This window comes from Desmodus rotundus, chromosome 9 (genome assembly GCF_022682495.2).
Source record: "Desmodus rotundus isolate HL8 chromosome 9, HLdesRot8A.1, whole genome shotgun sequence".
Taxonomy (NCBI): domain Eukaryota; kingdom Metazoa; phylum Chordata; class Mammalia; order Chiroptera; family Phyllostomidae; genus Desmodus; species Desmodus rotundus.
This window is the reverse complement of record NC_071395.1, coordinates 45,730,593-45,791,540: the sequence shown is the minus strand read 5'-3', so window position 1 is coordinate 45,791,540 and position 60,948 is coordinate 45,730,593. Positions and strand designations below refer to the sequence as shown.

The following is a 60,948-nucleotide window of genomic DNA, read 5'->3' as shown; positions in this document are numbered from 1 at the left end:
CACATACAGATACACAGCCACTCAGGCACAATAGCACACATATATACACAGAATCACATAGTACCAGGAATCACATCAATTCACACCCAGTCACGCGCCACTACACATGCTTCTTGGGATAGGCTAGCAGACAGGTTGGGCAGAGATGGCTCACCAGAGCCCACCTCCTCCTCCTCAAACACACAGCACCCCATTAGAGGAGACTTCCAGGTCTGGACTTATTTTTCTCCTGCCTCAGTTTTCTCGTTTAACTCCAGAATCCCTTCGCACACGCCTCCTGCAACTGACCAACCATAAGTCTGCCGAGCCCCCTTCTAGGGCCAATCAGAGCAAAAATACAGACCTTTTTATTCTCTCTTTCTCTCCCTCTCTCTCTCTCTCCCTCTCTCTCCCTCTCTCTCTCCCTCCCTCCCTCCCTCTCTCCCTCCCCTCCTCCCTCACTTCTCTTTCTCTCCCCCCCAACCCCCCCCACCGCTCCACCGCCCCGCTCCTGCTTTTCCCTGTTCTGCTCCTTTAAGGGGCTAACATTTCTCCGCCCAGGTCCTCCAGCTTCCTCCCGGGAGCCTGCCATTGTCCTTTTAAAATGCAAACCCCTGGAGGAGCCGGGTCTAGGACGAACCAATGAGAGGCCCTGTTTGTCCCCCGCCCCTCCCACCCCGGCCCGAGGTCGTCGGTCGCACGGTGGCCTGCGAGGGGAGGAGGAAGGCACCTAGTGGGAACGCGCGCGAGAGGGAAGCGAGGGGCCTGGGCTGCGTGCAGGTAGGGGCCGCTCCACTCTGAGGTCCCCGCTCCTCCTGGCCGGCCGCGGTTGCTGCGCTCGCTCGCCCGCCCAAATGGCCCTGAGAGGCGTCTCCTCGCGGCTGCTAAATCGCGGACCCCTCCTGCTCTTCCTGCGCACCTGGGGCTCCGCGGCGGCGCTGACTGGTCAGTGCTGGGGCGGGGGTAGGGTGAGGAGGGTGGAAGTGGAGCCTCAGGGACTTTTCCAGGGTGATTTTCTCGTCCTGTGTTTGCAGAGAAGGGCGGGAAGACACAGAACCGACCCGCCAAACGTAAGGACCCCTCGTCGCGCGTGCGTCTGAGGCCCTTGGCCTGCTGTCTGTTGGCCCCGGGTGGGCTCTCTCCCTGAGAGAGCCCAACGGCTGCCGGGGGAGAGAGCAGAGCCGGGGGCGCTGGGTCTGCAGTGACTTTCCCGGAGAAAGGCCTCCTTGCCAGTCCTGTTTGCAACCCACATTCAACCTTGAGCCAGATGTGGGTGGAGGATTCTGGGAGAGGAGGGCGCGGTGGGCTGAGGGAGGTGTGGGCCGCGCTGAGTTGAGCCCCTGCTCCTTGTCCCAGCCTTGCGTCCCGAGTTTGACTGGAGGGATCCTCTGGTGCTGGAGGAGCAGCTGACAGCTGATGAGATCCTCATCAGGGACACTTTTCGCACTTACTGCCAGGAGCGCCTCATGCCCCGCATCCTGCTGGCCAATCGCAACGAAGGTGCCCAGGCGGGCTAGTGGGCACCCTCCACCATACACACCACCTCTGCCTGCTCTAGTCAGGCCTCTGGACCTCTCTGTCCCTTGGGTGGGGGCTCAAGTGGGCTAGGACTGGGCCTGAACTTGGCATCTGTCTCTTTGCAGTTTTTCACCGGGAGATCATCTCGGAGATGGGGGAGCTTGGTGTTCTGGGCCCCACTATCAAAGGTAGGGGCAAGTTTACCCCCACTCTCTGCAGCCCCAGCTGTGTGCTGAAAAGCCTGAGTTTCCAGTCTGTAAAGTGAGGCTGTTATCCCTCTGTCCAATTATAGGAATGAAATGAATAAACCCTTAAGCTAGCGTTAGCTTGGTGCCCCCTCCTTAGGTAGCCCCCATGTATCCCTCTGTCTTTTGGGTCTCAGGAGTCACTGGGCTCCTGGGCAGGCTTTGTCCTCCATTGCCCTAACTCCCCACCCCCACTCCTCCACCAGGGTATGGCTGTGCTGGAGTCTCATCTGTGGCTTATGGGCTCCTGGCCCGGGAGCTGGAGCGGGTGGACAGTGGCTACAGGTCAGCGATGAGTGTCCAGTCTTCCCTTGTCATGCACCCCATCTATGCATATGGCAGCGAGGAGCAGAAGCAGAAGTACCTGCCCCGGCTGGGTGAGCGACTACCAGTGGAGCCTCGTGGAGGATAGTCACAGTGGCATGGAACTCAGGGATGGGGCTGTCCCCTGAGCCTCCCTTCTGTCCCCCACTTCAGGGATAGCACCAATGGTCACCTGGACCCCCTGTCAGAGCCTGGTCTTCATCCCCTCCTAGCTCACTCTTGACTCTCTGGTTCTTTTTTTAACATTTTATTTATTTACTTTTGGAGAGAGAGGAAGTGAGGGGGAAAGAGAGGGAGGGAAACATCAATGTGTGGTTGTCTCCCACGTGCCCCCTTCTGGGGACCTGGCCTGCATTCCAGGCATGTGCCCTGACTGGGAATAGAACTATCGACCCTTTGGTTCACAGGCCAGCACTCAGTCCACTGAGCCACACCAGCCAGGGACTCTCTGGCTCTTTCGCAACATCATCACCTTCCTATCTCCCTCCCTCTTGATTTGTTTTCTGTCTCCTCCATCCCAACCCAAAGTTTAAAGTCTTAACTTCCTGATTGGGTCTCAGAGGCCTCTGGTGACCTTTCAACCTCATCTATGGTCACTGTCTTGACTGCTCTAGTCAGACTCAGCTACTTGGAATTCTCTAAATGTACCCCTGGGCCTTTGTACATTCTTCCCCACTGCCAGGACTGCTCTTCCCTATACCTCCTCTTGTTTAGCTTTCACTGCCCTTCAAGGCAGTTTAGGTGACTCCTGTGGGGCCCCTTCCCCCATCATGGCATTGTGACTATGGGGGCGGGGGGGTGCTGTCCCTTCACCACCTGCAAGTACCATGAGGGCAGGGCCAGATCTGCCTTAGCCTGGCTCAGTGGAGAGGGTGATACTTTTCATTAGAGGGTATAAATGGGTGACAGGTAGACCCATGACCCTATCTCATGCCTACAGCCAAAGGGGAGCTCCTAGGCTGCTTCGGGCTCACAGAGCCCAACCATGGGAGTGACCCTGGCAGCATGGAGACCAGAGCCCGCCATAACCCGTCCAGCAGGAGCTACACCCTCAATGGGGCCAAGACTTGGTGAGGGGCCTGGTTACCTCAGATGGGTGGGCAGGGGCAGAGGGTGGTGGCCAGACCCTCACTCCCTGTCCCACCCCCAGGATCACCAACTCGCCTGTGGCCGACCTATTTGTAGTGTGGGCTCGGTGTGAAGATAACTGCATTCGGGGCTTCCTGCTGGAGAAGGGGATGCGGGGCCTCTCAGCCCCCAAGATTGAGGGCAAGTTCTCCTTGCGGGCCTCAGCCACTGGCATGATTATCATGGATGGTGTAGAGGTACCAGAGGAGAACGTGCTGCCCAATGCCTCTGGGCTGGCGGTGAGCAGAAGCCACCTTGGGAACTGGTGTTGGGTCATATGCTGATTCACCATTCTTGGGCAGGCTCTGTGTTGGAGACCCAGCTGGGACAAGATAGACAAGGTCCCTGTGCACTGTCCCTTTCTGGTGACTATCTCACTCATACTGGCTCTGCCCAGGACTCATAGGACTGAACCACCTTAATCGTTTGGTGCACACACCAATTCCTGTCTCCTTATGTCAGCCCCTAGATCTGTCTGCCAGTCCAGATCCCCAGCTGGGTGAAACTATATGCAAACCAAGAGTGAGCAGGCACTGAGCAAAGCCTGCCTTGCATGAGCTTTGGTGCCAGGGCATTGTGCAATTTCAGTGGCCTCCCTGAGTCCCCCCTTTTACACTGACTCTGTCTGGGTGTCTGAGGAGGAGGTGTCCCCCTACTTCAGAGCTGGTTCTGCACAGACCCTCTCAGCTCCTTCTGGATGGGGCTAAGGCCCCCCTCTCAATCCTACAGGGTCCCTTTGGCTGCTTAAACAATGCCCGGTATGGCATCGCCTGGGGAGCTCTTGGAGCTGCTGAGTTCTGTTTTCATACTGCCCGGCAGTACACTCTGGACAGGTGAGTGGGGGCTGCCTTGAGAGGCCCTGGGGGCATGGTGGGGCTCAGGTTCTATCCTTTAACCCACCAGTGACTTCCCCAGTCCCCACCCACCAGACCTAAGCTCCCTGCTCTGTGAAATGGCTCCTTCTGAGTAGTGATGGGCTAAGTCAATGACAGGCCAGAGCATGCTATGCAGGTGTTGAAGCAGCCTGGAAAGTCTTCCTGGGCCAGTGGGGCCCTGGGACAGGACTGGGGATTGGGCCCCCCTCACATACACACACTTTAACTTACCTTGACCGTACCTTCCTAGGATGCAGTTTGGTGTCCCATTGGCCAGGAACCAGCTGATTCAGAAGAAGCTGGCAGACATGCTCACTGAGATCACGCTGGGCCTTCATGCCTGCCTGCAGCTTGGCCGCTTGAAGGATCAAGACAAGTAGGGGCCACTTGTAGGGGGAGGCAGAGGGGAACAGCTGCAGCAGAAGGACCCTGTGCTTCTGGGCATGATGGTTGCTGGCCCTAAGAAAGGTCCTTTCTGCCTTGTGGCCCTTGGGGTCCCAGTCCCTTTCCTTTCTCTTGGCCTCAGTGGGCCAGGACCCACCCTGCTTGTCCCTCATTTGGCACCTGGTATCTGCTGCTTTGACTGTAACGTGGGAAATCCTCCCCCTGACTGGTTTGCCTAGGGTGCAGGGGTGCCTGGAGCAGGGTCAGTTCTTTGTAATCAACATTTGATACATGTCTGTGCTACTTCAGGGTTATCCCGGAAATGGTCTCCCTGCTGAAGAGGAATAACTGTGGGAAGGCCCTGGACATCGCCCGCCAGGCCCGAGACATGCTGGGGGGAAATGGGATTTCTGATGAGTATCATGTGATCAGACATGCTATGAACCTGGAGGCCGTGAATACCTATGAAGGTGGGGGCTGGGTCCTTCAGGGAATGGGGATGACTAAAGTGGCCTCACTGTCTGAAGAAGTGGGGCAGGGAGGAGGGTGGGGACAGCAGATCTGATTCCTACTCCCAGCTGTCACCACTGACAGCAAGCCAGAGGCAGGTCCCATCCTGCATCCCTCATCTGGAGTGGCTCACACTGGGGCCTAGGAGGTGAGGTGCTCTGTGGCCTTTCCTTCATGATGCTTGGGGGAGGGACGTTTCCAAGTCTGCTGCTGGCTTCCTCAGGCAGCCCCAGAGTGGGGCATGATGCCCAGTGAGCTGGTGATGCCAGCTCCTAGGAAGGGCAATCACAGGCCACCCCATGTCGAGAAAAAGAGAAAAATAATTTGCAGACTGTGGTATTTGCAGTTGGCAACTGGCTGTGATGCAAATGGGGCCCAGAATCCATGGCCTCGTGGGAAAAAGTGGGACTGAGTCCTTGGAGGTCTAGGAGCCCCCTAGGCAGAGACGGTGAAATAGTTGCTGTGTACTGTTCTGGATGGGACATTCCAGAAACTTCAAGAGGGGAGGGGTAGGAGGAATCTTACAGGTGTGGGAATGACCTCAAGGGTAAGAGGAGGGGGCCTTGAGATGGTTTTATGGAGAAGGAAGGGGTCAGGTGTGCACTTTAGAAAGTAAACAGCCCTGGCTGGTGTGGCTCAGTGGATTGAGTGCTGGCCTGCGAACCAAAGGGTCCCTAGTTCCATTCCCAGCCAAGGCACATGCCTGGGTTGCCGGCTAGGTCCCCAGTAGCGGGTGTGTGAGAGGCAACCACACATTGACATTTCCCTCCTCTCCTTCACTTCCCCTCTCTCTAAAAATCAGTAAAATCTTTTTTAAAAAAGAAAGTAAACAATTATTTTGCTCTATATAAGGGAGGTGGTAATCTCTGCCTTATGCCCCTGGAAGCTGGGGAAGAGCAAGTGAGAGCACTGAGGCACATGAAGTGTTACCTAGACTCAAGGCATGGGGTGTGGGTGGCAGCTTCAGGACAGGGTGGCTCAGGTGTGCAAGCCAGTAAGTGGTGTTTGCCTACCCATCCCTCCTGTTGATGAGAAAGGGCCTGATGTGTTTCCAGAGCCCATCAGAGCTCTCCACCACTGTGGGAAGGAAGCATGGCTGGAGTGAAAATCAAACGTTTAATGAACTGTGCAGGCTGGGGTGGGGTAAATTTGCCACATGTTGTGGACACCAAAGCTGGACCCATGATAGTTGGTGGCTGGATTTGCTGCCTTTGGGTATGGCCCAAGTTTGATTGTTTTTGCCAAGATGCATTACAGAACTGTGAAAAACAATTTTCTTAGTGTGGCCAGAACAGTGGCCTCAGCCTTCTCTTGGTGGCTGTCACTAAGAGGTGACTGTCTCAGAAAGCTGTCAGCATTCACCATCTTTATGGGTATGTTCTTCCAAAGTAGTAGTGGCCTGGGGAGAGACACGAAGATTGACTTTAAAGGGAAGTTGTGAGCTGTTAAGATTCCAAACTGACTTTGCATTTATCTTGTCCAGGTACTCATGACATCCACGCTCTGATCCTAGGAAGGGCAATCACAGGGATCCAGGCATTCACAGCCAGCAAGTGAACACACTTCCCCCAGGAGCCTGGATGATGCTGAACCCCTTCCCAGGGAGCTGCGCTGCTCTGAGCTTACTCGGGGAGGTGGCAGATGGACCCAATTTTTATGGTGGGAGGTGAGACACTAATTTTTAAATTTCAAAATTTCCCTTTTGAAGTCACTAAAATGTGCTCCTTAAAAAGAAGATGGAACTCTGTACCAAGTTTCTCAATCTACTTTTAACCATGAATGGGAACGGGCTCCACTTACCTTGGAACAGAAACTTCTCTTCACGGGGAGCAGGGAGAGGAAAGAGAGTAACAGAGAAGCAACTTCTGTGAGACCTGATCTGGTGTCTGACTGAGCCACCACCCCCCTTGAGTTCCCTGTGTGCCCTCTGACCCTCCCATCTGGGGGATAAGTGCCTTATGCTGGACTTTGTGGCAGAAGGAGGAGGAGAAAGAGAATAATAAAGAGCCTGCATGTCTGACCCTCAGTGTTGTGCCACATTTACTTAGGACCACTTGGGTAGTCCTTTCAGTCACAGGGAAAACAACACCTGTAGGGGCTGTGAGGTGCTCAGATGTGGTGAGGATTGCTCCCCTTCCCCCCAGTGATCTAGCCCATGTCTGCGTCTTTGACTCTGCTGTAATAAGTAAACCTGGTTAGGCATTGCCCAGGGCTATGGGCAGAGGGAACTTTGTCCTTTGTGTCACCACAGAGCACAGAGCTGGCTACACAGTGGAAAATAACAATGGGCTGGATTCTCAGCTTCACTATACCATGTCACAGGAGAGCATGGAGCCACAAGTGAGATGGCAGGAAGCACCCAGGGCTTCATGGCCATAGTGGCCCCTGCGGGGCACTAACACCCTTGGTTTCTGTTGACATTTACTTTCATCTTAGCCCCTACAACTCTCACACAGTGCCCCCTGCATGGGTTCAGTCATACCTCTGGCTGGACGCATAGGTCTTTGTACACAGTCTCCACACTGTGGCACACTTGTTTGAGCTCTGTTTCCAAATGGCTGATCTTTGCCATTTTCTGAGTGAACTCTTGGAGCTTTTCCTGAATAATCTTGTTGTGGTGATTATAAAGCTGATACATTCTCTCCTCTAGTTTCTCCGTCAGGTCCGAAACCTTTTAAACAATAAGATGTGTTCTTGGAAAATCAAACTAGAGGCATCACAAGACATATTTTAAGTGGCTCCCTAAGATTTCTGTAGTTCGTCATATAAAAATGGTAAAAACAACTCCAATGACTGGGAGTGAAATTGTGTACATTAAAAAAAAATTTTAAGCAAGATTGCAAAGTTATATATACATTATATGCTCTAACAGGTTAGGAAGTAAGTACATAACAGAGACTAGAAGAAAACATGCAACAAAGTAGCCTCTGGGCTGTGGGATCATAGGAATGTTTTTATATTTTTTTCTGCTGTGTTATACTTTACTTGATTTGCTATGCTGTGTGTACTGGTAGGGACGGGAGGCGGGGAAAAGGAAGGGGGGAAGTCAGCCTGTTTTCAAGAGACGTCCCACTCATGGGATCCCTTGTGCATTCTGAAGAAGCCTCAGGGACAATCATTAACACTGGACATGAACATAAAACATCAGGCTTTGTTAGACATAAGCCCCGGTCATGTCAAGGGACCTCTAATCTCCCACCACAAACCACTCAATTTCTGGAGGACAAATGGCTGTGTTAATGTGGACTATGCTTCAACCCCCTACTCCCATAGCCATTAGTCCTGGTGTGTAATTAGGAGGCTGGGCTGTGGGTGCAGATGGACCTTGGCCCCTCATTCTGGCTCTCTCATTCAGGCAAAGTATTATTTTTTTAAGATTTTATTTATTTTTAGAGAGGGGAAGGGAGGGAGAAAGAGGGAGAGAAACATCCATGTATGATTGCCTCTCTTGCGCCCCCTACTGGGGACCTGGCCCACAACCCAGTCATGTGCCCTAGACTGGGAATCGAATCGGGGATCCTTTGGTTTGCAGCCAGCACTCAATCCACTGAGCCACACTTGCCAGGGCTGACAAATTATTATTTTTGAATTGATTTTTAGGTAGAGGGAGAAACATTGATTTTCCCCCCACTTATTTATGTAGTCATTGGTGCTTCTTTTATTGCCCTGACTGGAGACTGAACCCACAACCTTGGCTATTGGGATGATGCTGTAACCATTTGGGCTACCTGGCCAGGGAAATTATTTCTAAACCTTACTTTTCCCATCTATAAAATGGGTCCATTCTTTGCAGTAATGTTGGAAAAGTGAAATGAGGTACTATATGCAAATTGCCATGCTAGGAACATAACAGATGCTCAACAGTGGTTCATTCCCTATGCCCTTCACCTTTAACATAAGGACTTTCCCCACCCCAACCCACTGAGGCTTTGCAATGTGTATGGGGGAATCTGTCACCTTGATCTTGAGGCTGTCCCTGAAGTTGGTCATGAGTGCATGGTCCTTCTGCCTGCTCTCGTTAATATTTTCAATCAGCTCCTGGGCCCTCTTCTTCAGGATCTCGATGCTCGAGTCCAGAGAGGAAAAGTAGGGTCCTGACTTCCCTTCCAGCACCACCAGCTGGCGATTGGCACTGGAGGTTGCAATAGAGGGGCTAGAAACCTGACTTCTGAAAGTATAGGAAAACAAGGTCAGCACCAAACTTTCCCCAGAGTGGCTGATCCAAATTAGCTCAATGGTGGGAAGAGAACCAGTGTTGTATGTCTCCTGTGGGTAACGCTTGGTTATTTCATGCACACACCTGCCCTGAGAGGCAGGAACAGCATCCCTATTTTATAACTGAGAAAACAGACCCAAAGGCACACATCAAATCCACCCAGGTTTCCAGAACAAGGAAATATGCCTGACTCTGAAGCACATAGTATTTTATGATATCAATTTGCTGCTTTGAAATGAGCATTATACTTGTAAATAATTCTATTTATAAATAGTATAGATGCTTTCTTAGATTGCTCTTCCTGTCACCAACCTGCTGCATCCTTTTGTAAATGTTTTGGGAGATGTCCGCAGCCTGTAGTCCACCTTGGTCTAGTGTACCTGCACGACTTTGCTCCCACTACACGAGGCAGCCCATCAAGAGTTAATTATATTAAATGTTTTTTTTCAAAAAATCCTCATCTGAGGATGTATTTATTGATTTTAGAGAGAGAGTTTGGGAGAGAGAAAGAAACATCGATGTAAGAGAGAAACATCAATCATTTGCCTCCCAAACGTGCCTCGACCAGGCATCAAACTTGCAACTTAGCTATGTACCCAGACCAGGAATTGAAGCCACAACTTTTGGTGTAGGGGAAAATGCTCCAACCAAGCCATCTGGCCAGGGCAAAAGAGTTTTTAAATGCACAAAAAAAAGAGTTGGTAATGTTTGTCCCATACTATACACATGACTATGATAATGTAATTCAATTAAATATGTTAGTGAAATGGTAAAAAAGTGACAGCTCTCTAACACAGCTAAATTAAATAAATAAAACTAATGTCTAATTTAAAAAACTATTAAAATGGGTGGAGGAGACCATTTTAGATTGGCACAAAGATCATAAAAATCTAGAAGGACACTGTGTAAAGATAATTTTGTCATGACCTGTAAGTTCCCACTTTTTTTAAAAAAAGATTTATTTTCACAGAGAGGGGAAGGGAGGTAGAAGGACTAGGAGAGAAATATTGCTCTGTTGCCTCTCACATATCCCTACTGGGAACCTGGCCCACAACCCAGGCATGTGCCCTGACTGGGAATCGAACTGCTACCCTTTGGTTCACAGGCCCAAGCTCAATCCACTGAGCTACACCAGCCAGGGCTCCTGTTTTAAATTAAGGTAAAATGTTTAAGGTTAGCTTTCTTTCTTTTTTTTATCTATCAGCACTTTCAATCTGCCAGGTACCATATCACTGCATCCTGACAACCAAGCATTGGGGCCTGTCTGCTCATCATCTTTACCTCATAGCTGAGGACACAGGCTCAGCCTGGTCACTTTCTCAGGGTCACCAGCCAGTCTGTGGCAGAACTGGGTGTGACACACAGGTTGCCTGTCTCACAGCCCATGTCCTGCTTCCTCTTGGGTTTTCAGTATCCCTCTTGCCCTCTGAGGTCCTTCCAACTCTGAGACTGGAAGTGCCAACCACCACAGCAGTTCCTGAACACACCAGCACACAACTATAAAGGCAGCCATAACTGGAAGCCAGTCAGTCACTGCTTACTTAGAAAATCACATCTTGATTTTCTGATGCTTTCTTCACAAAACTATTTTTCTTGGCTTTTTCTGAGTTCTTCCTTTTGGCTGAGGATAGAAGTGTAGTGAAACCCCAGCAAAAGAGAGCCTGGGTGGACAGAGTCACATACATCTGCACAAAAGTTCTCAGGCCCAAGGATACCGCTGTGTCCTGGTCCTCCTCGTGTGTTCCTTGCCAGATTGCTTCTTGCTTCTGTGCCTTTGCACCTGCTCTCTGACTCAACCCATGAGACCTAACCAGACCACTAACTCCTTTGAGAAGCTGTCCAGGACCTCTGCGCCTACCACTGTGTGAGCTTGTCTCTGCTCATGTCCCTGTCTTCCCAGAGGTCTGGGTCCCATTTATCTCTGCATTCCTAGCATCCAGCACACAGTAAGTCCTCCACTCTTTGTTGAATGAATGAAGGACACCTTCTGTCACATCTATTCCTCCCTCCTCTGGCTTCCCACACAGCATGCAAGTTCACCGGCCTCCAGGACAAGATGCTGTGTCCACTGCATTTTAAGATGGGAAGGTGTCTCCAAGTGAGGCAGATATTTTTACAGCAAACATTTACATCAGCTAGAAAAACAACACACCAATTACAGGCTCTGTGAGCATTCTTGTCTTGTTTGCTAAGGAATTTATGACCTCTGAGCATGCAATTACTCTTCTTCCTTAAGAGGAGGTGAGACAGGACAGCAGTGCAGACCTGTGAGTGACACAATGCATTTTAACATTCAGACTTTTGTAATATCTGGATGTATGTGGGGAACACAGAGTGCTTCTAAATGGACAGACGTACTTTACACAATGGTGATAGAGCTGGGGGCACAGGTTCAGAAACCCCTGGCTTCTGACTTCCCTGAGACCTCAAGCACTAACTGTCCTCCTGTTCTAAACCCGAGGCTCCATCACTTCACTCTGGCTGGTGGCCTCAGCCCCTCTTCCCTTCAATTCTGTGTCACACCCACCCACTGAAACCCTACCTTGGCTATCAACAACCAAGTGCTGCCTCTTTTTGCACACTCAGGAACCTGAGTGACACTGGAGAAAATCACAATCCAATAAACAGGGTCAATATAGAGTCCTGCTCTCCAGTTTCAGGGGTTCTCACAGCTATGGAGTATCCTTTCTGTGCTCTGGTCATTGCTCCCATCAGCCATCCCAACACATCATTTTCCCATCCCTGACCCCACACTCGCCTCCCTCCCACTGAGCAATACAGAACCTTGTAGGCCACCTCCACTGTCCCCATAAATGTATTCACACTGCCCTTCCTCTTTCCAAACTCCCAACAGGGTGGGAGGGCAAGGTATTCTGGGCTCCCAAATCCACCCCCTGTACCTCACTCTCTTGTATATTTGACCTCTCCCTTCGGCTGGTCGCCCCCGCACATCCTCAGGGCATGTTCATCTTACATTTTAAAAACACAACACACCACACTCACACACACACACACACCCTCTTCCCTCAGCATCAGTCCCCTTCTGCCAGTCACCTCCCTCTACTCCCCATCACCACCAAGATTCCAGAAAGAGATGCCGACACTTTCTGAGCACATTTTCTCAACTCCCACTTGCTTCTTAGCCCATTGCAATCAGTTCTAGAATGAAGCAGCAACTGCCAAGGTCCCTGGTGACACCTGGCAAACACCTCCCTTGACTCTAGGCAGGAGCTGGTGCTGTTGACCACCCTCCCTGCCATTCCCGACACTTGGTGTCCCTAGGCTCTGTCCTTGGTCTCACTCTCTTCCCTTTACACCTTCAAGCACACCCTTGCTCCACAGCCAACACCATATATCCTCCCTGCTGACCTCTCCTGCCAACCCCTCAACACTCCACCCCTCCTCTAATGCACAACCTGTCACTCCCCAAAGGCTCACTTGTATCTGGGAATGCACCAGCAGTCCCTTTCCCTGAGTCCTGCCTCTTATAGATACTCTTCTCTGGCTGGGTTATGAGAACACAGCACCTACAGTGTCACTGCCTGAACCTCAGCCTTCCTTCTAGCCTTCAGGAGGGCCTGGCCAGGCTTCATTCATCTTCATAAACCCATGCCTACTCCTCATGGTAGGAGTAATAAAGATGTGTTGAATAAAATGAATGACTAGCAGGGGCTTTCATTACCATCCACACTTCCATGTCTCCCTAACTTATAGTCCCCAGCCCACACCTCTTTCCTAAGCTCCCAGTGATGACTTACCAAACTACCTCCCAGCCCTCTCCACTTGGCTACCCCAGAAGCATCTCAAACTCCTCCACATTTGCAAATCAAAATAATTTTCCTCCCCTTACCAAAGCCACCTGGTTCCCAAGCCAGAAACTTGGCAGTGAGTCTGGAGCTTGGCTTCTTCCAGTCCTTCCATATCCTGTCACGAAACTCTCTCATTTCCACCTCCTTAACCTCTCTCAAATCTATCATCTCTTCATCTAATCATTTGCAACCCTGTACCTATCATTTCTTACCTGGGCCCCAGCGACCTTAGAACTGAAACCTGAGCCCTGTCTGGTGTGGTTCAGTGGATTGAGCTCCGCCTGCAAACCCAAAGTGTCTCCGGTTTGATTACATGTCAGGGCACATGCCTGAGTTGTGGGCCAGGGTCCCAGTTGGGGGTGTGCAGTGTATCTCTCACACATCGATGTTTCTCTCCCTCATTCTCCCTCCCTTCCCCTTTCTCTAAAAATAAATAAATAAAATCTTAAAAAAAAAAACAAAAACCAACTACAACCTGATGTCTCACTCCTGCTCCCACAACCTATAAAAGCCTTCCCCCCAGCCACAGGACCAACTCTAAATTTCTCAGCACAGCACCCGAGGTCTTCCTGGACCCTGGGCCTCTTTTTCTTTCCACCCTTCACTCCTAGCAATTTGGAACTTTCTACAATTTCACCAAATCTATCAGCCTTTGCCTGAAATGACTTTCCCTTTCTGCCAACTTTACGAGGTAACGTTCGGAGCTTCTGCTAGTGCACCCACACAGCACCTTCACTTCTGGATCACTCCCAGTCTGTTCAGAAAGGTTCCCTCCAGGGTGCTGTGCTGGCTGGGCATGGGGGGGATTGCTGAATACCTAAATGAATGAAGTATGAGAGGAGCCTGGTGTAACACTCCTGTGGGAAAGTCTCCTTGTACCTACAGTTGTTGACTCAGTAGTATAAGAATCCTGAAATTAAAATCAATATATAACACCAGGTGCTTCTTTTTATGTAATTGCTTACAATCTGCCTGAGCTGCTAATGGCTCAAAGTCACTCCAATGATGAGGCTGAAACTAGTCTTCAAGATGCTATGCAAACATGAAAAATCACTTGAATTCGGCTCATTCAAATTTCACTGTGAGACAAAAGCCTGCATCAGATGTCTGCAAAAAGCCTCTTTTTTTCAACCTCTCCTTTGGAATTTACTCCTCTCCATTTCATTTTTCTTAATACTCAGCAGCTGCATATTAATCAGAATGTTAATGAATCAGAGTCTTCCCTGGGCCTGCATTCACCAATTAACTCTAATAAACAAAATGCACGGTGTCCTCTCCGTTGGCTTCCCCCTTCCCAGGCTGCTTTTGTTGCCAAACCCTGGTCAGAGGCCAGGGAATGGAAGTAGGCCCAACACAGCAGGAATGGTGGTGAGGAATTGAAGTGGGGGCTGTGAACACACCTCCGTGCTCATGTATTATGGTCTGTCCTTCTAAGGAGTCCCTAATTTAGCTGGGAGGATTACAACAGTTCCTGAGCAGGGCCCAATCTGGTAGGAGGCACTGGAACAGCACAGGAAATGGGTCTAAGACACAGGTGGCAAACACAAGGCCCGCAGGCCGAATATGGCCCCCCCACCTTGTTTTATCTGGCCGGGCACCTTGTTTCTACCTAGTGGCAGCGCTGAGCTCCATGCCCCTAGTTAAGGAGTAGTTACATTTATACAGTCCTAAAATTACATTTGGTCCTTTGAAGGCAACCAAAAGGTTGATGCAGCCCCTGGTGAAAATGAGTTTGCCACCCCTGGTCTAAGAGAAGAGACCATCTGTTCATTCCAAATAAACCCTGACTGGCTGATGTGTGAGCCAGAGCTACCTGCGGGTTGCATGTTCCCTCAATGGCCTTTAACAGATATATACAAGTAAACAATTCACCAGCCACTATGACCACCACAGGTGGCAGTCTCAGGAGGGAGGTCACCTAATCAAATATTCAAGGAGGAACACAACAGAATCTCTGGCGCTTAGGCAAAATGAGGTTTTGCTGAAGCATAGCCAGGAAGAGGGAAGGTCTAAATAGAAGCTGCTGAGCCCGTTCCTCACCCCCTGCTTTTGTTTCCTGAAATATGTTCACATTTTAATCATGTTGCCAAGTGTCTGATGTTGGACCTATTAAATGACTTGCACTGGTTCTAATCCATCTATTTTTCCACCCAAAGCTCCTGTGGAACTCCTTAAAGTCTCACAATGATTTGCAATTATCTGTGTCCCTTCACCACTTAGATCAAGTTTAACCATGTTATTTGCAGGAAGATGTTATCAAATGAATGGCTTCAGTCATTTCCATCTTTTTCCTGGTCTCCATATGACAGCACACACCTGGAAGCCATCTCATCCTGTAGCCGGCTTCACAACCTGGAATCTGGGAGGTGGGGGAATCTGGCTTCAGGCCTGGAGTCCTCAGGGTCCTGTCCTGAGCCTGGCCTCCTCTCACTCTCTCCCTGGGTGATGAGCTCATGCACCCCACAGCTGCCACTGAAGCAGTGAGTCCCACAGTGCCATTTCCTGCCCCTGGCCCTCCTGAGTTGTGGGTTAGAAAGTCCAACTGTATCTGGACATGTTCCTGTGCATGTACCTGGCCACCTCAAACTCAACAAGGGCAAATGAAACTTGTGCTTTTGCCTCTGTCAGTGAAACCCCCACCTAGTGGAAACTAACTCAAGCCAGAAAACGGGGAGCCAGTAGTGTGCTGGTAAGCATTTAGCAACTGGCTCTCTGGGTGGGCAAGGGGAGAATAAAGCCCTGATTTGTGGTGTTTGACAATTTCATGGTACAAAAACTCCCATTATAGCCAATTTCAAGCTACCAATATGAAGTTGCTAAATGCCAGGTTGGGAAGAGATGAGTGGAACTGATATTGTGAGCTGGTAGGAGCCAGCTCCAGCACACTACACATACCAGGATCTGGGTATCCCTGCTGCCAATCACGACACCTGACATGCCAGCCTTCTCACTGTTTTCTGAGCACACAAACGGGGAAACATCCTGGGCTCAACCCCTTCCTCACGCCTCACAAAAGACCCTCCCCCCCAGAGCTTCTCTCCATCTGCTCTGCTAGACCCCCACAGGAGCCTCCCACCTGATCTCCTCACATCCCCTCATACCCCTTCCTACCCATCCTCCACAAAGCTGCCAGTGTCTTTATAACAGGAACCTGAGCATCTTTCTTCTCTGCCCCAGAAATTCATCTCCTAGATATCTACCCATGAGAAATGAAAACTTATGTCCATTCCAAAACGTGTGCATGGATGTTCACAGTACCATTATTCACAAGAGCCAAAGAGAGGAAACAATCCAAATGTCCATCAGCCAATGAATGAATAAATAAAATGTGGTAGATCCACAATATGGAACGTTATTCAGCCTGACATGCTGGCCTCCTCCCTGTTTTATGAGCCCACCCAGCTTATTTCTACCTCAGGGACTAAGTACTCTGCCGGCATGTTTGGGCCCCCAGATGCTTCCTGACTGGCTGCTTCTCATGTGACCTCCTTATAGGTCGTCTCCAACTACTCTTAACTCCCTATCACTGTAGTCACTCCTTACCTGCTTTGTTTCTTCAAAATATTTACTACCAACTGAAATCACATTCTTTTTTTAAATGATCTATCTCTCTTTTAGAAAGCCAGCTTGCGAATAGACTCAGAACAGCCAACACAATACTGAAGAACAAAGTCAAAGGACTGATGCTTCATAAGATCTACCATAAAGCTACAATGATCCAGATAGTGTGGTACTGGTGAAAGAACAGACTATAAATCAATGGAACAGAATAGAGAACCCACACATATATAGTAACTTGATTTTTGCAAAGAAGCAAATAAAATACAATGGATAAAGGAGAGTCTCTGTAATAAATGGTGGACATCCATTGCATAGATATATCCATTTGCAACTGGACATCCACATGCAAAAAACCTTAAAATGGATTATAGATCTAAATGTAACACACAAAACTGTAAGACACCTAGAAGATAACAGAAGAAAACCTAGGTGACCTTGCGTTTCATGATGATTTACTGGATACAACACCCCCAAAAATTGATTAATTGGACTTCATTAGAATTAATCATTTCTGCCCTACAAAGGACACTGTTAAGGGAATGAAAAGACAAGCCACAGACTGGGAGCAAGTCTTTGTAAAACATAGATCTGATAAAGGACTCATATCTAAAATATACTAAGAGCCCTGGCTGGTATGGCTCACTTGGTTGGGTATTGTCCTGCAAACTGAAAGGTCACAGGTTCAATTCCCAGGCAGAGCATGTGCCTAGGTTGTGGGTTCAGTCCCCTGGCTGGGGTGTATTCAGAAGGCAACCAATCGATGTTTCTCTCCCTCTCTTTCTCCCTCCCTCCCTTCCCCTCTCTCTAAAATCAATAAGCATGTCCTCAGATGAATATTAAGAAATAAATAAATAAAATATACAAAGAACTATGAAAACTCAACAGTGATACCACTACACACCCAGTTAGAATGGTGAAAATCCAAAACACTAAGAAGTGCTGGTGAGGATGTGGAGCAATGGGAACTCTCATTCATTGATGATGGGAATATAAAATGGTACAGCCACTTTGGAAGACAGTTTGACGGTTTTTTACAAAACAAACATACTCTTACTATATGATCTAGCAATCATGCTTCTTGGTAAATACCCACAGGAGTTGAAAACTTAGATCCACATGAATGTTTATGGCAGCTTTATTCATAACTGCCAAAACTTGGAGGCCCCCAAGATGTCCTTCAATAGGTAAATAGATAAATAAACTGTGGTACATCTACACAATGGAATACTACTCAGTGCTAAAAAGAAATGAGCCATTAAGAAATGGGCCCTGGCAGGGTAGCTCAGTTGGTTAGAGCATCATCCCAATACAAGATTGCAGGTTCGATCCCCAGTCAGGGCACATACAAGAAGCAACCAATAGATGTTTCTCTCTCACACTCAAATCAATTTTAAGAGATGTCTTTAAAAGAAATGAAAAGACATGGAGGGATGTTAAATGCACACATATTACTTAGTGAAAGAAAGTCAGGTTCAAGAGAGCAGGAATTCTGATTTGTTCACTGCTGTATCCCCAGTCTGGTCTAGCCAAAGCTAACCTTCAATAAATATTTGGTGAATTAATAAATGAATTAATAAATGTGCAAGACAAAATCTTTTTTTGTCATCCCTGACACTGCTCTTTCTTTTACTTCAACATCTAATTCATTAACCTTCTTTCAGTTTTAGCTTTTTAAATTGATTTTTATTTTTTAATTGATTTTAGAGAGACAGAGAAATTTGTTGTTCCATTTATTTATGCATTCACTGATTGATTCTTTATTGATTTTTTTTTTTGAGAGAGAAACACTGACTTGTTGTTCCATGCATTTATGCATTCATTGGTTGAACCTGGCATGTGCTCTGACTGGGGATCACACCTGCATCCTTGGCGTTCCAGAACAATGCTCTAACCAACTGAGCTACCCAGCCGAGGCTTTCTAGCTTCTTAAATATATCCAGAATCTGGCCACTTTTCATCACCTCCATAGATCCACCATGGGCCAAGTCAGAGTTATCTTGCACCAAGATTATTCCAATCGCCTCCTTACTGTCTCTCAGCTTCCACTCCTGCCCTAACAACAATCTACTCTCTACATGGCAGCCAGAGGGAGTCTTTTAATATTTTAGTCCAGAGGACTGTAAATTTCTATGAAAGTCCAGATAGTAAATCTTTCAGCTCTGGGCCCATTTAGTACCAGTTGCAACAACTCAATTCTGTAGAGGCACCCACATGTGTTCCAACACAAATTCACTAACATTAGTCCATACCCTGCTACAGTCACTTCACATCACTCCTCTATTCCAAAACTTTTCATGGGTAATTAACATCCAAAGTCCCGTTACCTGTCTGACTGTATCTCGTGCTATCTCCCTCTACGCTGCTCCAGTCATCCTTCCACGCCCTGTTGTTTCCCTGCCTGAAACATACTTCTCCCGACCTGCATGGTCTACTTGTCACCTCCTCCACGAAGCCTTCCCTGACCCTCTTCGGATATAAATAGGCTACCTGTCACTCCGCATTTTCCCCCATAGCACTTAGTATCCACTGACTACTGTATATTCCTGAGTTTACAATCTGTCTCCTGCTCTAGAGAGTGTCAGCTCACTGCTCTGTCCCCAGCACTTAGCCCTGTGCCAGGCACATGAGAGATGCGCAACCCGTATGTGGAACAAACGCGCCAGGAACAGAAATGGGTGAAGAAGGCCCCAGGGCACTGTTTGGAGCCGCTGGGCCAGGGGCTTCCTCACCTAGCTGGCCCCCGACCAGCTTCCTCTTCGTGGCTCTCCTCACCCTGCTGCTGCTCCTTGCTGTCCCCCAAAGGCTGTGGCTCCTGGTCCTTGCACTCTGCGAGGGGTATGTCCACCTGTGAACACCGTCAGCACTTGAGAAGCTGAAGGAGGGAGGGCGGCAAGTGGTGGTCAGCCCTTCCTCCTGTCTCTTTGGCCCTGGGCACCTGCTTGCAACATGGTGGGGACCCACAGAAGAGACGGGCGGAGCTGGGGCGCACACCATGAGGTGGGGGGCTTGAGGTGGGGGAACCCTGCGCCTGGAGGACAGAGGCGGGGAAACCTGGAGGGGCTGGGGCAAGGGCAGGGGCTTCAGGATGCCTGGGCTCCTAGTTGGTTGGGTAGAGTTCTTCGAGGAAGGACAAGAGGGAAGATAAAAAGAAGGAAACTGGTGCGGCACACGGGTGTCTGCGCCGCTCTCTAAACTGCTTCTGCCACACGCCAGGTCTGTCTGTCTGGCCCCGCTGTCAGGGCGTCAGTCTCATCGTCCATCAGTCAGGGACTGGTCAGTCAGTCAGGAAATCGGGGTCCGGCAGGACGAAGGTGACCCGGATGGCAGAAGACAAGTAGCCGGACTCGGGTCCGAAGTGAAAGCCCGAGATCGCCGCCGTTCCCTGCCTGTCCGCCCGCCGCCCGCGCGAAGGAAATCAGCGTCGCGTACTGCCTGTCGCTCCATCTTGTCTTTTCCCGCCTCTCTTCTAAGCCTTCTGCGCACGCGCCAGCTCCGCCCCAGGCTCCTTGGACTCGCTGCGGCGCGCTCCTCAGTCACGGTTTCTCTCTGGGAACGTGCACGCGCACGTTAACAGCCGCACGCACTGTTAACGGCTGTTGAGCCCCTCGGCGGTATCGGGGCTGCGCGCGCAGCGGGAGCTACTCTGAACGGGCGTGGGGGGCTGGGGCCTACGCGCGCATGCGTGCTTTTGAGGTTGCGGGGCCGACGTGGGTAGCGGACGTCTAGTGGACCCTTCATTCATTCATTACATTTCAGTTCATCTACTCTACCCAAAGAAATCTTTTCAATAAAAAAATTCTGACCCTTCTTCCCTGATTTAGACTAACTGCCTCCAGTGAAAAAGTTTATGCAGTCACCTCCTTGAATTAGGTACCTGTGCGCTCGAGAGCTAGAAGCTCCTCGAAAGCATGATGGGTCTGGCCCTTAGAGTTGTACCCATGTCCTTTGATGATAATAGTAGTAACAATAACGCCTCAATCCTAACAATATTATTGTTGGCACACGAGGAGCCACAGAGTGCGAAAAAATATCTGCAAAATATAAATCTAAGAAGTTGTACTAGCATCTAAAAAGAACTCTTGCAACTCAATAGGAAAACAAACCCAAATCAAAAAACTGGGCGAAAGATTTGAATAGGTGTGTGCAAAAGCCCTGAGGTGGAAGCAAGCTCAGTGAGATTAAAGAGCAGTCACAAGTCCTGTTGGGGGGAAAGAACAAGGATTATGGGAGGCTGTGGCTGGGTAGAGGCGGGGTTAGGGGGAAAGGTAAAGTGCTGGAATTTTGTTACAGTTGGTTGGGGAAAAGGTGGAGTTTTCTCTGGGACACCTGTCAGTGCAGTGGGAAGCCGTTCACATTGCTCAGCCCTTGTGGGAGTCTCTGTCCTAGGCCACACATACCTAGAGCACACATCTTCACACCTACATTCTGGAAAACATGAATTTGAATCTCGGTTCTATCTCTTACCCACAACGATGATCATAAAACTGCCACTCACTCTCAAAACCCATTGTCTTCTACTACCAAGGTAATAAAATCTAAAACTTCTGGGTATTAGGCTCTGACCAGGTAGCTCAGTTGGTTAGAGGATCGTCCTAATACCCCAGAGTTGTGGGTTCAACCCCAGGTCAGGGAACACACCAATGAATGCATAAATAAGAACAACACATTGATGCTTCTTTCTTTCCATCTAAGATCAATTTTTTAAAAATAAATAAAATATCCAGCTATTCTAAGGGTTTCAGGGATAAAACATCTGGAACATACCAAGAGTTTAATAAACAGTAGCTGACATTAGTATTTTGTGGTAAAGACACAAGTTAAACAAAATACATCTTCCCTCATCATCAGACTTGAAAATTGGAGGATTATCTACCAAGGAAAATCTCAAAGGCTTATTGTTAAGCACGCACACACAAACACAAGCACATGGAACCCAAACAAAAGCAACACACGAGATGCAGGATGATTTTTTAAATTTACTTTTTTGTTGTTGTTTAATTAATTTATTTTTAGAGAGGGGAATAGAGAAAGAGAGGGAAAAAACATCAATGTGTAGTTGCCTCTCACATGCCCCCCACTGGGGACCTGGTCTGCAAGCCAGGCATGTGCCCTGACTGGGAATCAACCAGCAACCCTATGGTTTGCAGGCCTGCACTCAATCCACTGAGCCACACCAGCCAGGGAAGGATTATTTTTATGGTGCACCATTTGTATAACTTTTTAAAACATGCAGAAATGAAACCATATCTTGGAAAGTAATATATAAAAATAGGAAAGAGTTTCAAACATATGAGAATGATAAACACCCAATTTCAGGAGGGAGCAAAAACCTCAGCAGGGTGGGGATGAAAGGAACTAGGACAAGCCCATAGGGTCTTCAAACCCACTGGTCACATAGGTCCAAAGCAAATACTATAGTCGATGTTCAGATTTGATTGAAGCAAGGGTGGGGTGGAGTGATTCTTGGTTGTTGTTAAATTATGGCTTATATTATACATGTTCTTCACCCTCAGCTATTTTTCAGTAAGGCCTTTACCTCTCTCTCCACTTCTGTATTTACTTACCACGTCTCCAGAGCACCCTCCTCACATCAGCTCCCAAGGGCGGGGACCTGAGTCTACTTTGCCCACTGCCAAGGCTTCAGCTCATGAACAGTGGTGGCACTTAGGAAGTATGCATTTATTCCACGAATCAGTATTTTTATGTATGAGTGAATTATTTAACATGAAATAAAGAAAGAGATTGAACTGAGGAGCTATCAGGAGCTTGGTACCCACAGGTCCCTGGGACCAGTGACACCCATGGCCTTAACCGACTTGTCAACTTCACGGGGTATGCCAGTGGCCTTGTGATTACCCAAGAAACTCTGTATTTTCAAAAGTGCACTGCCCCTAAAGATGTGGAGTGAGCGACATGGCAGCTGGGATTTGCTTTAAAATTATTTCCACAAAAGCATACAGAAGAAGCTCAAGTATGAGATCCTAAACACTGTACATTGGGAGCCAAGATACAACCCCGTATCTTCTATTCTGGGCTTATGAGATTTTTAAAGCAGTTTTTGGGAGGCTAGAGGGATGAACAGGTGGAGCACAGGAGACTCGGGCAGTCAGGGTAGTGAAAATACTGTGTGTGATTCCATAATGGTGGATACATGTCATCATCCCTTTGTCCAAACCCATACAAGGTACAATACAGAGTGAACCATTGTTCACATGTGTTGATACAGGTTCATCAGTTGTAACAATAGCACCGTTCTAGTGGGGATGTTGACAATGGGGGAGGCTGTGCAGGTGGGAGGGCAGGGGGTATATGGGAAATCTCTGTACCTTCCACTCAATTTTGCTGTGAAACTAAAACTGGTCTAAAAATGTGTTTAAAAGGAGAACAGGGGCAGCTTTTAAAAGCTTAGCTTGCTTGCCCTCCCAAAGAAGAGGGCCTGGCACCAGTAGGTGATTGATAAATGCTTGAAAGAGCTCATCTTTTCCAGGAGAGATTGGATGAAACTGACCAGGAGGCTCTGAGGATCCATGACCCCATGCCAACACCCTTCCCACTAGTACCCAGGTTTCCCTCCCATCAAGCAGCACTCTGAAGTGGGGAGAGCCAACAAAACCCCACCACCCCTAAGGAAAGGCACCAGATGAGGACAACCGCTCACTTTATTAGCCAATAGCCACCTGCAGGGGTCCCTAGGGCCCACCCTCATAGATAGACATCAAAACAAATGAGCTACTTGCTCCCCTGCCCCTGCGACCCTGGGGTGGATAGGGAAGAGGAGATACCAGGAGTAAGGTGAGAGCCTCATAGAGGTCTCATAAATACTAGGGGGTCCACTGGCCAGGAATGCAAAGGGGATGGGAAGCAGGGGCTCAGGGCGGGCAGCCTATTCAGGGCTGCCCATGTCATGCGGCCTCCTGTGTCTGCGGGGACCCTCGTTCAGCATCCAGGCGGCATAGGGGGCTGTCGTACACCATCTGCAGGTTCACCTTGTGGCCTACCAGCTCACGGATATTATTGATGCCATATTTGATCATCGTTGGGCTTAAGGGAGAGAGGGAACATGCTTTAACACTAGGTCAGATCCTGTTCTCCTCTGATCAGAACCTCTGAGAGATCCCACCTTCCTCAGAGTAGAAGCCCAAGTCCTCTCTGTGGCCCACAAGGCCCTGATCAACCTGCCCTATCACCTCTCTCTCTACCTCCTCACTTTCTCCCTGCAGTCAGGGAGGCCTCCAAACACAGCATGCTTCTTACTCCACTAGGACCCCAGAAGAGGCAAGGGTGTGTGCTACTTATTCACAGCATAGAACACAGCCTACAGCAGGTGTTCACTGAAGTTTCTCAATGAATGAATGGATAGTGCTGAAGGTCTGCAGGCCCCCACACCTGGCAAGTCATCTAGGCAAAGCAGCCAAGCATGCGCTAAGTGGTTTGGGCACTCACCGCTCCAAGGAGAGGCCCCAGGCAATGACCGACACATTCTCAGGGAGCCCCATGGGCAGCAGCATTTCAGGACGGAAGAGCCCAGAGTTCCCGACTTCCACCCACTTCTTCAAGCCTGTGGGGGCAGAAAAGGGATGTGGGTGATGTTGGGCCAGGCAGTGAGTTTGGGAGGCAGAGTGTGGGCTTGGCAGTGAGGGAATCTGGGCAAAGAAGGGGCAGCCTCCCTCCCTACTACAGTACCAGGTCCCACCCTGACCTTGGTGGTAGCTGAACACCTCCATGCTGGGCTCAGTATAGGGGTTGTAGGCCGGCTTGAAGCGCAACTGGGTGATACCTGGGTGGAAGACAAGGCTGGTGACCCAGGCATCCTCCTGGGGACTCACCAACACCACCTTCCCTGGCCTGCCTGCTCACCCAGCTTGGTGAAAAACTCTCGAAGGATGCCCATGAGGTGGCCCAGGGTGAGGCCATGGTCAGCCACAACCCCTTCGATCTGGTGGAACTCGGCCAGGTGTGTGGCATCCAGGGTCTCATTCCGGAACACACGGTCGATGGAGAAGTACTTGGCTGGCGTAAAGGGTTTCTGGGGGTGACAGGCAGGCCAGGCCAAGGCATGGGTCAGAAGGTAAGTATGAAGTCCCCTACCTGTCCCTACACTGCCCAGGCCTAGTCGTACCTTCTGGGCCAGACGGTAGAGGGCCCGGGCACTGGCCGCTGTGGTGTGTGTGCGTAGCAGATTTTTCCGGGCCTCATCCAGCTTCCAATTGTACTTGTACCTTCAGGAGGAAATCCGGAAGTCCATGCTGATGTCCTTAGGTCCCCAACTTCCTTCCCCACAACACCCTAAAGTCCTGGTCCTGCCTCACCCCTGTGAGCCGTAGCCACCCTGGGAATGGGTCCGCTTGACCCGATGGACGTAGTCCATGGGGAGCTGCAGGGCCTCAGCTGGATCTGGGAAGGACAGAGCATCACCCAGTCAGTCATGTAGGATTTCTCAAACAGCCACCACACAGAGGACAGACTGTTAACAGGTGCAGCTCCCACCCTCACCTGCCATTGCAGCCAGAGGGCATCCAGGAATACCTGAGTCAATCATATGCCTGTCTGCTCAGAACCTTCCATAGCTCCCATTTTACTGCGAGAAAAAGCCAAAGTCTCCACTGTAGCCCCTAGTTGACTCCCTGCCCTTGTCCTTCCCAATCCTAACTCATCATTTCCTCCAGTCACAGGGCTTCCCAGCTGATCTGAGTACACCAGGCACGTTTCAGCCTCAGGGCCTTTGCACTGGCCGTTCCCTCTGCCTGGAACTTCCCTTCTCCAGATACAGGTCGTTCTCAGCCTCCTTTGGTCTTTGATTAAGCAAAAACTTTTAAAAAAACTGACAGCTCCTCTTCCATGCCAGTTTCCCCCATTGCACTTACTGCCATCCTGCATTACTGCAACTACAGCTTATTCAGGATTTATCATGTCTCCCCTAACAGGATGCAGGTCTCACCAGGGCCAGGACTTCTGTCTCATTCATGGCTGTGACCCAGGTGTTGAAAAGAGACCTTGGCACACCAGAGGAGCTCAGCAACCATTTGTTGTGGGGATGTGTAAATTCCTAAGATCCTCTTTTAGAGACACCATTTTGGTGTGCCAGAAAAGCTCCACCACTTACAAGCTGCGGGATGCTGAGCAGTGTAGTTCCCTCTCTGAGCCCTAGCGTCCTTGTAAGTAAGAGGGGCTGAGAGTATTACTTCCTATAGTTGGCAGGAAGATTAGAAGAACAACTAGCATATAAGGAGTGCTTAGTAAGTATTGGCTGCTATGACAATAACAATGGCAATGATGATGTTGATCCCAGCCAGGTAATGGGCATTTACTGGTCTCACTGGATCTCTTCCTGGTAGGAGAGACAACCACTCTGGAAAGCCATTCAATTTCAAACAACACTAAGAACTGTAAAAAAAAAAAGAAATGAATGGGGACCAAGGCATGTCAGGAAAGGCTTCTCTGAGGTGACACATGAACATCTGATGCCAGAGCCCACCGTGAAGATCCAGGAGAAAACAGTGGTCAGCAGAAGGCACAGCAGAGGCAATGCCCTGAGGTGGTCAGGACGGCAGGTGGAGTTTATTCTGCCACAGGGTACACCACCCCAAAGGCTCTGCCCAGGCCCAGCACCTCTGATGGCACGGTGGGCCCACGCACCTCTCAGGAAGAAAGTGTCATGCTGGTCTCGTGCTGGGTGCTGCTGGGGCTGGAAAAGTGCATCAAAATTCCAGAAGGAGCTTTCAATGAAGTTGTCGGTTGGCATCTCAGTGAACCTGGTGGGAGATGTGGCCTGACTACCCTGCTTGTGCCCAGGGCTGGCCCAGCCCCACCCCTGGCCCCAGGCTCACCCCATCTCCAGAAAGATCTGCCGGAACTGGGTGCGGACTTTCAGCAGGGGGTGCAAGTGGCCGCTGTCAGGGAGGATGCCGTGGGCTGAGAAATTGTAGGGCTTAAAGGTCCGGTCCCGCCAGGAGCCACTGTGGATGGGGACACAGGGAACATAGGCCTGATGGGGACTGCCCACCCCCACCACCCACCAACGCTTGACCCTGGGGTAGCCCCTACCTGGAGATCATCTCTGGACTCAGATCTGTCTCCTGCTTGGAGATGTTCGTGCTGAAGGCACTGCCTTTGCTCACCCAGTAGGTCTTCAGGGTCCTGAGGTCAGAGGAGGGAAGGGGACATCACTGTCAACTTCTTCACCTGATCTCCCAAATGATGCTGACTCTAACACCACCCACCAAGTCACTCTGCTTTTTCTTCTTTCTCTTTTTAATTTTTATTTGTTGATTTTAGGGGGGGAGGGGGGAAGGAGGGAGGGAGGGAGGGAGGGAGGGAGAGGGAGAGGGAGAGGGAGAGGGAGAGGGACAGGAAGAGGGAGAGGGAGAGGGAGAGGGAGAGGGAGAGGGAGAGGGAGAGGGAGAGAAAGGGAGTAAGAGGGAAACATCGATTGGTTGCCTCCATATGTGCCCTGATTAGGGACCAAATCCAAACCTAAGTATGTACCCTGACTAGGAACTGAACAGTGACCTTTAGGTATACGGGATGATGTTCCAACCAAGCCGCACCTACCAGGGCTGCTTTATTTTCTTCCTGATATTTAATGTCACCCAGAAATCCTTTTATGTGGCCTGCACCTATATCCTTAGTTCATTAACTTATTCATTCAGCAAGCCCTTGAGAACCTACTGTGTGCCAGAGCCTGTTCAAGGCACTAAGCATACAGCTGGTACTACACTAGTGTGACTCAGTGGGTTGGGCACTGTCCTGCAAACCAAAAGGTCACAGGTTCAAAGGTCATTCGTTCGATTCCTGGTCAGGGCAGGTGCCTGTGTTGTGGGCCAGGTCCCTGGTTGAGGGTGTGCAGGAGGCAACCAACCTGTTTCTCTTCCTTTTTTTCTCCTTCCCTTCCCCTATCTCTAAAAAGTAAATAAATAAAATCTTTTAAAAAAGAAAAGCATACAGTTGGGAGTGATAATAACAGATAAAGCTTAGACAGATAAACTTATCCTATTCCAGCTTTGTTCCACTGAAGTCACCCCACAATCTTGTGAAAAGGGGTCATTTTACAGATGAAAAAACTGAATTCTAGAAAGATTAAGTGCTTAGCCAAGGTCACAGAGCTAGTAGTGACAGAGCTGGGACTTGGATTGGGCAGCCCACCTCCATTCAGTGTCTGTTGAAAGGGGACTCAACCCTGTGAGAACAGAGAACCCAGCTGTCCAGGTCCCAGCATTCAATCAATTTCAGACAGTGTTTAGGACTATGAAAGAAATAAACAGAGAAAAAGAGACTAGGAGTGACTGGCTTTTGAAGAACTTGCAGGGAGAAAAGGCAGCCCCTGCGACACATGAACAGGTTGAATGCTAGAACATGCCTTGAAGATCAGCAGGAAGATCATTTTTGACAGAAGGCAGAGCAAGTGCCAAGGCCCTGAGGTGGCATGGGCCTGGCCTGTGTGCTTGACAACTATAATGTGAGGAGGCGCTGACAAAATGATGGCCAAGTGTGGCCAGAATAGCTCTCCCTTCCCTTCTCCTATCCCAGGGCCACACAGGTGACATAGGTCTGAGCATGGGGGTGGCCGCCACTCACACTTCAGTCAGCAGCTTCCTCTTCTTGAGCTCGCTCTTTTCCTTTTCGCTCAGCTTCTCGGCCTGTCCGCTCCGGACCAGCTGGAGCCGCCGCTGCACTTCATCTTCCACGCTGTTCACCTGCCGCGATGATGAGATGGATGATGGCTGTGAGTGGCTGTGCGGGCCAGAGGTCTACCTGCTCACCCATAGAGACTCACCACTTGGAACACCCGGGGTCCATCGGCAGCACTCTTGTCCACACGGATCCATTTGCTGGACATGGCCTTGCTGAAGCCCACCTTGCCACTGGGCAGTCGCTGGGGGAGCAAGGTTGCAGTGAGGGGGCACAAGGGCCACCTTCACCCCATCACCTCCCTAGGCTCTGCCCGCCCATCCATGGTCCTACCATGAGCTCACTCTGGGCTAGGCCCTCAGGGGGCACACTATGAAACACCCGGGCCTCATGGCTGCCCTCTCGGGCAATCTCCTCGCCCTCAGCAGTAAGTTCCCAGCGCTTGGTGGAGTGTAGCTCAGCTTCGATGATCTGCAGGAAAAAGAAGGCAGAGGCAGGGACAGGTTAGTTCCAGGCGCCCTCTTGTCACAGCACTGGAGCCAAGATCAAAGCATAATCCCTAAGGCTGGCTTCACATCTCAGCTGCCCCTCTTCCCAGCCAAGTGATCTCCCCTTGCTCAGCCTCAGTTTCCCTTCTGTGACCCAGGGGTAATAATAAATATGATTGATACCTCCCAGAGTGAAGTAAAGTACTAAGAGTGTTACCTGGCAGAAGAGGAATTCTATCACTTTTGAACCTAGGGAAGATTTTTTTTTTAAAACTTGGGGAAGACTTTTAAGGTCTCAGATAAACTGACTTGTCTCCACGTTTATGTATTCACATCTCAGTGCCTGAAGAGTCAGAGAAAGGTCCCAGAGGTCCATATTATACACAGGAACTTTAGGCTCCACCATGAGGATGGGGTTCAGGTCATTCAGGCAGGGGCAAGGCTGGGTGGAACCCACATGACCTAGCTCCGCCTTCATTCTAATTTCCAGCTCTGCTCCTCACTTGCTATGTGACCTCAGGAAAGGTGCTCAACCTCCATGAACAAGTTTTCTTATCCATGAGAGCAGGGTGTGGTGGGCTCACAGGGTTGTTCTAAGGAACAACTGAACTAATACAGAAAGGATGCTTAGCACACAGGGTGCTTAGCATGCAGCAAATGCTGCATAAATTCTATTGCTATTATTATCACAATTGTTGTTAGACTGAACAGTATTAAATCTTGCACTATTCAACCCCCTGTGACCTACACAAATGTCAATTTCACATCAGTCAAGATACTGTCACCCCACACACCATAGTTTCAATCCCTTCTCCGAACTGACAAACTTGGGCACTGAGGCCTGAGCTCCTAACTTCAAATCCAGGTTTGACTATCCCTTCTAGTGACACTGACCAAATTACTGACCAGTATTTAGGAGGGGTCACGTCTACAAGATAGATAACAACACTACCATCAGCCTATGGTTACGGCAAGGATTGAATGACAAATAAAGCTGAAACCAGAGTAGGGCACAAAACCTAAGTTTGATGAATGAACAGCCCAGATATGTTTTCTGTGTCCTCCCTTCATGGATCCAGCCTCCTGGGTGGCCCATGGGCCCCTCAGTGTCCTCTTGTGAATGCTCCATAAGCCTTCACGTATCCAAGTCGGAAGGCTGGGCTTCTTGGTGCTCCCCTTGCCTTGCCATGAATCTCACTTCATTCCCACTCCTAAATCTCCTCTCCATTTCAGCTGCCTCCCTAGAGCCAGACACCATGCCCTCTAGTTTGGGGATGTGCCAGCCTCTGCCCTCATCTTGGATCCTGCCCCTACCAGTCCTTTCCAAGAGTGATATAGGCAGCACACACGTCTGACTAGCTCCAGCTCCTGTCATGGTTCGCTACTACCCTGTGAGAGACCTGAAAGCCTTTGCAAACTCTGGCTCTGTGGTCTCTCACCTCTCACCCTCTGCCCCCCTAACCCCATATTGATCTCTAAAGTGCCAAGGCTTTCCTCCTCAATGCAGAGACCCGACTCAGCTGCCACTTCCTCTGGGATTCTCTCCCTACCCCCAGGCTGGGTCATCTGTTACCTCTGGGTTCCCTGTGATTCCTCTATCATTCAAGTCGCGTGAGTACCTACCCCATTAGACCGCAGTCTCCTCGAGGGCAGCGACTGCGTCTTCCCTGTCCACGACAGTAACCCCGGCCCAAACGTTGATCGTGCTCTCAAAAGACGTTTGAGGAACGTCGCTGTGCCCGGACCCTCACTTGTTCCTGACTCCCTCCCTGTCCTCGCATCCCGAATTGAACACTTAAAGTTACCCCTAAGCAGGCCTGAGGGAGTTTGCCCTGGAGGCAGATGCTAAAGTGAGGAGGCCCGGCTCACCTCGCCCAGCGCCTGCAGGCTCTTCACCGCACCCACCACGGCCTGGTGCTCCACGCCCAGCTCGGCCGCTAGATCCGCGCTATCCAGGCCGCCGTCGGCCGTCTCCAGCCGCTTCAGCAACACTTCCGCCACCGGCCCGTCCGCCATGGCTGTTGCCGGATCGCTCAGCGTGTGTTGGCCAGGGCCAGAAACACCGGAACCGGAACCGGCTCCAGAACGACGGGAAGCGGAACCAGCGCCGAAGCGTGCGCCGCCATCTTGAACGTGGCCGGTCCTGTGCAGGGCCCAGGTCTCGCCATCTTGAGTGTGTCAATTGAACCTTAAAGCTTGGAAGAGACTCGGTGAGTCCTTACCTCGGCCTTAGGTGGCCTTGTGGCATCTGCTTGACTCGACAGGTCAAATTGACCTCAAGGAGAGGATCAGAGAGTTGTTTTAAGTTTCATCCAATCCCACTTGCAGCGGGCTGTATGACCGCGGACTTCCTCCTTCTCTTGGCCTTGGAGCCCTTAACCCTTCTGGGATTGTCTTGCACTACAGAGCTAATCATTCTGCTGTTGTCAACTACTTTTAAAATTTCAAAGGGAGGCTCGGTAGGGACCATCCCTATTTATAGAGGGGAGAAGGACCCACCTAATAATAATCCAGGTAGCAGCTAACCTGTATGGACATCCAACTATGTGCCCAACTCAGTGTTAAGTGCTTCAGGTGTGTTATCCCATTTCCTCCAAAAGTTTATGATGTAGATACTGATATAATCCTCATTTCACAGATGCAAAAGCTGATGCTCAGAGGGTGCTGTGATTTGCACATGGCTCTACAAGGAGCTGCTAGAGATGGAAATCAGAAATTGTAAACACTCCAGATTCCACCCAGCCCCCTACCTCATGCTCTGCAATCAATGTCAGGGCAATAATGCATGGTCTAAATCAGCAGTGGCTTAAAGATATGTAATGAGAGACACAAATCCAATTTAAAATTTTCTAGTAGCAATGTTAAAAACAAAATGGGTAAAATTAATTTGAAGAACTGCTATGTTCATTTATGACTTAAACACAATATATTATTACTAATAAAAGTTTATAATTTTCCATACTAAGCCTTAAAAATCTAATGTGTATTTTAATTTTTTTAATATTTTAAATTATTTTTGAAATTGATTTGAGAGAGAGAGAAAGAAACACTGATTTACTGTTCCATTTATTCATTAATTCATTGTTTGACTTTTGCATGTGCCCTGACTGGGTATTTAACCAGCTCCCTTGACATACGGGTATGGTGCTCTAACCAAATGAGCTACCTATCCAGTCCAATCTGATGTGTATTTTATTTTATGAAGATTTTATTTATTTATTTTTAGAGAGAGGGGAAGGGAGGGAAAGAGGGAGAGAAGCATCAATGTGCAAGAGAAATATCAATTGGTTGCCTCTCACACACCCCCAGATGGGAACCTGGCCTGCAACCCAGGCATGTGCCCTGACCGGGAATTGAACCAGCAACCTTTTGGTCCACAGGCCTCTGGTCAATCCACTGAGTCATAGCAGCCAGGGCTGGTGTGTATTTTACACTTATATTACATTTCAGTTTGTACCAGTCACATTTAATATGGTCAGTTATATGTGGCCAGTGGATGCTATTAGACAGCCCAAGTACATTCTAATCCCAGATCTGCCATTTATGTCAGTCAAATCTCTTAATCTTGCTGCACTTCAGTTCCCTCACTTGGATGGAGATAATATGAGCCTACGTTATTTTGAGAACTGTGAAAGTGCTCACACATTATGCAGTATTTGTTAATACTAAATTGAATGTGGATTGTATGTCAGGCACTATTCTAAGCAGTATTCCTTTAGTCATTTAGCCATCACAATTGTTATTTGAACCTAGAAAATGGGGTTGCTAATATCCCCCAATCCTGACCCTACAGTGAAGACCTGATTTAAAAAAAAATCAGAATGCATTTTTCAAAGTCCCTTCTTTCCTTCAAAGCGCTTCCCCATTTTTAAAAGATTTTATTTATATTTTTTTAGAGAGGGGAAGGGAGGGAGAAAGAGAAATATCAACGTGTGGTTGCCTCTATGTGGCCCCCACTGGGGACCTGGCCCACAACCCAGGCATGTGCCCTGACTGGGAATCAAACCAGCGACCCTTTGGTTTGCAGCCTGTGCTCAATCCACTGAGCTACGCCAGCCAGGGCGCTTTCCCCATTTTAAAAAAAATTAATTTCTTCAAACATCCTTCCTTCAGCCACAGATCAAATAGGTTTTAAGCCTGTTCTGTCAGGTGCTGCAGGGAACGCTGGGGGATGAAGTCAACAAGACAAGCACAGTGTCTGCCCTTATGCAGGAGGCACCAAATCCATGTGTCCATTGCACTTGGTGAAAGGGAGGTAAGACAGGAGGATCAGTGTCAGGCCTGGAGTGATCACCCCAGACTTGGGGCTTCTCCAAAGGGGGGCCAGGTTGGGCCATATTGGACACTGCATGGGGGAGGGAGCAGAATCCCAATTTCTCCAAAACCCCTCATTTCTCCCTTTTCTGAGTCTTCACCACTAGTGGGAAAGCACCCCCTCCTCACCGTTTTGCGAAGATTCCCCAGCTCCTCCCCTTCCGCGGTCCACTCCCAAGTTTCTAGGTCCAGGACCTCTTTGTTCAGAGTTTGGGAAACCCCCTAGCCCTTCTTCCTCCTTCCTGAAGACTGCCCCACGCTGGCATTTAGGAGGTTCTGGCTTCAGAAGACTCTAGACTCAGGGGACCTGCGTCCTTAGACCTTATCTTCTCTACCATCTGTCTCTTTTTTTCCTCCCCAACGGAACCCCCTGCCCTCTCAACTTTAGCCGTTTAATTGCAAAAGCCAGGCCGTTTGTGGGAGACCACAAAGAGCGACCCCTTTCATTTACTGGCGGGGTGAGGGTGGAGGGGGGTGGGGGAAGGGTGGTAAACTGCAACTAAAGGACTACCCTAACCCGGCCCTAGGAGTTACAGTCTATAGTTCTATCTTCGAGTCTTCTGGGCTTACTTCCCTCTGTCCCAGGACCTCGAAAGCTTTGAAAGCGTTTTTTCTGGGCAGCAGCTGCCGAGGGTCGCTCCTCCTGGCCTTTCAGGAGCTCCTGTGACATTAGAGAGGCTAAGTGACTTGCCCCAGGTCACACAGCAGCAGTGTGCCAGGGTACCAGGCACTAGGAGCTGCATGTTGGAGACAGCTGGCACTCTCTGCTGGACTGCATGACTTTGACGCCATGGTGAAGTGTTAAGTGAAGTCCCAGAGCCCAAGCACCTGGTGGTCTCTGCCTCATTCTGGGGTGCAAGCGGTGGGAGAGAGAGGGAAAGCCAAAGACAGAGAGCGCATCCTAGTGAGAGTTCCCCAAATGCGGGTACAAAACCTTGCCTACATCTCCCCGCAGAAGGGATCCGAGGTGGTGACGCTGAGGCTTGGGCAGCGTCCTAGTCTTGCAGGGTCATACCTGCACTCGCGCTCGTTCTTTAAATTTCCAGATCCCAAGCTACGCGAGCAGAGGAGGTAGAGGTTGGGCCGGTCACATGACCTAGCCTGAGGGGCTCGAGGCCCCTACTTCACCAGTGGGCGTCTCCCACAACGCGTGGTCGACAGTCATTGGCCAGTGGTGAGGCCAATAGAAATCGGCCATCTGGGAACCCAGCGTTCCTAGGCACAGCCTAACTTGCTGAGCTGAGGAGAGCCCAATGGAAAGTCAGAGTCGTGGCCACTGACCAATGAAAGGCACGGAGGGCGGGCCAAGGGGGAGGGCCAGGTTGGTGTGAGGGGCGGTCGTGTATAAAAACTCACGGCCAGCCCCAACATCCGTCCCTACTGCAGAGCCGCTGTTGGAGAAGTGAGTTGCAGGGTCCACGCGCCGCCGCCCCCTCGGCCCGCCATGCTGCTATCGGTGTCGCTGCTGCTCGGCCTTCTCAGCCTGGCTGCCGCCGAACCCGCCGTCTACTTCAAGGAGCAGTTTCTGGACGGAGGTAACCCCTGGTCCCTCCTCGAGGCCGCCGCGACAACGCGACCGGCCCCCCAGCCCAGATCTGTGTTGTCGCCTCTAATTACTGTTCGGAGGGCCAACACGGTGGCCCCAGGGACTAGAGCCGCAGGCGATCCTTCTTTTCACGTCCCTGGGGAACAAGGAGGGTGCAGCGGCCTCCCGCAGCAGCATTTAGGATTCGTCCGAGGATCTTTTAAGACACCGAAGGTGTCAAAGTGGAGATTGGGGTGGGGGGCACTCAGGGATTTCCTTTATTGACTACAACAGTTTATAGTTCCTGGAAGATGCGTTTGAGCTGCGGCGAAGTTGGTGGGTGGGGGAGGAATCAGCACAGTTGCGCTGACCTGCCCCTCTGATCCTGTAGACGGGTGGACCAACCGCTGGGTCGAATCCAAGCACAAGTCGGATTTTGGCAAATTTGTCCTCAGTGCCGGAAAGTTCTATGGTGACTTGGAGAAAGATAAAGGTAAGAACCTGAGGCTGGGTGCTGAAGGCCAGGAGGACTTCCTGGAGGAAGCCCTAGTCACTGACAGCCAGGGCATCCCCAGGAGCAGGGCAAGCAGAGGAAGGGGAATGGTTGTCTGAATCTTTGAATCTTACGGTTCCCAGGGATTGGGGCCAGCTGTGACCTCAATACTATTCTGTGCTAGGGCTGCAGACAAGCCAGGATGCCCGCTTTTACGCCCTGTCCGCCAGATTTGAGCCTTTCAGCAACAAGGACCAGACGTTGGTGGTGCAGTTTACTGTGAAACATGAGCAGAACATCGACTGTGGGGGCGGCTATGTGAAGCTATTTCCAAAGAGTTTGGACCAGGCGGACATGCACGGGGACTCTGAATACAACATTATGTTTGGTGAGTGGCCCGCCCTGGTGCTGACCTCTGATTAGAGGGAGACTGAGACCCATCCATGGTTCCTTATAGCCCATGAAAGGTGGTCTTGAAAGCCTCGGAAACACATTGTCAGGCTTTCCTTTGAAGGGGAAACTGAGGGGGTAGTCACAGCAGCAATAGCTGCATTGTGATTTTTGGTATAAGGCTGTTAATTTGTGTGATTTTAAGTAGGTATTTTTTAGTTTTACAAGTGAGGATTCTGAGTTCTATGGTGTGCATGGTTTTTTCCAACTCTCCACACATTACCCCTTAGAGATAGTCAAGATCTGAATCCTGTCTTTCGAGTCTTAATGGATCTGAACTTAAGAATCAAGTCTTTTTGACTTGAGGTGGTGAACACACAATAGAACATATAGATGATTTTTAATAGAATTGTATATATGAAACCTACATAATTTTATTAACCAATGTCACCACAATTCAGTTTCTTTTTAAAAAAAGAATTAAGTCTTCCTGTTGTAAATAGGGTTTGAGGGGGGGCCTGGCAGTGGTGGGCAGCCTCTGGCCCTTAACTGGAACTGCTTCTCACCTAGGCCCTGATATCTGTGGCCCTGGCACCAAGAAGGTTCATGTCATCTTCAACTACAAGGGCAAAAATGTGTTGATCAACAAGGACATCCGTTGCAAGGTGTGCCTGGGGTTGGTGACAAATGGCTGTCTGGGGTAGGCTCAGTGGCCAGTCTAGTGGGCGAGGCCACTCACTTCTGCCTTCTTCAGGATGATGAATTCACACACCTGTACACACTGATTGTGCGGCCTGATAACACCTATGAAGTGAAAATTGACAATAGCCAGGTGGAGTCGGGCTCTCTGGAAGATGATTGGGACTTTCTGCCACCCAAGAAGATAAAGGATCCTGACGCTTCAAAGCCCGAAGACTGGGATGAGCGGGCCAAGATTGATGATCCCACGGACTCCAAACCTGAGGTTGGTGTTTGGACAGGGGCTCCCCACCACAGAGGGGCTGGTGGACACCTAGGCCAAATCTTACCTTTTCCTGTAATCTCAGGACTGGGATAAGCCTGAGCACATCCCTGACCCCGATGCTAAGAAGCCTGAGGACTGGGATGAAGAGATGGACGGAGAGTGGGAACCACCAGTGATTCAGAACCCAGAATACAAGGTGCTCCTGGGTCTCCAGGCAGAGTGGGGTGCACAGAGGGGAGCATGCTGACTTCCACTCACCTCCAGTCCCATTCTTCTGTAGGGCGAGTGGAAGCCCCGGCAGATCGACAACCCGGATTACAAAGGCACTTGGATCCATCCAGAGATTGACAACCCCGAGTACTCTCCTGATAGCAATATCTATGCCTATGAAAACTTCGCCGTGCTGGGCCTAGACCTCTGGCAGGTGCGATGTGGAGGAAACAGGATCACTAGGGGATCTCAAATGCTTGGGATGACCCAATAGGAAAGGGACAGGAGTAGGAGTCAATCCTAGGCAGTTACGAGCCTAAAATGGTGATTTTTCAGAAGAGTTTCCTGGTTTGTCATTGTGGAGTTCTCATAGCACCCCCTTTGAGGTTCCGTATACTTTGTGCAAGGCACTCAAGAACCTTTATCTGAACCAATTCATTAATTTCCCCCAGTGACCCAGAAGGTGGTTAGATAGCCCCATTAGGGACCAAAATTTTTTCTGGTGGGAGAACCAAATTTTTGTCTGTTCCTGTTCACTGATGTACCTTCTGTACCTAGAACTTGGCACATAGTAGGTACTGGAAAAAAATTTGTATAAGGGGTGAAGTGAGACCTCATTATACAGATGAAGAAACTGAGGTGCAGATAAGTCACCAATCCAAGGTCATATAGGCAGGAAATAGCAGAGCTGAGGTTTGAACCAAGTCATCCTGTTTTTTTTAATCATAATGGTAGACTGCTATTGTGTAGTGGTTATGGAACCCAAGGCTGGGGCCATGGGGTGATCCCTTCTGACCATCTATACATTTCTACACCCAGGTCAAGTCTGGCACCATCTTTGACAACTTCCTCATCACCAACGATGAAGCATATGCTGAAAAGTTTGGCAACGAGACATGGGGTGCCACAAAGGTGGGACTAGGGTCCACTCATGGGCTGGGGTGGGGCAGGCAGGGCTGGCAGATGGGGGCCAGGCCCTGACTGTGTGGTCTGTATGCAGGCAGCAGAAAAACAAATGAAGGACAAGCAGGATGAGGAACAGAGGCTGAGGGAAGAGGAGGAAGACAAGAAGCGCAAGGAGGAGGAGGAGGCCGACAAGGACGATGATGAGGAGGACAAAGATGAAGATGAGGAGGAAGAGGACGATAAGGAGGAGGAGGAAGAGGAAGATGCTGCTGCTGGCCAGGCCAAGGATGAGCTGTAGGGGCCACGCCACTGCTTCCAGGGCTGGACTGAGGCCTGAGCGTGCCCACCACAGAGCCAGTTGCGCCAAATAATGTCTCTATGAGACTGGAGAACTTTTCCTTTTTTTTCCAGGCGGGTTCCAATTTGGGGTGGATTTTGGTATTGTCCCCCCCCCCCCCACCTTGTCTCCCCCTCCCCCATTGGTGTTTTGTCTCTGATTCTCCTTCGGCCCTCATCTTTCTTGACATCTTTGCTTTCCTCTGTCCTCTGCTTTCCCTTGATCCCTTAATTCCCCCTCCAACCTGGGGGTGTGGGGATTGTGGAGGAGAGGCCCCAGGCCCAAGATTCCATCTGTTCCTGGAGCCCAGAGGGGGAGCAGGAGACAAGGACGGTGCCCCCAGCCCCCCAGCACTGAAGAAGGAAGAATGGGGCTCCTAGGGCCTGAGCTCTTACACCCCCCCCCCCTCTTCCTCCTCTGCCTCCAGGACTGGGCCACTTCTGGTTGGGGCAGTGGGTTCCAGCTCAGCTCACACTGAGAATGTAAGAACTACAAACAAAATTTCTATTAAATTAAGTTTTGTGTCTTCCTTCTGTGTCTTCTTCTGGGGAGAGACAGACATCAGGAAACCAAAGGTGGCTTTTTTTTATTTTCTGGGGTGACTTCAGTAAGACTAATTTCTCAGCCACTAAAGCATTAGCTGAATGTCCCACAAGGTTACAGGGGCTTTCATTTACCCCCACAAAGCACTGGGAGAAGAGGAACTAAGTGCCATTACAAATACTCCAGGTATTAACTCACTAAGTCTTTGCACCAAACTGGTGAGTTTCTAATACCAGTTAAGTCTGATGAGAGTATAGGTCCAGAATGTAGTAAGAGGTGGGGCAGGGATTTAAACCCACACCTTAGACACTTTCTCATGCCATCTGTTTTACACAACCATATGTACCTCTGAACCTATTATGGAGTAAGACTATGTAGAGCAATCGGATGGTGGTGAAGGCCATTCCTCTTAAAATCTGGGAGACTCGGCTTCTGAGGCTGGCCTAGGCCTGCTCTGTTGGGGTCCACAAGGTTGCCACTAAAAGTCCAGCAGGTAGCTGGCAGCTGATGACCTTGTTGCAGGAAAGAGGTAGGAAGCCCTGAAATGGGCCCAGCCTGCTCTGGTAGAAGCTTCTAGGCTCAAGGCACGAAGTGAAGGGAGAAGCAGCAGGACTTGGTTACCTTGGTTACAGTTGGGCAGTAGGTGAGGTGTTGGGTGACTGCCTGGTTCCAGGCTAGGGTGTTTGGATGTGACCTGTGAAATCAGCAGGTTCAGAGGGAGGAAATGGACAGTCCAGGATGGGGGCATCTCCACCCAGTGGCTGGGAGATAAGCCCAGCCTCACCTTTAACCAGCATCCAATACACCCTCTTCAGCTTTGCCCAACCAGCCCCTCAAGTCTTTGTTATTTGGGTGGGCCTCCTTCAAGCTTCCCTCCTGTGCCCTGTGGCTGAGCCCCACCCCTTTGGGAAGCCTCCCAGGATTGGTATATCCAAGGCAAGTTTATGGAGAGACCTGTAAATACTTTTGTGGTCAGAGTTGGAGATAGCGGGGTGAGCAAAGTGGTTGGGGAAGCAGCAGAGGTGGCCAAATGCATTTTTGAATTTTTATTTCTTTAATTGGTGATCTTTCAAGTATCCTTTCCAGTCCTAAGTTCTACTTTCAGGGCCTGATGGGGTTCTTGTCAGGGTGGCCGGGCCAGAATAAGACTCAACTGGAACATGCAAAAAAGATGAACAAAGACTCTATGGAGAAATACAAGTATCTATAACAAGTACATGAAAATTTTTATTCAATGTCATAGAAAAATGAAACTCCTAAGGGTCAAAGTAGGGACTTCGGAGCCATTTTGTGGCCTTATGACGTCACTGCTAAGGGCATGACATCACTTGCAGGAAGCCACACGACCAGTGTGCACTCTGAATGAGAAGCGCACCGCCCGCCCCCTCTCCACGCCCGGCCTCGTCCCGCGGCTCTGAGTTTAGTGTGCGCATGCTTGTGCATGCCCCCAAAAGTCAATGGGGGGGGGGGGGCCGAGAGAGCACGCCTGCAGGTCACGTGCTTTGATAGTCGGCGTGCGCAGCGCCTGCCCCGGAAGCTGTCTGCTAGCAGCGCGGCTGGGCGCTAAGATGGCGGCGGCGTGAATTGCATGTTGTGTGAAGATCTCGGGGCTGCCGCATCGCTCGGGCCCCGCCATGGCCGTCACCATCACGCTCAAAACGCTGCAGCAGCAGACTTTTAAGATCCGCATGGAGCCTGACGAGACGGTGCGAGCCAGGCTGGAGCCCGGGGGCGGGAATGACGGGATACGGGGGTGGAGTGGGGGCAGGGAGGCAGAGATCCTGCCAGGAGGAGCAGGGAGGATGGCGCGGCACGAGTCCAGCTCACCTTTTCCAACTTGCCTGATTGTTCCGAACCATCCTCTCTCCCACCCCACGATGGTCTGCTGCCTAGACCCTGGCGGCTTTGTCGGCGTTCACGGGCTAGTCTCCCGACGGCCCCACCCCCGGGCGCCTGCCAGGTCCCGGCTCTAATGTCAGCGCTCTCGCGGGGCACGGGAGCCAGGCTCGGATGCCCGGCTAGGCTGCGCTCTCAGGGACGTGAGTTCTGAGTTCTCAGCTTTGCAGGCGTCTCCTCGGCGACGTTGGTGGCCGAATCTGGGAGTAGTGGCCAGGAGATGCCAGCTGATGACGGCAGTGATGTTGATAATGATAATAAACGGTCTGAATTTCAGTTTTCCATGTTTGTGGGCCGTTTGTTATTCGTTAATTGATGAGTTTCTACTGTTATTATCTTACTAAATATGCGAAACAGGCTTGTCATTTGGAGACTCTGATTCCTCACTTTACAGATGTGTAAATCTAGGGTTAAGGAACTTTGCCACAGTCACGTCAGCGAGTAATGGCAGAGCTAGGGTTCGAATTCGGTTCTACCTTATGTCAGATCCCACAGTCTAAACATTATTCTGCATTTTTAGCTGAAAAGAGAATTTAGGACCTAACAAAAATGGAATGTAGCTATGTATTTAGCACTTTTCGCACTACTACCCCACGAGGGAGACATTCACATTTCTTTTTTGTAGGTTTTTAAAAAAAGACTTTATTTTTTAGAGAGAGGGGAAGAAAGGGAGAAAGAAAGGGAGAGAAACATTGGACACATCCATCATTTGCCTCTCTTAAGTCCCCAACCTTGGATCTAGCCTGCAACCCAGGCAAGTGCCCTGACCAGGAATAGAACTGGCGACCTCATGGTTAGCAGGCCAGGACCCACTCTGCTGAGCCACAACAGCTAGGCCAGAAACCCACAGATTTTTGTGAACTGTCGTCCAACTGTTTGACTTTGGGAAAGTTACTTAACATCTCTGTGCTCCATTTTCTTTATGAAACGAGGCTAATGGTATCTATTTCATACAGTTATTTTGAGGCTCTAAAAATGTGGTACAGCCCTGGCCAGTATGGCTCAGTTGGTTGGGCATTGTTCTACAAAGTAGGAGGTCAACAGTTGGATTCCTGGTCAGGACACATGCCTTGGTTTTGGGCTCAGTCCCCGGTGAGCCACCTTTGAGATGCAGCAGATCGATGTTTCTCATATCAATGTTCTTCTCCCTCTCTTCCTCCCTTCCTCTCTCTCTAAAAAAATATCTTTTTTTTAATGTGGTATATATATATTTATGATAGCCTTACTAACTTAGATACTCTCAGTAAAGACTGACCGCTGTCTGCAGTGTGGAATGAAGAACCCTCCTGTTTTCCCTAGGTTATGTTTTATTTTTCATCATACTTAACACCATCTGATATAGGTACTTGTTTCTCTTTCCCACACATGAGTGTCACCTCCATGAGAACAAAGATTTGTGTTCAGTAAGTGTTCAGTAAATACTCTGTTGAATATTGGGATCGAATAAATTCAAATCTCCATGCTTGACTATGAAGCTTAACTTCTCTGTCATTAGGGCTTTCAGCCTCTTCCCACCAGACTAGAAGGGAAGAGAGAATCTTGGGGTTTGCAGTGACTGTTTGTACCACTCTCTCCAGGTGAAGGTGCTAAAGGAAAAGATAGAAGCTGAAAAGGGTCGTGATGCCTTCCCTGTGGCTGGACAGAAACTCATCTATGCTGGCAAGATTTTGAGCGATGACGTTCCCATCAGGGACTATCGCATAGATGAGAAGAACTTTGTGGTTGTCATGGTGACCAAGGTGGGTGAAGTATGCTGCTTGTGAGGATTACACGGATTACCTAGGGAGCTGGCAAGAGACTGTGTGCCCAGGAGAGATTAGCCGTGAATAGGGTGGGACCAGGAGGTGGCTGGATGTTGAGGCTTGATAGGGATACTGATGCCTGCTCCCTTTTTTCTGGGTGTGACAGGCCAAAAACAGCCCAGGCACCTCAGTACCCCCAGAGGCCTCTTCCACTGCTGCCCCTGAGTCCTCCACAACCTCCCCGTCGGCCCCTGCCTCAGGCATGTCCCATCCCCCACCTACCATCAGAGAAGACAAGAGCCCGTCGGAGGAATCAGTCCCCACAACATCCCCGGAGTCCGTGTCAGGGTAAGGCAGGGAGCAGCAGCTCCAGTTGGGCCCTGTCCTCCCAGCACATTCCAGCATCTACATGTGTGGTCCTATGCACCCAGGGGAAGGGCAAGATGCCAGAAGCCAGGGTCCGATTTCTCTCTCTTGAATTTGCAGCTCTGTTCCTTCTTCAGGTAGCAGCGGGAGAGAGGAAGATGCAGCCTCCACGCTAGGTGGGTGAGTGGGTGAGCAGTACTTGGGGCAGAAGTGACTGGGAGTCCCAGCCATCAGCTGGACCTTGTTGGGTTTGGGAGGGTCTGGGAGCTGTCCATTCCTCACCCTGGTGACCTCGGCTTTGCTGCTCCCTCCATAGTGACTGGCTCTGAATATGAGACGATGCTGACGGAGATCATGTCCATGGGCTATGAGCGGGAACGGGTCGTGGCAGCCCTGAGAGCCAGCTACAACAACCCCCACCGGGCCGTGGAGTATCTACTCACGGTGAGGTGGGGGTACTGCCTTCAGGGGAGGCTTCCAGGGAGTACATGGGTTTAGTGCCCTGATGGGTGATCAGGGAAAACCTGATCCTAAAAGCCTTTGGGTTGTGGTTCCAGCCAGGAAAGGCTTTCTGTAGAAGGCTGGACATGAGTGGAGGGTGGGCCTCACCTGTTTCCTGCCAGGGCTGAGCACACAGGAGGGAGGCAGCGGGTGGTCTGTGCTTTAGAACTAAATAGGACCCCTGACAGGGAATTCCTGGGAGTCCCGAGCCAGAACACGGTTCTGTCCAGGAGAGCCAGGTATCTGAGCAGCCGGCCACAGAAGCAGGTGAGTGAGTTGGGAGGTGTGCATGTGGGGTGTCTGCTGTCAAGACACGTTTCTGGGAGCCCAGCCTAGGGTCTGACCACATGCCTTCCTCCTGCCAGCGGGAGAGAACCCCCTGGAGTTCCTGCGGGACCAGCCCCAGTTCCAGAATATGCGGCAGGTGATTCAGCAGAATCCGGCGCTGCTGCCTGCCCTGCTCCAGCAGCTGGGCCAGGAGAATCCCCAGCTTCTGCAGGTGCGGACCTGGGGGCTCGGCGGGAGCCAGTGCAGCCACACCTCCCTCTCCTTCTCTGTGGGAGCCACAGCTGGAAAGAGTGAGCCTGGCCCAGCACCCTTAGTAGGTGTTCCTCTGTACTTGGAAAGTGGGACTAACAGTTCCCTGCTGCTCCTCTAGAATTGGTGACCTACACTGTTTCATGTACTCCTCCCAATCACCCTGTGAGAGTGTGGGTACTGTCATACTTGCCCTCATGGAAGAAGAAGACACCAGAGGCTTGGAGCAGCCCGGCAGCTGGTGGACTGTGTGTGTGTCTGCCTCCAGCTTCTGGGTCCTGTGCTCTGCCTTCAGTGTCTTACGGCTCTGACTGTGTCTCGGCTCCACATACAGCTGGTGCTTCATACTTGTCATGTCAATAGGGTTGCCTTGCAGCGCCCAGGACCTCTGTGCCCCAGTTGGCTCTGGGTCCTCCCTGAAGGCCTGCCTCTCCTGTTCAGGATCGGTCTTCTGCTGCTTCTTCCCCCACATCTGTCTTATGCTGCCTCCTCCTGCGCACCTCCTCTAGATGTTGTAGAGCCCAGGCTGCACACCTGTTCTTTCTCTCCATTCAATCCTCCCCATGAATCATTCTGGGGCATTCAGTCTGTGGTGACCAAAATACATGTAACCAGCCCAGATGCCATGCTCTTCCATGGCTGACTTTATGCCTCCAAGAAAGTGTTTTCCAGATATCTAAGGTTTCCGAACAGACCCTTCTCCTATCCCACTCTGTCCCCACAGGGACTAGCCTGGGGTTGCTTGAGCCGCAAGCCCTTGGGGCCTGCTGGGGTTGGCTTGTCACCTGTCAGGTCTTGCTCTACTTCCAGAACATCTCAGTCAGCCCAACCCTGCACTCTTATCTCCATGGCTTATACCTTATCTCCCACTTGGTTGCCTGGCAGCCAGGCCTCTGTTTTCTGCACAGCCCTTAGGGTCTGTTCTCCACCAGAACCAGCATCCTGAAAAAGCACTTCACTGATGTGAAAGTTGTCAGATGTACATAAAAAGTTGTATCAGAACTCGCAGATAGGCAACATCCAGATGCACTGGTGTTTCAAAAAGGTACCCAGATTTACCCGTCACCATTGTAGTGTCCCATCACACTAGAAGGCAATAGAAGAAAGCAGGTCTGGTCCCTGCTTTCCTCTTATCTCATTTTGTGTTTTCTCTCTCTCCTTCCTTATTGGTTTTGCCACAGGGATCTTGTTTTTGGCATTTGCCAAGTGCATCCCCACGCCCCAACCTTTGCAATTGGTTTGCTCTACCTGGAAGAAACTTCCTTCTCACCTAGACTAACATGTTTTTTTCTAGCCCAGTGTCTGCTCTACTGTATGCCAGGCCCAGTATTTACATTGTAAACTTTTGACCATTTATTTGCTTGTTTATGACCTGTTTCCCCACCCTGGAATGTCATCTCCATCACAGTGGGGTCTGTTCATCACTGTGTTGCTATGTGGTCAGAATAGGCACCCTCTAGATATTTACTGAGTGAATGAAAAGCAAGGGATGTGACAGGCACGTGGGGAGGTCAGCCAAGGGCTGTGGGTTACTATCCCTTGCCCTCTGTCTCCCACAGCAAATCAGCCGGCACCAGGAGCAGTTCATCCAGATGCTGAACGAGCCCCCTGGGGAGCTGGCGGACATCTCTGACGTTGAGGGTGAGGTGGGTGCCATAGGTGAGGAGGCCCCACAGATGAACTACATCCAGGTGACGCCACAGGAGAAGGAAGCAATAGAGAGGGTAAGAGGCGTGGCTGAGGGGTGACCCTACTGGTGGGGTAGGCCCCCATGCCCTGCTTATACTTGCCCATCTTCCCACAGTTGAAAGCCTTGGGCTTCCCAGAGAGCCTGGTGATCCAGGCCTACTTCGCCTGTGAAAAAAATGAGAACTTGGCTGCCAACTTCCTCCTGAGTCAGAACTTTGATGACGAATGATGCCAGGAGGCCAGGCCGCCTACTGCCCTCACCCTATCCCAAATCCAAAAAAGTTTTATAAAAGAAAAAAATATATATATATTCATGTTTATTTAAGAAGTGGAAAGTCAAAAACCTTAAAAAAAAAACACCTCAACTTCCCACCCTCCTAAAGTGGCTCCCATTTCCATCTTGGCCTGAGAAGACCTGGGCCAGACAGCTGTCCCCCTATCCCCCGCCCTAGCCTAGCCTGTTCCAAGGAGCTGGCAGGGCTGGAGGTGACAGATGGGCCCTTCTTGGCCTCTGTCCCAGCTCCTTGCAGCCAGATGGAGAGGGCTGCTTGCTTCCCCATCCCCCCAAAGAGCCCCTAAGACCTCCTCACCCTTTGAGGGTGAGGGGAAGCTGGATCCCCGAACTTTCGATCTTCCATTGGAATGGCCCAAATCTTCCCTTCTGGGGTGAGCGCTGAGAGGCCCGAAGCCCCCTCTGCAATCTGGCCTTGGCCTCCAGCCTGCATCCCTTCACTGGGGAGGAGGCAGCCAGGCTTCTCCTGTTTGGGGAAGGGGTAACAGCTGCTGTGGAGGTCGAGGCCACCCCCCCCACCCCAGTACAGAACCGTGTCTCTGATAAAGGTTTTGAAGTGAATAAAGTTTTAAAAGCCCATCCTGTGGTCTGTGCCTGCCGGGGCTTCCCACTCTAGCTCATCTGGCTCTGGGAGCTAGTTGGGCACAGGCTATGTGGGAATGCCAAGAAGGGGCAGAGAGGTCTGTCAGCTTCTGCAGATAGGGGCTCACAATATATCCTCCTCCCTCAGAAGCTGTCTCATTTCCCCACAGTGGGCCACAGCCCCAGCTTGGTCTTGGAAGAGCTGTTTCTTCCTGCCCCCCACCATCATCACCAGTCTGTTTTTTGGCTACACTTCCCCCCTGATAATTAATAGAGATTAATGTTGGTAAACAGAAGCCTTCTCCTCTGCCATCTGCTCCATTATTTCCCCATTGCATCCCCATTCTGCAGCATGGGCCCCAGCGGGCAGAACTAGGGGAGGGTGGGGGATTCCCTGGCCCCAGGTGTTGGGGAGGGGTACACTAAGAGGATGAAGAACACTCTGGGGGTGGGGCTGTTGGGCAGCAGGTTTTATTGAGAAAATCTTAAGAGCTGGGTTCCACGGAGGCTGCTGGGTCCTGGACTGTAGTGGCAGCCAGTGCAGCAGCTCGTGCCTCCTTCTTCTGTCTTTGTTTTTCCTCCTTGAGGCGCTTGCGCTGCTGCTTCTCCAGGTCCTGCAGCAGCTCCTGAAAGCGGGCACTCCTGGGGTCCACATGGTAGCCCAGGCGCTCCTGGGCTTCCGCCTGTAGCTGGGCACGCCGTTCTTTGTCTGCCTTCTCCTTCTCCCTGCGCTCCTGCTGCTGCCGCCGCCAGTTCTCAATCATCTGTGGCATCTTAGCCATGCTCTCTGCAATGAGCTGCTCCCTGCAGGGGAAGGAGGGTGGGTGGTGAGGGCAGTGACACCCAGCCAGAGCAGCACCTATCTATCCACATCCCATCGTCAAGCCTTTGCCCACATCTTGCTTCCCAGCACCTCCATGGAGATGAAAAACTGGGAAGACTTGTGGCCATTAACTATCAGGCAAAGTCCTGAATAAGTGAAGAAACAGGAAGGAGAGATGAAGTAATATATGACTTAGAGCAGCAGTCCCCAACCTTTTCGTCACCGGGGAACAGTTTTATGGAAAGGGGGGGCTCTCAAGCTTGCCTGCTGTGGATGGGGGGGGGGTTGTGGAGGGGCGGTACAGGAGGTGGAGCTCAGGCATTCCTAACAGGCCCAGGCTGCACACCAGCACCTGTCCAGGGCCAGCTCCAGGGTTGGGGACCCCTGACCTAGAGCTTGAGAGGGCCAAGCCCCAATAACCCCCAGGAGCAGACCCCAACTTTATTGAGCTACTAGGCCACCTATGCACACCATGCCAGGCCATTTCCATGGACATCACTGACCACCAACTGTATGTCAGGCCCAGTTCTAGGCACAGGAGTGAAGGCAAGGCATGGATTTGACCTTTTCATGCAATCCTATGAATTTGTAGGTGCCAGTTACAGCCCCATGAAGCTGGAAGAACTAAAGCCTCATGATGGGGTTATCCAGCTGGGGTGGGGCAGAGACAGGAGACTGAGGTTCATTTCTCATCTTCACAGCTCACTGGATGACTGGATAGGTGACTCCCATCTTCCCAGGCCTTAGTTTCCCTATCTAAAATGAGAGTGATCCCTACTTCCTCTTAGAGCTTTTGTGAGGACAAGAACAATGAAACACCAGGAACACAACCGGCCTGCTTTCTGCTAGTCTGCTTTGGCTGGCTCTTGCCTCCAGGAAGTGGAGCCATTCTGATGCCCTTGGTCTTGCCTACATGCTTTGGGTCAATCCTTTAAGACCTGCTTCTGAGTCTGTCCTCTGCCCTTGGTTCCAGACCCTATCACTTTTCACTCTCTGGACCCAGTCGTACTGATGGGTTGGCTGTTCCTTAAAGCATATCCCTACCTCAGGGCCTTTGCACCAGTCATTCCCCCTACCAGACCACTTTCCCTAAGATATTCCCATGGCTATGCCTGGTCATTCAGGTATCTGCTTAAATACCAAATTTTAAGTCTTAAACCAAAGCCGCTCTCTGTCCGCACTCTTCACCAAATTTTATCTTCCTAATAGTTCTCTGTCGCCAGCTGAAACATATTGCTGTGTTCCCCGCACCTGGGAAAAGGCCTTGTACACAGTAGGCGCTCACTAAAGACTGGCTGATGATTAAGTATGTTTGGCAGCTATGTGAGCATGCGCATAAATCTACAGCATGCAGACCCTGTGATAAGCATCCGTTGGAGTACAGTTCACCCACCGGGCCGCGGAGAACGTGGCCTGCAGCCCAGCGCCTGTCCGACCAAACGCACGTACCTGGCCTTACGCTTCTGCTCTTCCGCCAGCTGCTGCACCCGCACTGACTCCTGCATGGCCGCCAGGCTCGGGTACCATTCACTCTCCTCTGCCTCCAGTTCGCGCAGCTGTTCCTGTGACGGCCACAGCGAACCAGCGGCCACCCCGGAGGCTGCGCCATGCCGCGCGAACTGCTTGGCCGCGTAGCGTGGCCCCAACTGCCAGCGCGGAGTCAGCGGGTCATCTGGGTCCGGCCACCAGGGCCCAGGCCAACGGCGCGGGGGCGGTGGTGCGCGGTAGCCGCGGAAGCCTGGGCCCAGGGTCGCCGCGAGCCCGAGTAGACTCTGTGCCTGCCGCACGGGCGCCGCCATTTTGGCCGTGCGGGGTCCTCGAGGGCCAGCGGAGCTGGCCACGGCGCTGCCTGCGCGCGAAGTCCCAAGGGGGCCGCGCAGGATGAAGAGTGTGTCCCTGCTACCTCAGTTCAGGGCAGGGGCGAGAAGGAAGGGTGTACAAGTTTCTTACACATCTTCAAGCCCCACTTAAAAATTTATTTTAGCAGTTATTTATTAAAATGGTATTTAAGTTTCAATTTCATATGTTTAAAATAGCATTTAATTTTTAATATTAAATTCTAATTTAAAATTATTTAAAACAATTTGAATATTTAAAACGTTTAAATATTTCAACTTTAAATCAGTCTACGTAATTTAAATTTTATTTTAAATATTTAGATATTGTTCATAACATTAAATATGCTTTTTAATTTGATTTTTAATGTAATTAAAACAAGTTATAATTAAAACAAGTTATTATTTAAAGCCTCACCTAGACGTTTATTTTAGTATGTATCTAGTTAAAACACTGAATGTTGTGTGTAATTATTAAGATACTGATTTAATTGCTTATATTTGAAAATGTTTGATCATGCCCTGGCTGGTGTGGCTCGGTGGACTGAGCGCCGGCCTGCGAACCGAAGGGTCGCTGGGTGATTCCCAGTCGGGGCTCCTGCCTGGGTTGCGGGCCAGGTCCCCACTGTGTGAGAGAGGCAACCACACACTGATGTTTCTCTCCCTTTCTTTCTTCCTCCCTTCCCCTCTCTCTAAAAATAAATAAATAAGATCTTTTTAAAAAATGTTTGATCATGGCGCAGAAATTAAACTTAAAAAAAAAGATTTTATTTATTTTTAGAGAGATGGGAAGGGAGAGAAAGAGGGAGAGAAACATTATGTGTGAGAGATACATCGAGTGGTCGCCTCTCACATCAAACTGGCGTCGCTATGGTTCGCCTGCTGGTGCTCAATCCACTGAGCCACAGCAGCCAGGGCCTTTTCTTTTTTAGTGCCACCGGCCCCCTGGGTGTTTGGGTCCCTGTGGGTGGGTCCTCCCTGGTGGGCCATCCCCTGGGTTTTCTCAGGGGACCGACCCCCCCCCCAAGCCTCCATCCCAAACACTATTTTGAAAAAAGGATTTCAGCCTTAAAAAGGAAGGAAATTCTGACTCATGCTACAGTATAGATGAACCTGGAAGATGTTATGCTGAATGAAATGAGCCAGTCACAAAAGGATTTATGTTGTAAGATTCCGTTCATAGGAGATCCTAGAGCAGTCAAATTCATGGTGGGGGCCAGGGATTGGGGGAGGGGGGCAGGGAGTTAGTGTTTAAGAGGGACACGGTTTCAGTTTGAGAAGATGACAGTTCTGAATGGTGGTGATAGTTGCAAAACATTGTGAATGAGTGTGCTTAATGCTACTAAGCAGTACACTTAAAAATGGTTAAAATTGTAAATATTATGTATATTTCATTACCGAAAAGAAAGGAAGGAGGAATTGCAATTTGAACCAGGAAGCCTGGATGAGAATGTTTGCAGGTCACAGCAGGACTACACACATCACACATACTAGTCGCAGGCTGGGTTCTCGCCTGTGGATACTCACTGTCATTTCACCTGTGTTCTGCAATAGAAGAGATACCTAAAGTTTGATGTTTTGGCCGACAGAATACTACACAGGAATGCAAGAGCAGAAATTACAACTGTTTACAGCCATGTGGATGAGTCTCATAGACATTGTATGCAACAGTGAGGCAGGACCAAAGGTTTCCTTTTCATTCTGTTAGTCAGGATAGGGTGCCTTTGGTGGGGATGAGGGGGCATGTAGCTGGTGGTCACATGAAGGAGGGTCACTTTGCAATAGGTCATTAAGCTGGAAAACCCATTCTGTTTACGTTTCTCTATGTGGACTTTATTCCATATTATTTCTTATTAAAAAAAAAAAAAAAGATTTTGCCCTGGCTGATGTGGCTCAGTGGATTGAGCACCAGCCTGTGAAGCAAGGGGTCGCTGGTTTGATTCCCAATCAGGGCACATGCCTGGGTTGCAGGCCAGGTCCCCAGTTGATATTTCTCTCCCATCCCCTCTAAAAATAAATAAAATCTTTTAAAAATAAAAGGTTTTATTTATTTATTTTTAGAGGGGAAGGGAGGGAGAAAGAGAAGGAGAGAAACATCTATATGCAAATAAGCCCTGACACAGAATCAACCAGCAACCATTTGCTTTGCTGGATGATGCCCAACCCACTGAGCCATACAAGTCAGGGCTTCATATTATTTCTTGATCTGGGCTACAGTGATGCTTGAGTTATAATTAGTCTTTAAGCTGTAATAAACTATGTGTGGATTGTCCACTTTCCTGTAGACTTACTGTATTTCACAATTTAAAACTGAAGATACAAGCAACATAAAGGATTACAGTGGGCAGTCTTACTCCCACCTGTCACCCATCCTCCCCTTTCCTGTCTTGAGTACCCCTCAACTTGTTTTAGTTTCTTATGTATCCTAGAGAGTTGCTTTACACATTGTTACTTATGGTGTTAATAAATTATTTCACAAGAACAGATGAGTACAGTCACTTATGTCATCATCACGCAAGTTAAATACAGAGTGGGGCAAAAGCAGTTTTACAGTTAATATGGAAAATAAAATAATAAATATTAATACAAGAGTTCAATCATACATGAACTCTTTCATGTACTTACAACTGTAAACCAACTTTGCCCCACCCTGTATCAACACTCTGGCTCTATTGCTTCAGATCTTTTTTTAAAAAATTCCTTTTTATAAAACTTTCCCCCAACTATGAAAGCCTCCAGTGACAGTAACACATCCATCTACAAATGACACCCCTTTCCCTCCCCACCCTTCTAAGGATTAACAGTTATTTTGAAATTAGTCTATTCTTCCAGGACCAGCCTTAATGCATTCGTTACTTATCTGGAGTCTGTGGAAACAATGTACAATATATATTTTTAAACATTGTACATAAACGGTATCCTGAAGGCATTAGTTTGCAACTTTTCTCCCTTAACCTTATGCTTTCCAGATGTTTTCATGTGGATCCCCGTAGATTTATTGTACACGTTGTGGAGCTGTGCTTTTTCCCTGTGTTTTTCACACGGTGAGTCAGGGGACCCGTTATTGATTCAGGAAATCAATGAGGTAAGTTACAACCAGCACTTATTTATTTCCAGGTTTTCAATTAAGGGAAGAATGATTCATAGAAAAAGATTTTATTTAAAATTTATTTATTTATTTTTAATTGTGACAAAATACACATAAAACTTATCATCGTAGCCGTTTTTAAGCACCCTCTTCAGTGGCATTGAGCACACTCACATCACCACCCCCATCCGTCTCCAGGACTTTGTCCTCTTACAAAACAGAAACTCTGTCCCTGTACAACCCTAACTTCTCATTCGCCCCTCCCCCAGCCCCTGGCACCCACCATTCTACTTCCTGTGTCTGTGAATTTGACTCCTCTAGGGACCTCACAGAAGTGGAATCCTACAGTATTTGTTTGTCTGTGACTGGCTTATTTCACTTAGCATGATGTACTCAAGTTCATCCACATTGTAGCATGTGTCAAAATGTCCTTCCTTTTTAAGGGCGAATAATATTACATCATGCATTTACTATATTATGTTTATCCATGCATTCATTGATGGACATTCGAGCTGCTTTCACCTTTTGGCAGTTGTGAATAATGCTGCTATGAACATAGGTGTACAGTGGTTATTTAATGGGAAAAAATAGAATAAAAATATCAGAGTGTATCACATGTAGTAAGGGTAAGTACTGTTTGGTAAAACTTTTATTTCTGTCATATATACATGTATGTATATGCTAACAAACCTTTCCTAAACAACCATTCTTATTATGTTCATGGATTGTGTGGATCAGGAATGTGGGTAGGGCACAGTGGAGATGGCTTGTCTCTGCTCCATGCTGTCTGCAGCCCTAGCTGGGAAGAATTCAAAGTTGAGTGATGACGCCTGTTTTCCAGAATTATCAGAAGGCATCTGCGTTCATTCATGTCTCCTGATTGATGCTGGCTGGAGCCTCAGCTGGGCTGTCAGCTGGAATATCTACAGTGGTCTCTTCAAATGGGCTAGTTTGAGTTTCCTTACAACATGGCAGCTGGGTCCCAAGTAAACAAGGCTGAAGTGCAGGCATTTTTATAACTGACTCTTGGAAGTCACGTGACATCATTTCTGCTGTATTCTCTTGGTCAAGCAAGTCACAAAGGTTATTTAGGTTCAAGGGGAGGGGTCAGCGACCTTGTCAATCAAAGGATTGTCAAGGCCTGTAAATGTATTTCTTACTGTGCTCAGTGGTAAAAAAAAAAGTTTGAAAAAAAGTCTCTGCTTGATATTGTCCATAGTATGAATAAACTATAATTATTCCATCAGGCTGTTGATGGGCATTTGTTTTCAAATGTTTTGTTTTGAGTGCAGAAACAATGCTGCAGTGAGCCTCCCTGTCTGTGTCCCCATCTGCCCATGGGGAAGTTTTCCTGGAGTGCTCCACAAATCTAAGGCTTTCCCCAGGGTTTGTTGAGGGACTGGTGTGTTTGAGGTCTGTGGTTGAGGTCCAGTGAATGAAGCAAGTTGAGGGAGGAGGTGAGGTGAAGAGTGTCAGGCAGGGGTGAGCCATGCAGGCATAGGACATGAAGAGGGATTCTAGTTTTATTCCAAGGGCCATGGGGAGCCACGGGAGGGCTTTGAGCAGCGGTGTGATGGATATGATTTATGATTCTCCTCTGGTTGCTGAGCAGAAAAGGCAATGAGTAGGTTGACATATAGAAATAGACCCATTAGGAAATAGAAGGGGCCATGTTGCCATGTGACCCCTGACCTGCGGGGACTTTGCATTAATTACCTTTCCTATAACCATGCCTAGAACTTTCTCCCAGGATCTTTACATGGCGGGGTATTCTTTTTATTATTGATTTTTTTTTGAGAGAGAGGAGAAACATCAGTTTGTTGTTCCACTTATTTATGTATTCATTGGTTGCTTCTTGTGTGTGCCCTGACTGGGGAAGAAACCCAAAATCTTGGTGTATCCAGACAATGTTCTAACCAACTGAGGTACCTGGCCAGGGCAGGCTTTTTGTTGTTCAGATTTAACTGGGTGGTCACCTTGGATGTTGGAAGATGCAAGAAATGAGGTAGAGATTGTCCCTGACCCAGTCTGTGGGTGAGACACAGAAGTAACTACAATGGAGGTGAAAGAGGGAGGGAAGTGCTTGGAATGGGGCTGATGGACAGGCAGGTGGGGCGCTTCTGAGCTGCAGTTTTCCCCCAGTTCAGGAAATTTGGGAACCATGCTGAGAAACACCAGCCTAGAGATTAAGAGAAAGCACTCTGATGTCAAACTAGCCTGGGATGGGTTTCAGCTGCTGGCCAGGACTGGACGCACAGCCAGTACCAATTGGTCATGGGAGAGGGGCTTCTGCGGGCTGGCCTTAAATTGGAGTAAAATTCACACACATAAAATTAATCTTTTTTTTTTAAAAAAAGATTGTATTTATTTATTTTTAGAGAGAGGGGAAGGGAAGGAGAGAGGGAGAGAAATATCAATGTGTGGTTGCCTCTTGCATGCCCCACACTGGGGACCTGGCCTGCATGCAGCCCAGGCATGCGCCCTGACTGGGAATGGAACCGGCAACCCTTTGGTTCCCAGGTCCATGCTCAATCCACTGAGTTACACCCGCTAGGGCTAAAATTAATCATTTTAAAGTGAAAAATCCAGTGGCACTTAGTACATTTCCAATGTTGTACAACCACCACTCCTATCTAATTTTGGAACATTTTCATCACTCCCAAAGGAAACTCCATACCCATCAGCAGTCACTCCAATTCCCCCCTGCCTTTAGTCCCTGGAAGCCACTGATATACTTTTCATCTCTATTTTGTACATTTCATATAAATGGAGTCATACAATGTGTGACCATTTGTGTCTAGATTTCTTTTACTTAGTATGTTTCTGAGGTTCATCCATGTGGTAACCAAATATATCAGTGCTTGTTATGGACTGAGTTGTGTCCTCCTAAAATTCATGCGTTAAAGTGCTAACCCTCAGTGCTCACCTCAGAATATGAATGTATTTAGAAATAGGGTCTTTAAAGAAGTAATTGAATTAAAATGAGGTCATTAAGGTGGGCCCCAATCTAGTATGACTGGTGTGCTTATAAGAAAAGAAGAAAGTTGGGCACAGACGTGCACAGAGGAGACACCATGTGTAAAGACACGGGGAGAAGATGATCATCTCTGGGTGGCTCAGCTAGTTAGAACATCATCTTGATACAGCAAGGCTGTGCATTTGATCCCCAGTCAGGGCAGATACAAGAAGCAACCAATGAATGTGTAAGTAAATGGAACAACGAATTGATGTTTCCCTCTCTCTCTCTTATCAATCAATAAATAATAATAATAATAAAAGATGGCCATCTATAAGCTCAGGAGAGGGGCTTCAGAAGAAACCAATGTTGCTGACAACTTGATCTTGGACTTCTAGCCTCCAGAGCCATGAGACAATAAATTTCTGTTGATAAAAGCCCACCCTCCCACAGTCTTTATTCTGTTGTTAAAGCTCCCCCACCCCCAGGTACTTTATTATGGCAGCCCTAGCAAATTAATGCAATGTAGTACTTCATTGATTTTTATAGTTAAATGATATTCTATTGTAGGGGATTGTTTTTCTTGTAACCAAAGATGGAAAATAACCTAAATATCCGAGAATAGAGGACTTGTTAAAGAAATGACTGAATATTCACAGGAGGGAATACTACACAGATGTGAAAAAAGAACAAAGGCACTCTATGTTATGATTCTCAAAGAGTGGTGTCCCAGCCAGCAGCAGCAGCAGCACCACCTGGGAACTTGTTAGAGACGCAGGTTCTCAGGCTCCATCACAGACTCAGATATGCTATGGGTGGGCCCTGCGTGGGAGCCCCCTCCAGGTGACACTGAGGCAGGCTCAAATTTGATACCTGCTGCTGTGTATAACAACATAGCCCAGGGGTTCAAAGCAACCCTGGGGTGCTTTTAATTTTTTTTTATTAGAGAGAGGGGAAGGGAGGGAGAAATAGAGGGAGAGAAATATTGATGTGGGAGAGAAATACCGATTGGTTGCCTCTCACTGGCTCTGCGGCCAGGACTAGGGACAGAGCCTGAAACCTAGGCATGAGCCCTGACTGGAATTGAACTGGTGATGTTTCGCTTTGTGGGAGGGCGCCCAACCAACTGAGTCACACTGGAGGATGCTTTTTAAAAACACTAGTGCAGCCCTGGCTGGTGTGGCTCAGTGGACTGGGTGCTGGCCTGCAAACCAAAGGGTTGTGGGGTGGATTCTCAGTCTAGGGCTCATGCCTGGGATGCGAGCAAGGTACCCCAGTAGGGGGCCCGCGAGAGGCACTCACACATTATTTCTCTTTCTGCCGCCCTTCCCCCTCTCTAAAAATAAATAAATAAAATATTTTAAAACTAAAAACACTAGTGCATTTGGCCCATCCCTAGAGCATAATTGATCTGAAGCAGGGTCTGGACAACAAATCCCCACTTAGAGGTGACGCTAATGTGCAGCCAGGAATGTGAACCACTGATATGGAGTAAGTGTAAGAATCCAGGTGGAAAAGACTCGTGTTTCAAAACGTTCTTTGCAGGAACGTGATAGTTAAAATTTGGATAATGGAGAAATAAATGTAGGGTATGTATGTACAGTGGAATACTCTTCCACAGTGAAAAGGCCACAAGACAAAGTAGAGTACAGGTGAAAGTTAAGACTCTATACAGTATGATACCATGCATATTAAATTTAAAATACACAAAACAATCTTATGTATCTTTTGTGAATGGATACAGTCATGGGGATTCAAATGGCAAATTCAGGGGTTAGGGACAAGTATAGAGCAAGTTTCTCTCAAATCTGTAGTCTTTTATTTCCTGGTTGGGATAATGAGTACAGCGGGTTTTGTTATATTTTTATCTACACTTATTCGAATGCCCAAAATAGTTCACTTAAAGGGCAAGGGACAGAAAAAAAAAGGTATAAATTGTTTTCATTTGTGCTTCCCCCCTTTTTTGTTTCTTTATGCATGATTAACACAGTTTTAAACTCTAAAGTGAAGCTTCCCCTTTCACCTCCTGTTTCACCCACCCATTTTCATGTCCCTAAAACAGGAAAATACTGTTGCTTTTTTCAATATGCAAATCAAATAAACTGTGTCTGTAAATTCTTATTCTTCTTCCCTAAAAGGTCAGGGTATATAATAGACATCATGTTCTGAAAAAGTTTTAACTTCATTTTTCTTGGGTATCTTTCCATGTTGAAACTATAAGAGCATGTGCAGCCATGTACAGCCATGCGGGATTAGGGGGCTTATTCCTGGTGAGTTGGGGAAACAGCAAGGAGACCCGTGTGGCTTGAGGGGGCGAGAGTGGGGAAAGACGAGGGTGGGGAGGTGGGCAGACAGTGCAAGCCCTAGTGGGCAGCAGTGAGGACTTTGGCTGTTATCCCAAGTAAGGTGGGAGCCCTGGAGGGTTCTTAGCAGAAGATGGACGTGTCCACTCAGGGTACCCTCTGGCTGCTGTGGGGGGAACAGACTTTGGGGGTGGGAGCTGGGGGACTAGGGCGGAGGGACTATAGTGGTTCAAGTGGGAGATAATAGAGGCCGGGCTGTGTCCAGATGGGGGACCAAGGAGGGAATGAGAAGTAGGTGGATTCTGGGTAGATTTATTTTTTTCTTGGTAGATTTTGAAGCGGACCGAACTTGCTGTCATTTCAAATTAGGGAGCAGAGGGGTCAGAGAAACTGAGGGGTCAAAGATGCTCCGAAATTTGGGGCCCTGGTACCTGGTAGGACGGAACTGCCGTTAGCTGGGTCTAGAGGACAGCTATAGGACAGGTTGGGGGACGGTCAGGAGCTCAGATGTAGCGGGACTAATGGCAGATACTCGCGCACCTGGGTAAGGCGTTTGGGCTGCAAGTCCAGAGAGCCGCCGCCAGAGGGCGAGCGCGCTCCATCGCCTCAGCAGCTCTTGGTGCGCGGGAAGGATCTGCCCTGCCGCTTCCCACGGTCCCGCGGCCTGCGGTGCCTCACCTGGGTGCGAGATGTGGGCTACAGAGGTGCCAGAGACCGGCCGGGCCCCCCCCCCCGATGCTTTCGGGGCTCCAAAGCCTGGGACTCCCACCCCTATGTGCTTCAAGCACTCTAGCCTCCCACTCCCCACGAGGCCGTTTGCTTTGCCTGCGACACTCTCTCAGGGCTCTGCAAAAATGTTACCTCCTCAGGGACACCTTTCCTGACCACCCAGGGAGCTGAAACCCCTCCCACACCCGCACCCCGCCAAAACACCTTCAGACCTTTTTTATATTTTCTTAACATTTAAGACTCTGAAATCATCTTATTTATCTTGTCTGTTTTCTGCTCTACAACGTGAGACACGGAGGACCCACTTTCTGTTTTGTCCCCCTGTATCCTCAGGGCTCAGAATTATGCTTGGCCTCTAGAGGGTGCTAAAGGAAAACCAACAGCAATAATGTTAATCATAGCTTACTCATGGTGCTACTGTATACCAGCCTCTATTTTAAACTCCTTACATAAATTAACTCCTTGAGTCCTCAGGACAACCCTACTAGGTAGGGACTGGTATTATCTCCATATTCCAGAAGAGGAAGCTGAGGCTCAGAGTGGTTAAGGGAATGGACCAAGGTTGCACAGCCAGGAAATTGCAATGCTGGGATTGAAACCTGAGTAGCTTGACTGCAAAGCCTGGTTTTGCTAAATGGATGAATGGGGCCGTCCAAGACCTGGTACGGATCCCTCAGGGACTTTGGCATTATGTCCCAAGCCCCTGTCTCTAGACATGCCTTTCCTGGTCCCCCAGCCCACACACTAGTAGCCCCAGCCCCCAGATCCCCTGCCAGGCTGGGGGAGGGGTGGGAACCCAGCAGGTCTGGGTTTACTCTGGAGTTTGCTGAGGTGCCTCCCAGGTTGCCCAGGTGGGGGGCAGGCCATTAAAAGTGGGTCTTGTAGGCACAGACTGCACTCACCAGACAGCAGGGTCAACTGCCCGAGACCCTGAGCCCAGTCCCCGACAGACAGGCAGATGCTCCTCAGCCAGCTGACCACTCTCCTGAGCCTGCTCAGTGGAGTCTGGCTACCCAGAGGCCTGGGGAGGCCTGGACCCCAGGGTCTCCCACCCCAGCCTGGAGCTGCTGCCAATCAGACCCAAACTCTGGGCCAAGGGGCCCTGGTCTCCCTGGTGCCATCCTCTGCTCTCAGCAGCTGGAAGGCTTTCTTGGACCTGCAGAAAACTGGGCATATGGGGACAGGTGGGCTGCAGCATGGGCAGCAGGTGGCTGCCACCATGTCTCTCCCACTGAACCCACAGGAAGTGGCCCAGGAGATGTGCAAGGCTGTGCCCTTCACTCAGGTGAGTATGTGGGTGGGGGAAGGAGAAGGCTGGGTCTCAGCATTGGCAGGGAGTGCAGGCTGTGGCGCCAGATTTGGAATCAAGCCCTGGGTTCTTTACCTAACTGTGTCTGATCCTCAGTTTTCTCCCTTACAAAACGGGGGTGAAGTTTCTCCCACCGGGCCAAAGCAGTTGCCCTTATCCTGGTTTCCCGGCTTCTGCTAACACCACCCTGTCCCCCAAGTCTATTTTTCCATTTAGTGGCAGAGGACATATGGGAGCTCCTGAGTCAGGTCCTTCCTTTGCTCAGAACTTTCCATGGCTCCCACTTCACCCAGAGCAAAAGCCCAAGTTCTTCCTGCAGCCCACAAGGCCCTGCACCATCTGCCTGTCCCCTCCCTGCTCTCACCGCCTCCCATCTCCCCCTTGCCCACTTTGCTTCTGCCATACCTGCCTTCTTACTTTCTCGCACACACAACAACGTTATATCCCACGGGCTATTCCTTTGCCTTTAGTACCTCCCCCTGCCTCATATTCTATGGCTGCTTCTTCCACCTCCTGCAAGTATTTACTCAAATGTGTTTTAAAAATGCAGCACCTCTCATCCCATTGTCCCTTTTTCTGCTTTATTTTTCGCTGTAGCACACATCATCACCTAAAAAGTGAAATTGATTCTGTAATTGCACTTTTGTGTCTTCCACAGTAGAATGTCTGTTCCACCAGGGCGGGAATATTTATGCCTTATTCCCTCTGTATCCTCATCCCCAGGCCCTAGAGCAGAGCCAGGCACGCAGCAGGAGCTCGGTGTTTGTTGAATGATGAACGATAGTGGAATGCCTCCTAAGCACTGCTGGGCAGCCTGAATGAGAGGGGTATGGGCAGAACTCTCACAGATGCATTCAGCTGGTGCTCCATAAAGGCTGTAGGAATTCATGTCATGTGCTGTTTATGGCCCAGGCTTTGAAGTCAGGTGTACCATGGTCTGCCTTAACTGCTGATTTCTTTGTAATTCAGAGCAAGAGGCTGGGGTGGCTGGGGCAGAGTGAGGGGGAAGGTGGGGGCAGAGGGCAGAGGTGGGAGGGCACAGTTTTAACAGAGAAGGGCCAGGACCAGAAGGTGAGTTGATAGATCCACTTAGTTGGAGGGGACCATAGGAGGGAATAACATCTTTTGAGCACTGACTGTGTGCCAGGTAATAGGCTAAAGGCTTTCTCTGTAATCCCCCAGGCTCTTGTAATGCTACCCCTTCCTGCTGTTCCTCAGCCCTTCTCTGCATTAATCCTCTCTGTTGAAAGGTCTAGAGTGTTCCGTTCCCTACCACCCACCCCTCGCCCCATTGAACTTCGATAATTTCACAGGTGAAGAAACTGAGGGTTGAGAGGTTGAGTAATTTACCCCAAGTCACACAGCCAGCAGGTGGCAGTCAGGCTGTGAGCCCAGGCAACCATGATTTTGAAGGTGGGGTGGAAGTAGATGGGTGATTATTCTCATTACTCTAGCCTCACACTCCACTGCCCTTGACCTGTCTCTCTGCCTCTGGCCCCAGGTGCTCTCCCAGCCGGGATGCATGACCATGCGCCTCCGTAATCACCTCTGCTTTGGCCAGTGCTCCTCACTCTACGTCCCTGGTGTGGACTCTGCCCCACTTGTCCTCTGCAACAGCTGTGTGCCCACTCAAAGGCGCTGGGCACCCGTGTTCCTGTGGTGTTGGGTGGGCAGCCCAGTCTCTCGTCGACGGGTGAAGATATCCACATTGCTGGTCGAGAGATGTCAGTGCCACCCGAAGGTGTGAGCCGAGCATCTCGGACTGACACACAGACGCGTGCACCTGGACAGATGTGGGGAGTCAGGCTAAGAAGGACGCCGACCTGGATTATGTGCACTGGGTCAAAGAGACCAAGGACGCAGGGAAGCCAGATGGGCCTTCTGAGTCCTCACCCTGCTCGCTCCCAGTGACCCCAGAAGTAGGTCCAGACATAGAGGTGGACCACTCAGAGA

At 49.6% G+C, this 60,948-nt stretch overlaps 7 protein-coding genes across 9 annotated transcripts in view; 4 read left to right on the top strand and 3 right to left on the bottom strand.

Annotated features, from left to right (window-relative positions):
* Window positions 1-611: 611 nt before the first annotated feature.
* GCDH (glutaryl-CoA dehydrogenase) lies at window positions 612-6,983 on the top strand. The gene is made up of 11 exons (XM_024556957.4): window positions 612-924; window positions 1,014-1,049; window positions 1,336-1,479; window positions 1,623-1,685; window positions 1,949-2,119; window positions 3,007-3,136; window positions 3,217-3,433; window positions 3,924-4,027; window positions 4,320-4,445; window positions 4,763-4,923; window positions 6,447-6,983. The coding sequence occupies exons 1-11, from the start codon at window positions 834-836 to the stop codon at window positions 6,518-6,520; spliced, it is 1,317 nt and encodes a 438-aa protein (XP_024412725.1). The 5' UTR covers window positions 612-833; the 3' UTR covers window positions 6,521-6,983.
* On the bottom strand, window positions 6,061-20,059 carry SYCE2 (synaptonemal complex central element protein 2). The gene is made up of 5 exons (XM_045192495.2): window positions 19,979-20,059; window positions 19,279-19,394; window positions 8,921-9,131; window positions 7,446-7,634; window positions 6,061-6,362 (listed from the first exon to the last, which is right to left on the bottom strand). The coding sequence occupies exons 1-5, from the start codon at window positions 19,991-19,993 to the stop codon at window positions 6,315-6,317; spliced, it is 579 nt and encodes a 192-aa protein (XP_045048430.1). The 5' UTR covers window positions 19,994-20,059; the 3' UTR covers window positions 6,061-6,314.
* Window positions 20,060-23,190: 3,131 nt separating this feature from the next.
* On the bottom strand, window positions 23,191-30,888 carry FARSA (phenylalanyl-tRNA synthetase subunit alpha). Its single transcript, XM_024557040.4, has 13 exons — window positions 30,535-30,888; window positions 28,511-28,648; window positions 28,323-28,421; window positions 28,124-28,242; window positions 26,594-26,686; window positions 26,377-26,505; window positions 26,186-26,301; window positions 24,859-24,943; window positions 24,669-24,768; window positions 24,407-24,575; window positions 24,249-24,326; window positions 23,993-24,107; window positions 23,191-23,590 (listed from the first exon to the last, which is right to left on the bottom strand). Exons 1-13 carry the CDS (start codon window positions 30,679-30,681, stop codon window positions 23,452-23,454), a joined length of 1,527 nt encoding a protein of 508 aa, XP_024412808.1. The 5' UTR covers window positions 30,682-30,888; the 3' UTR covers window positions 23,191-23,451.
* Window positions 30,889-34,339: 3,451 nt separating this feature from the next.
* On the top strand, window positions 34,340-38,333 carry CALR (calreticulin). Its single transcript, XM_024557065.4, has 9 exons — window positions 34,340-34,514; window positions 34,896-34,997; window positions 35,182-35,385; window positions 35,958-36,052; window positions 36,142-36,351; window positions 36,434-36,547; window positions 36,632-36,775; window positions 37,381-37,473; window positions 37,562-38,333. Exons 1-9 carry the CDS (start codon window positions 34,424-34,426, stop codon window positions 37,763-37,765), a joined length of 1,257 nt encoding a protein of 418 aa, XP_024412833.1. The 5' UTR covers window positions 34,340-34,423; the 3' UTR covers window positions 37,766-38,333.
* Window positions 38,334-39,886: 1,553 nt separating this feature from the next.
* RAD23A (RAD23 homolog A, nucleotide excision repair protein) lies at window positions 39,887-45,949 on the top strand. 2 transcript variants are annotated; one of them, XM_045192567.3, is made up of 9 exons: window positions 39,887-40,053; window positions 41,821-41,982; window positions 42,152-42,333; window positions 42,472-42,527; window positions 42,668-42,795; window positions 43,041-43,119; window positions 43,218-43,453; window positions 44,949-45,113; window positions 45,194-45,949. In XM_045192567.3, the coding sequence occupies exons 1-9, from the start codon at window positions 39,982-39,984 to the stop codon at window positions 45,305-45,307; spliced, it is 1,194 nt and encodes a 397-aa protein (XP_045048502.1). In that variant the 5' UTR covers window positions 39,887-39,981; the 3' UTR covers window positions 45,308-45,949. The 2 variants fall into 2 exon arrangements, with proteins under 2 accessions (XP_045048502.1, XP_024412832.1); XM_024557064.3 differs by having other exon boundaries at window positions 39,888-40,053; window positions 43,218-43,351.
* Window positions 45,950-46,407: 458 nt separating this feature from the next.
* On the bottom strand, window positions 46,408-48,591 carry GADD45GIP1 (GADD45G interacting protein 1). The gene is made up of 2 exons (XM_024557024.3): window positions 48,225-48,591; window positions 46,408-46,756 (listed from the first exon to the last, which is right to left on the bottom strand). The coding sequence occupies exons 1-2, from the start codon at window positions 48,572-48,574 to the stop codon at window positions 46,438-46,440; spliced, it is 669 nt and encodes a 222-aa protein (XP_024412792.1). The 5' UTR covers window positions 48,575-48,591; the 3' UTR covers window positions 46,408-46,437.
* Window positions 48,592-56,807: 8,216 nt separating this feature from the next.
* Window positions 56,808-60,948, top strand: part of DAND5 (DAN domain BMP antagonist family member 5) — a 4,651-nt gene continuing 510 nt past the window's right edge. The window contains exons 1-3 of one of the 2 annotated variants that reach the window (XM_045192438.2): window positions 56,808-56,924; window positions 58,930-58,971; window positions 60,497-60,948. The exon at window positions 60,497-60,948 is cut by the window's right edge and continues 510 nt beyond it. In XM_045192438.2, the coding sequence (XP_045048373.1) occupies window positions 56,889-56,924; window positions 58,930-58,971; window positions 60,497-60,742 (324 nt within the window). In that variant the 5' untranslated portion in view covers window positions 56,808-56,888 and the 3' untranslated portion in view covers window positions 60,743-60,948. Of the gene's footprint in view, window positions 56,925-58,160; window positions 58,972-60,496 lie in introns of both variants that reach the window. The other variant, XM_024556887.3, reaches the window with a different exon arrangement.

Excerpts from the sequence above, each read along its gene's own strand:
- GCDH (XM_024556957.4), top strand. The coding sequence starts at position 834 with ATGGCCCTGAGAGGCGTCTCCTCGCGGCTGCTAAATCGCGGACCCCTC. Across the intron at positions 925-1,013 it reads CTCCGCGGCGGCGCTGACTG|AGAAGGGCGGGAAGACACAG; the intron begins GTCAGTGCTGGG and ends CTGTGTTTGCAG. Across the intron at positions 4,446-4,762 it reads CGCTTGAAGGATCAAGACAA|GGTTATCCCGGAAATGGTCT; the intron begins GTAGGGGCCACT and ends GTGCTACTTCAG.
- SYCE2 (XM_045192495.2), bottom strand. Across the intron at positions 9,132-19,278 it reads GCTGGTCGGGGGCCAGCTAG|AAGTCAGGTTTCTAGCCCCT; the intron begins GTGAGGAAGCCC and ends CTATACTTTCAG. Across the intron at positions 6,363-7,445 it reads ACCTATGCGTCCAGCCAGAG|GCCACTACTACTTTGGAAGA; the intron begins GTATGACTGAAC and ends GTCTCTCCCCAG.
- GADD45GIP1 (XM_024557024.3), bottom strand. The coding sequence starts at position 48,574 with ATGGCGGCGCCCGTGCGGCAGGCACAGAGTCTACTCGGGCTCGCGGCG. Across the intron at positions 46,757-48,224 it reads GAGCAGAAGCGTAAGGCCAG|GGAGCAGCTCATTGCAGAGA; the intron begins GTACGTGCGTTT and ends CTTCCCCTGCAG.
- FARSA (XM_024557040.4), bottom strand. The coding sequence starts at position 30,681 with ATGGCGGACGGGCCGGTGGCGGAAGTGTTGCTGAAGCGGCTGGAGACG. Across the intron at positions 24,944-26,185 it reads TGACACTTTCTTCCTGAGAG|ATCCAGCTGAGGCCCTGCAG; the intron begins GTGCGTGGGCCC and ends TGTCCTTCCCAG. Across the intron at positions 24,108-24,248 it reads GGTGTTCAGCTACCACCAAG|GCTTGAAGAAGTGGGTGGAA; the intron begins GTCAGGGTGGGA and ends CTGCCCCCACAG.
- RAD23A (XM_045192567.3), top strand. The coding sequence starts at position 39,982 with ATGGCCGTCACCATCACGCTCAAAACGCTGCAGCAGCAGACTTTTAAG. Across the intron at positions 40,054-41,820 it reads GCATGGAGCCTGACGAGACG|GTGAAGGTGCTAAAGGAAAA; the intron begins GTGCGAGCCAGG and ends CACTCTCTCCAG. Across the intron at positions 43,454-44,948 it reads AGCCTGGCCCAGCACCCTTA|CAAATCAGCCGGCACCAGGA; the intron begins GTAGGTGTTCCT and ends TGTCTCCCACAG.
- CALR (XM_024557065.4), top strand. The coding sequence starts at position 34,424 with ATGCTGCTATCGGTGTCGCTGCTGCTCGGCCTTCTCAGCCTGGCTGCC. Across the intron at positions 34,998-35,181 it reads TGACTTGGAGAAAGATAAAG|GGCTGCAGACAAGCCAGGAT; the intron begins GTAAGAACCTGA and ends ATTCTGTGCTAG. Across the intron at positions 36,352-36,433 it reads CCACGGACTCCAAACCTGAG|GACTGGGATAAGCCTGAGCA; the intron begins GTTGGTGTTTGG and ends CTGTAATCTCAG.